Source organism: Nannobrachium achirus (genome assembly GCF_963921795.1).
Source record: "Nannobrachium achirus genome assembly, chromosome: 4".
Taxonomy (NCBI): Eukaryota; Metazoa; Chordata; class Actinopteri; order Myctophiformes; family Myctophidae; genus Nannobrachium; species Nannobrachium achirus.
Window position 1 is genome coordinate 43,516,514 of NC_137813.1, and position 72,089 is coordinate 43,588,602.

Below are 72,089 nucleotides of genomic sequence, written 5' to 3' on the forward strand. Positions count from 1 at the left end.
TTTTTGCGATTTTGATTTCAGTGGGTGGGGGCATGTGTACAAGTCTTTTTTAGACACACTAAACCCATTCCCAAGATGAACCACAATCTTTTATGGGCAGAGGTGAATTATGGGGGCTAGTAGTGTTACTGTAAATAGTAATAAAGAAATCACTGTCTTATTTTGTGTAAAAATACATATTTAGCCACTTGTACGCATTGCCCCATGCACCCACTGAAATCAAAATCGCTAAAAATTCTAAAACGATAGAAGCAGTAAATTAAAACCTTTTAACACTCGTCTTTTCTTTTCCCCAATTACAATCTAATATAATGAACCCTTGTTGTAAAAAAAACTAAGTTGTCCTTTAACTTGGAGAGTGTACGAATGGAACCATATGGACCCAGACCCGTAAAGGGTCCATTTGGTTCCATTTGTACACTCTCAGAGTTACAGACCTATTTGTGTTTCTGGTCTGTGGTCAAAAATGACCACAAGCCAGCATTGCGATGACCCCTGCACATTCAAAATCTTACAAGTACAAAAGTAGGCCTACTAGCTAAGTAATCATTATGCAGAATGGGAATTTCAGAATCATATTATATAATCATTGACATTGTGGTTAATCTACAAGCTCACAACACATTGCAAACACTAGTGTAAGCCTTTGTATTCATAAATTAATCAATGATTAATATTAAGCAACAGAAGTAGTCAAAATTGTAAGAAAACATAGCTTACAATATTTGTTTCTGCGATGTAATGCAGAAGTAAAAAGTACCAAGAAATGGAAATACTCAAGAAAAATAAAAGTACAGTGAAATTGTCCAATAGCATTACATTAAAAGGTAAAACATTATGGCAATGACAATTTAAAGGAGACAAGCTCCCTCTAGTGTATAACTCCTGAATGACATACAGTACAATCTAATAATATGGCTTATAAAAACCCAGGCCCACATAAAGTGCAAACTAAAGAAAGGGTTTATAATAACCATTGACAAATGTATTTGAATATATCTTTTTTTATTATATTTTCAATTTTTATCTTGTATGGGCAAACCAACAATGTATATAAATGTTGCTCTTTTCTGAAAAGAAAAGCATTCTTTAAAAAAAAGAAAAAAGTAAAAATATGAAAAAAGAAATACAAATACAAAAAAGTGCATGGACATTAAAAACAGAAATAAATTAACATAAAAAGACATTGGTGTACTTTGCTCAGAACCATTAAAACAATGGAACTCGACTCTCCTGAAAGGCTGTCAGAACAGCCAACATGCCAGACCAGACAAAGGCCCTCAAAGACACAGGCACACAAATCCAACACAGACAGATGTAGAGTAGTGTGTGGAGGACATATGATGTAGAAAAGCAGGCCCAGTAGATGAACATAGTAACAACAAAATATATTTTCATCTATAAAACACCTTTCTTGCCGATTAACAACCCAGGGACTAAAAAGACAGAAAGAGCTATGTATATTTTCACTATAATGGCCCAAAAGGTTCTTATCTATGTGAATACAATGACAATGAAATAATGAGTTGCATGTCTCTACATGGTTGACAAGGACATTCATTAGGGGTTTCTCCAAGCTGCTAAACCTTCACGCAGTCCACCTATACGCGGCGAGTTTATTTATATTTTTTCGTATTGCCCAAAGAAGAATATGAATATACAATGGTGTCCCCACAGGACCCCGGTCCAATGGTCCATCTGTAGTGAGCCATAGATGGAAGTGTGAAGACTAATTTATATTTTTGGAAATAAAATCATTCACATTCTTCATCCAAGTATAAATTAGTCTCAGCATCTTGGATTTAGAACACAAAGCACACCAGGTTTCGTCGGTGCACTGCTATTGCTGTAAACCACTGTTTCTCAACGTGCGGCCCGGGGACCACCAGGGCCCCAAAATGGAACCTTACAAGTCTTGACTCTGCAGACTTGACAAAAATTTCAAGATTCGGATTAATTTACCACGGTGGATTTTACAGTGTAGTTCGGGGGTCCCAGAGATAACCTGTGGTACAATACACTCTGAGTTACACACCCATTAAAGGAGTAGTTCACCCCCAAAATGACTTTTTTTTCTATTGATTACTCATGCCATGGAGAGTAGAGTTCAATAATATTTTTTGGTTTTCGTCACATTCCTAAGACAAAAATTTGATTCGAGTAAATTTCCCCCCATTGATTCCGGATGGTGACCCGTTTCGAAACGGGTCACCATCCGGAATCAATGGGGGAAAATGTATTGTTATCACATTTTTGTCTTAGGAATGTGACGAAAACCCAAAAATATTATTGAACTCTACTCTCCATGGCATGAGTAATCAATAGAAAAACAGTCATGTTGGGGGTGAACTACTCCTTTAATACCAAACCACAACAATGATTCGCCATTCAACCAAGCGGTTGCATGCAACTACTCACAACCATTATCCCCAATGGCAGTTGCAAGGAGTTGCGTTAGTGTGGAGTCCTTAAAACTGTTGTGTTGCAAGGAGTTGCGACTAGTTGCACTGGTGTGGTTTGGGCTTTGATGGTGCATATCAGGGGTCTTCAACAGGGGGCCTGGGACCCCTAGGGGGTCCTCAGAGTTACTACAGGGGGGCTGCCATATCTTAGGGTGATGGCAACTTTTCTTCATTAACCACTTGAAACCTAGCATCCATATCCTGAGGGGAACTATAGCCAAAAATAGACGATCTACAAGCTCAAAACGCCTCAGGCTATTTTCAGCAACAAGGGATCCTTGGTATGATAAGTGTTGAAGACCCCTGGTGCATGTGGACCGCTGGTGGTCCCCGGACCAGACATTGAGAACCAGCGCCGTAAAACATCTGCAGAATCCCCAAACAGGGATCCCGTGGCTCATGTGTGTGATTTGTTAATGCAACATTTAATTTGCTGATGAAGTGTCATTTAAAAACATAATACTAGTAAAGCTCACATAAAGATGGTAAATATGGGACTGCGTTTAGCCGATGCAAGTCGGCTGAAATGAGCGCCTCGTTCTGCAATGCAAAAAAGTAGACTTGCATTGGCGAAGCATCTGCATGTACACAACATGATTATGATAGTCTTTCAAGCCAATAACCATTGTCAAATCAGATTACATCCAGTAGCTATGTCAGGTCTTAGACCTGCCAATTATCTTATGGAATGACCAATTATGTATGCAAGAAATAAGTCTATGTTAAGCCTGATTTATACTTAGTTACCGAAAATAGACGATTTACAGTATAACTCAGGTTTAAGTCTCTGTTGTAGCATAAATAATTTACAACGTACATGAAACATACTATTTACATATTAATGGCATCCGTGTTGCTTACATAAAAGAGTACATCTTGTATTAGTCATTATTACGCCTTTCCTTAAAGTTCCATTATAAAGGACTTGCCTTTATAACGGTACTGTTATCAAATCATAACATGATTTGACCAACATTAGAAGGGTCTCTTTTGCCATTGTGAACTCAATGGCAAGGTGTTTACAATGCTTTATACACACATTCCATGAATGGGTAATTTACAGTATACTGTATCGTTGAAGAGATTATAGCCACTGTAGTGTAAATGCACCTGCTGGTGAAACACGAGCAACAGGAAGATACATTTTGCTCTTCAACAAAAAAAAGAGCAACTCACCAGATTAGGTATGAGCACCCTGGAAACATATATTTAACACAAAACAAAACAAAACATCATCATTAAAAAAATGAAAATGGCACTGAAGATTTAAAAAAGCAAGAAAAATAAAACCAACAAAATATAAAATGTTAATATATAGTAGGTTCGATTTTGGATCACTTTTGACTGCAAAGCTGAGACATTCTGTTTTACCATTTCTGAGCATTAGTGTGCTGCTGTGCAAATAAAGCAACGAAAACGACCGGCCATGTCCCTCCTACTTTTGGCTTACAGAGCGGCAGGCTTGCATAGTTGAAAGAGGTGCGTGCATTAGCGATTTCATGCAACACTGCATTCCATAATAATTCTCAATTCTGTACAGTGAGAGATAGAAAGAGAAAGACAGAGAGAGAGAGAGAGAGAGATTGTGTATACTGTATGTGTATATCCTATATTGTATAGAGCTTGAGGAACCGAATAGAACAGGCGGCCACTTCTCCATTAAACTAAATGGACGCGGTCGCCCTATTACTCTGGTGCAAGCCGCCCTGAATGGTGTGCTCGTTCCATATTGAGGAATAGTGACAGGGGCTTCATACGCCGCCACCCATTGGCGCCAACCCCTGCCCATATGAGGAACTGCAGAGTAGAGCCAAGTGGAGCCTCACACACACACCTGGAGTCTGTTCGTAATTAGGTCATCAGTTTTTTTTTTTTTTTTTGTCTAGCTTCTAGAATCAACAGAGAGAGACCAGGGCAGAGCTGGTGTTGCGTGACCAGCCTGGCAATCTCACCCCTCTCTGAAAGCAAGCCTGGGGATGCGAGGTTAGGGCAGAGCAGGAGCAACGTTAGCTGCCTGGGAGAATCACACTCTCAAACCAACCAGCAAGAAACTGAAACTGAAGAAACTTAAGTTTAGTCCCGGAGAGGGACAGCCTTTCTGTGTTGCTAGTGCTGGGAAAGGAAAACCTCAAGAAAACTACATGTTACTAGTATAGAACAGTGACCTGATATGGAAACTGGTCTGGACAGAAAGTTGTGAATAATGTAACCCAAGTAACGTCTACTTGATGTAACCATGTTTATCCAAAACAAATGTTAAAATCAGCTGGTGCATCTGATCTCAGTCTGACCAGCACAACTGGGTACAGTTGGATACCGAGATGAAGGAGCGGTGGGATTAAAATCCAGATACAAAAAGGCTTAAGTTTCTTTTACTTTAAAAAAAAACTATTTTTTGCAAGAACATAATATGCTATCCTTTTGCTTATTATAACATTTCAAAAATAAGTTTTGGTATCTGCCATTTGCTGCTACAAAAAAAAACATGACAAATGTTCTCCAACAAATATATTAAAACAAGTATCATTTAACCACCCAGGGGTCCATACTCTGTCCCTTCCTTTTGTCCCCCTACAACAAATCCCTGCTCTGAAAACATACAAGCTCACATGCGTTGAGAGCTTGTAAATTGTGTTCATGTTGTTAAAAGACCCAGATCGTTTGAGAATGTTTCCTATAAGCTCCTACTACCAGTTTAGACTTTACAAGTTCAATGACAAGTAACAGGTCGTTAAGATGTCGATCAAATGCTCAAAAAGAAACAGCTGGAATTAGACCTTGACAGATCTGCTTTACAGGGGAATGCCACTCAATTCAAGATTCCTACAGTATGTTATTCCTATGAGGAAAGCCAATTTAAACACAATATCGACTAGTCTTCCAAAACCAAACACCAAGACAGAGGTTACTGTAGTTTCAACTTTCATCAGGCAGATTCCTTAGCAGACTCTTCACAGTGAGTCTTTCAGAGACAGCAATAAGAATCCTCTCTATCCCAGTCATGGATAATGAAACGTGTACTGAACTGTCTCTTTTTAGGAGACAGAAGACTAGCTGAATTGTTACAATATACAGTAAGTGAGGGTGAGCACATCTTTCTCCCATTGGACAACCAAAATATATAGAAGCCAGAGCCCAACCCCATAACTAAAACCTCATTATACTATAAATTGGTTTTAAGCCTTCATGAATAACAAGACATTAAAGGTTTCATAATATTTGTAGCTGAACTGCATGCCTGCCAAAACTGACTTGCTGCTAATCATGGTGTTGCAACTAATGTTGGCTGGCTGCCAAACAAACTGCTCTCCTAAATAATATGCTTAACAGACCAAAAAGACTAAAGCCTTAATTATACTTGGATGCGGGCCAGTGTCATGCAGAGTATAGCAGGTCTACAGGCTCACAACTCAGTGTGATGCTTTGTGAGCTTGCAGATCGGTTATCTTCGTCGGGCGACACTACTAACAGCCATAAATCGGGCATAACAATTTTTGTTTCCCCTCTTGGCACTGACATTTGCTGCTCAACTTGCAAGCAAACCTGTTTCCCCCAACTCATACTGCCTCCTTTTCAAACCCAGTTATGAGATGCAATTTAGTGAAAAACAACGGTCAGAAGACCTAAATGTTCACCCACAAAAGATAATGGAGAAACTTTAGCTGCAATAATTCAGCAAAGGCAGAGTTTAGTCTGAAGACAAATTGTCAAAGAGAGGAAACTGAGGTTTCAAGCACCTTGTAAACCTACAGTAGCATACCGTATATTATACTGTATGGCCTAGGAATTTGGGCTACCGAGTTGTTGGACATAAGAACTACACATGCAAGTCCTTAAAATGAGTGGCATTTCCCTTAAAAAAACTAACTGGTAAATTGGAATTTGGTCTTCCTTTCAAAATAATCTATGGTAAAAGAAATCACTGGGTTATTTGCATAAGGGTGGCCTTTAATGGTGGGTAACCGTGCTCATTTATATACTGAGAACATACAGTATGCTGGTATCCAACTAAAATGTTCACGATATAATCCTCACATTCATTATTGCACTTGCATGGTGTATTGTAACATGTGAAAGATCAGCGGCAGTTCAAAACCTACAGGGCAGCAATCATGATGGCACAATTTCACGCTGCAATGACAAACGTCTTTATCCACTTAAACCCCAAGTTGACTGACCCTCAGGGCTTTATACTTGTCACGTTTCTGTTTTCTCTCTAGATTACATATTTTCTGCAAACGTTTTCACCAGAAAATGGATGCTGGGGTCTAAGTGGTTAAGCTGCTATGATACAGTAAATATCCATGCAGTGTGATGTTCAATTACGAGGAAAAGATGATCAAATGTAGTACTGCTTTGATCAACAAAATAAACAGCTACTCCTTGATCAGCTTGAAGCAAAAAAATGAATAATAAAAACTACCGTCTTCTCAAATGAGGTACCACAGGTTATGATTAATGCTACCGATATACTTTTAGATCGCTAAAATGTGGTCACAGTTCTGAAAAGTCAGCATTTAGAAAATATGATAGTTTAAGAAATATCAGTGCAGGAGCACTGGCCTTTTTTGACAGCACCAAGTAGTGGAACAGCTACCTACTGTAATATACCTCATCATCACACCTCATATTACACAGAGATGAAAGTACCCTTTTACCATTTCAAGTCTGAGGCCCATTACACCACTTTTAAGATATGTCGTCAAATTATTTACACGCAACAAAAAATAAAATAAAAAACAGATCATATAGATCCATATTGTATATCATTTAAAAAAATAAAAAATAAAATATATACAAAGTGCTAAAAATGAAACCTTCCAACTCAGTTATGCATACAGCAGTAGACTATTATGTTGCCAAACTCAATGGTTTAGCTCCATGACAGAACTGAAAGGCGCTTCAGAAATTATGTTCATCTTGCTCATGAGAAAGGAAAATAAGTATAATATAGTTCCTCTGCTTATAGTATCTATTGACTATACGACGTACAAATACACATATTTTTCTCTCCATTATTTTTTTAAAGGGTTTCATTCCAAAATACTATATATGTACAGTATATCTGCTATATAAAGAAAAGATACATCTAGGCTATTTCATTTGACTAATAAAAATACATTTGATTCTATCCTAAAAAATACTATTGTTTCGAGGTTTTATGATACCTGTCAACTTATTAAACTAACACTTTTTTCAAAAGGATGCGTCTATCTTGTCTGAAGAAATGGGCCATAATGAATCAACCTAAAGTTGTATGCCAGTGTCATGCACCGAAAATAGTCAATCTACAAACTCACAACACATTGCTCTGCGATGAATTGTGGGCTTGTAAATCGGGCATTTGCTTCTCTCTACTCACAACATTCAGTTGTCTTTCTCTGTCTTTCCACTCGAGTGAAGAAATGTGTTGAAAAAAATATATAGAACTTTAATAGCCCTAATTTATTCATAGTAATCTCTAACATAAGTCACAAGTGGCCAAATACAGTGGACAAAAAAATTAAAAGATTAAATATGGATTCTGCTTTTATAGTCACATCAATGTTACGAAGCTAGATTAAAATCCACAACTAATATTGCACTTATTACATAAAATAAATATCAATATTGGATTTTCTGTCTAAAGGGGGGCCTCGGCTGTTAGAGAAGTCATTTAGACCTCAACATTACCAAATCCAGCTACAATGTACAGATTTCATACACCGGTTCACGGTAGAAATATCATTTACTGCTTTATCTATACCACACGTCTGTCAGGTGCACCTGAGGCTGAGCAGCATTCGGGGCATATTAATGGGAGATCGCCACACGACAAAAACACCAGCGAGCCGGATTCATACTTTGAAAACGCGCAGACCTGATGATATCGGCTGAGCCACCCCAAGTCGTACGACGCAGTACAAATTAAATGTTAAATGTTTCTGCAAATAATTAATTCAATCTGAGCCGTTTCTCTATCAGGTATTTCATTAAGGGATATTAAAGGGTCAAAAACTTGAAACTTGAAACATAACCCACTAAAACCGGGAAAGGTTTAGATTAAAAAAAATAGCAGGTGTACAAGCTCACAGCGCCACACTAAGTGACGTGCTGTGAGCTTGTACATCTGCTATTTTTGAACAAGTCGTGAACTGATTTAGAAAGCATTTTGTAGAATTGCCCTTAGGTCTTAATGGGTTTACTGTGCTCGTCTGCTAGCCCAGTGTTTCTCAAACATTACCATTTCACGGTCTCCCCTTAACTCTGACAGTGTACAAATGGAACCAAATGGACCATTTAGGGTCCATTTGGTTCCATTTGTATGCCGTTAAGAGTTACAGACTTGTATGGGTCAATTTAGACCTCACAATGCCCCTGGAATCCACTTTGAGAACCACTTTGCTAGCCCATTAAAGCATGGTACTGTATTGTTAAGGATAGTGCATGGAGCTACACTGCATCACCTGATGATACAAATCACACATCATGGTTCTCCAAGATGACATATGGTGACCTATCATTCTACGGCTATCGAGACGTAGACTCAAAAGTCAACTCACAGTTCTACACAGTAAAATCCTGAGCATTCATTTACTTGAGTTAATTTAACACTCAAAAAAAGTGTTCTCGGGTCCAGGGATGGGACGATACGCGATATTATCGCTTATGATAAACGACACTCACGATAATCGTATCAGAGATTATTTATCGTGATATCATCCTCAGTCATGCACAGGGATCAATTCACCTTTTATTTGCCGAGCTGCATATCCGGTACCACTTAAACCCTCTATAATTGGTAAAAGGTACTTTTAATATATGTACTTGATACAGTTTTTTTTTCACTCTCTATCAAATGTCTTTGCCAAAAAATAGCCGATCTACAAGCTCGCGACGCGACTTGTGAGCTTGTAGATCAGCAATTTTTTTGGCAAATGTTCCGCCCCAAGATAATGGATTTTGATTATCGCAATGTCGTAAATCGTGATTTATTTTGTCACAATAATCGCGATATGACATTTTTATATCATCCCATCCCTACTCGGGTCCCAACCCTAGCGCCTACGTGAGAACATGGAATGATTTAGTGGATACATGAACGTTCTTGCCCAGAGGAGAACTATAGAAGAATTCTGGAATGCTGAAAGCCAAGGAAGTAATCCAAAAAAGTTAATGAGCCAGAAGAATGGCGCAGAGGTAAAACGGCGTCGAGTCGACAGATAATGCCAGGTTCAAACCAGAAGCATGCCTTTACATTTTGCAATCAAGCAACGCGTTAAGATTAATTAAGCGGTCGCCTAAGGTCATATATGCAGTAGTAGAAAAGCATGGGACATGCCAGCCACATGCAAATGTGTACCGTCCGTGACCCAGCCATCTAGTACCTAAAATGCAACGGTAGTTAATAGATTGATGTTCCACGTGGCCAAAAGAAAATGTGGATATACTGTAATATGCGCACATTCTCCATTGACTTGACCGTTTTGCAAAGTGCTTTCCTCTTTGATGTTTGGCAAAACCTAATTCCCCCCCATTACCTTGTAATATGTGTTCTATATGATATACAGTAACTGTTGCAAAACAGACCACACAGTAAAATCCTAAGTGTTCATTTAACTATGATTGTGCGCAAATGTAACCAAATGGACTACTGATGAAACACTAGATTTGAGTGTGTAGATCGCTTTGAATTAATTAGGTAATTGACCAAACAATGACAATTCTTATAAATGATCGCTTGCATTAGTTTTGGAATGAAACTCTTTATGTATGTGCATGTATGCGAGCACTGACTAGCGCATGTATATAGTGTAACTGTACGGTGAGCTCGAGTATTTCCAAGGTGCCTTTTCAATGTTTGGGTTGTGTTGTTGTTATCACTGTACACTTTGAGAGACTGATACAAAAACAGAGAGGTTTAAATACAGTTGGTCGGTAACAATCTGTCTAAATTAGAATAAACGTGTATCAAATCTATAGCAGTGGTGCACTACACACTTGGTATGTGTGCACTCTCACAAAAGTTGTGTTATACATAATAACTACACATGTAGCATGCAAGCATGTCCTTGTGTGCTGCATGTATCTTTCAATACCCTGCTTTTTCAATTTGCTCACAAGAGCCAAATTCATAATTAATTTAATTCACTAAACGTATACTTAACTAAACTAGGTTTTGTGTCCTTAAAAGTGGGGACAGTGCAAAAATATTGCATATTTTCTACCATTCATCCAATGTGGAAAAATACTTATATTCCAGATGACTGCATCAAGGCAAACCTCAAAGTCATTGTATGGATCAACTGCCAGCTAGTGTACGTGTCCACAACATTGAAAAAAATCTGTCACTTGGCAAATACTTTTGGGTGCTCACTTTAACTTAGGCACAAAGAAAATAGCTGCATTGCTTAAAATGGAACTACTATTAGTATATCATTGAGGCCTCTGTGTTTGACGTGCAGGAGATTGCATGCTGGATGACAGCTTTCTGGAAGATGCCTTCTTTTCAAGTGGCTTTTTCCCATTTGAGGGAGATTTGAGGCTCATTTCAGAACTGGAAGACTTGGACTTGCCAACATGTAACAGGGAGCGACTGAGCGAGCTGGGGGGCTTGGAAGACTCCTTTGACGCAGACTTTTTCTCACCTGCATGACTGTCTGAGGACGCCTGCAAAGAGACACTGTCTGACGTGGCGTCGCCGTCGGTGCCACTGTCTTTGCCTTGTCCTCCACACTGCTTGCCTGTCCTATCGGAGGCCTTCTTAGACAGCATGGTGCTCTTGCCCAGGTCAGCCGACCGGCGGCTTTCCCTCTGTCTCAGGGCACTCTTGAAGAAGGACAAACCCTTGTCCTCAGACTTGCTGCCCCGTCGCAGGTCTTTGGAGGACACGCTGGGGGAGCGCAGGCTAGTGACAGACGAGCTACTGCTGGAGCTCCTGAAGGACCTCCACTCTGGCCGGCCGTCCCCGCTCTTGGACATGGACAAGCGGGCTACCGTGCTGCCGCGGGGACTGCTGACAGAGGGGCTGGTGGCGTGTATCGAGTCCCGACTGTAGCTCCTCTCCACCAGTCTCTTTCGGTTACTTGTGCAGGTTTTCTCCGTGCCGGTGGATGTTTTCTTTGCAGTCGGGGAGGGATTGGCAGAGGACTGGGCTGTGGCGCAGGTGCATTGCTTACGCTGTGGCGTCCCCTCCGTGGGCTGAGATGGCTCCTTCTTTTTGGAAGGGGTCCCGCTGGGCGTAGAGTTGCTTTTCTTGGCATTGGTGCTCTTGTCCTTGACATTGGCCGTTTTGGAACCTTTAACCGGGGTACTGGAAGACGACTGGGGAGTGGAGCTCTTCTGGGCGGAGGACGAGCACAGGCGTTTCTTGGAGGTCCGGTCTTGCTCTGTTTTGGTGCAGTTCTTCGTCGACCCCGCGCTTTCCGCCTTTGAGCCAAATCCCCCGATGCTGCTCTTGCGTTTCTGCTCTTTGGAGGGGGTGGTTTGGGGTGGTAGTATGTTCTGGTCCAAGGCTGTCATCTGGTTGTTGTTCTCAGTGGGTTCAGTGTTGATGATCTTCTTCTCGATGGGAAGCGACTTGCTGTAGACGTGGGTATCGAGGTATCGTTTATTGCCCTCCTGGTCATTGTAGCTCTCCATCATGGACAAGGGCGACCTGCTTCCGAAGTAGCGCTCGTGTCTGCTGTAGCTGCCAAAACAGGATGTGGAGACTTTGTCATCGCAGGCCTCTCCTATCCTCTCCAGAGGAGGTGACGAGCGAGAATCTAGAGAGAAGCGTGACGGGGAGCAGGACCTGGGAGAGTTGGACCTCATATGGAGCTTTGCAGAGAGAGACCAGGAAGGCTTTAGCCCCGAGTCACTGAAGGCCAAAGGGCTGGCGATGGAAGACCTGGAGGACAAACTCTGCCGCTGAATGCTTCTCACAAAAGGTCGGGTGGAAAATCCGCCTGGTACAAAAAGAAAATAATAAAATACGAGGGCATGGGCCATTACTGTATTTTCTCATCAATTCTACACGGTCATCGAGGTTCTAAACAATTTTTAAAACAGTGAACATGTCTAACGAATCGGGAAATGGCTTCTCATCGTATCGTCATGACAAAGATACTAGGGCTGGGAGATATGGACAAAATAAAATATCACAATATGATGTTGTTTGATATACATAATCCCAATGTTATCTAGTCTCATATCATAGAGCAGGGGTGGGCAACTTTGATGATGGAGAGGGCCACTATATTTTCACACTCACTCCAGAGGGCCACATGCATTCAAAAATAGCAGAAAAAAAAATAGCCGATCTACAAGCTCAAACAGACCGCAATTTTGAGCTTGTAGATCAGCTATTTTTTGCTATTTTTTAATTGGAATCCTGAATTATTTTAGATATTTTTGAATTGGAATCCTGAAAATATTTAATTTTAAATGTTATATATGTTAACTTTATGAAATTAAATACAAATTCACACAAAACATTCGCACAAAAATGTTGCCCATGTATGTCATAGAGTGTTGTTCTAAATTCATGGATAACGTAGAAAAAAAACTCTCCTAATGCTGAGGAGGAGCTTCTTTCCCAAACTGTGCTTCGTAACATATTTCAAAAGCAGTATTTCTCAGGGTGCCTCCACGGTGCAATGGTTAGAGCAGCGACCAGAAAATTGCAATACCCCCCGGTTCCATTCAGGGTCGGGGACCTGTGTCGCTGGGCAACCCTCCCTCCTCCACCCATGTCTTTTCATTTTCTTTCTACTGTATATTGTTTACAATAAAGAAACATATACCCAAGGATAACCTTAAAGCGGGTGGGGGAGGCAGTTGTGTTTCGGGATTATTTGTAACAGAATGTTTCCTTATCTTCCCATTTTTACCTTTATAAAGATCTTCTGCTTTTAGTGCCTTTAGCTTCAGATCTACCGTAGGTGCTCACATTGTGTGGACATTAACCTATTTAGGCCTAGAATTATTTAATGCTTTAACTATTGAACTATAGCAGATCTACAAGCTCACGGTGCGGCACTCAGTGCCATGCTGTGAGCTTGTAGATCTGCCAAATATTGGTTCTTCTTTGAATATATCTTTTTAAAAGCGAACATTTGTAAATATTTGCTTCTGAGATGGGGGTCCGCGGCCAAATGCATGTAATTTTGGGGATCCTTATAAATATTTGAGAACCACTGATTTAGAAGAAGGATTTAGAAGACATTTATAGAATCAGATCAAAAATATTCAAAGACTTGCACAAATGTTCCAGATTTAAAAAAAATAGCAGATCTACAGGCTCGCAGCGCGGCAATTGGTACCACGCTGTGAGCTTGTATATCTGCTGTTTTTTAATAGTTAAAGCATGAAATAATGGTTAAAGTGGTTCAAGTAACACAGATTTAGTTCTAAATGGCTAAATGGGTGGAGCTGAAGTTATCATTGATGGATAGAAAGGCTCTGCTAGCCAATGGGAGAAGTGGATAACCCTTATTACACTGGTACTATCTTTTAAAGCTGACAGGAAATGGAAAATGTCTGAAGCCATTTAAGACATTTTCTGTGATAACTTGGGGTCAAACTGTAATGTGTTTTCGTGACACCGCTCTAGATCAAGAACAATAACCCGTTTTGACACTTGGATCTCGAGCATTGGTACAAATTGAAGGAGGGGGGGGGGGGGGGGGGGGTACTTCCTGCCATTTAATGACATTGAAATCTATTTTATTTTATAGAGACCATTATAAGAGAACATTATGAAATTCTGAAAGACATAAAGGGTACATTTACTCACATCTATTTCCCTGTGTGTGTCTTTTGCATGATTTTCATCTTTGTGTCTTTCAACATGCTGTCTCAAGCTTTTAAGGTTCTCTTGTATGTATTGTGGTGTCATTTTAAATTGGGTGTAAGTTTAGAAATATATATGTCACAGTTTGTTTGAGATTCAGTTAGATTGAGAACAGGAGCGCTCATTTTTGGGCACAAGGTGGAGCAGGCGGTGCCTCCTTCGGGGAACTAGGAATAATGTGACTGAGATTAGGATTAGGGTTAAATTTAGGCATAGTTTTACTGAGGTTAGGGTTAGGATTTGGGTTAGGTTTAGGCATAGTTTTACTGAGGTTAGGGTTAGGATTAGTTCTGGCAAATTATGGCCAGAACCTTGGATTTTATTGTGTGCCCGATTTTGAACTTTATCACGTTTACACGTTTCAGAATGTCTCACCATCATCTTCGCTGCGTTCGGCTGCAAACTCCACAGACTCAGCAAGTGAAGCTAAAGATGTGCGTCTGGAGGAAGCGCCCGAGGCTAAGCTAGCAGGCCTGCTACCTGGCAACCTATTGACCCAGTGGTCACACAGAGAGGAGCTGGTGGAACCTGGATTAACAGAACAAAAAAAAAACATAGACAGCTAGTTCCCAACCTATTCTGGATCAGTAAATGAAGCCTCTTTATTGCAAGATCAATGGATTTCTATGGAGGAGCTTCACTTCGCGTGCACGCCAACGTGCGTTGTAAACAAATCGCGGACATTAGCGATCACCACTGGACAGCCCAGACGTACAGTAAGTCATAACTAGGGATGGGTATCGTTTGGATTTTTACGATTCCGGTTCCGGTTCAGGTTCCAAACGGTTCCTATTTCGGTTCCAAAATGGTTTGGTTTTTACACAAAAACATATTTTTTTAATTACATTTTAATTTACAGTTTTAATTAATCATTTAAAACATAATTTGTTGATTGAATTTTAATGTTTAATTTACAGTTTTAATGAATTATGCAAATGAAATCATATTTCAATGTCTTCAGCGATACTCTTATTCTGAAGAGATTAAGAAGTCAACCACCGAAATCGACCACCGTCTGGAAGTCTTATTGCGGCTAGCGCAACATATCTTATTCTGAAGAGATCGGCCACCGGAAGTATTAGATTTGCCAGCTTAGATTTGACAAGGGAACACAGCTCGGCGAGCGACAGAGAGCTGAGCCCGCACGCCTTGCAGTCGCACCATATAACCCAGAGAGACACACGGGGGTCTGCAAGCACTGTTGCCGTACAGTCTTTCAGATGAATGCCACGCTGTCATAAATGTTTACATGATCTCACGTCTCTCTGTGGCTGTGCAGGGCTCAGCCTGTACTGGTTGCTGGGTTGCTAATTTTGCTAGCATCGCTACCAGTCAGTGGTGTTGTTGTGGCAACGCAGTTGTCCCCCGATTGTGTGTGCGCTTGTGTGTTTGGAGGAATACAAGGTGTCACGTAACTCACGTTCGTTTCGCCTCGGGAACCGGGGACAGGTCCTGACAGATAGTCAAATACGTCTTTGAAGATATATATGTAATGTAATGAAGCCTTTTTTGAACGGATCGCACGTCTTTTTTTTTTACTGGTGCGTCTAGGAACCGATAAGCAGTACCGAAAGTAAATATTCTTTTTGGGTACCCAAGAACTGTCATGTCCTTATCGGTTCTGTCCCGGTACCGAATTTCGGTACCCATCCCTAGTCATAACAGTTTTACTGTATTTACAGTGAGTTTGACGAGCTGACATGTCAATAGCAGCATGTAGTTAAAATGTCATTATCCATGGCCCAAACATCTGACAACTTAACATGCACTTTCAGAGAATGTTTACATTGATGACCAAGCAATCAATTGGGTTGTGCTTGGATCAAGTACTTACGTTCTTCTTATTATTATTTGTTTTCTTATTTTTGTATGTCCAAGTCTAAGTATTTACGGGGACACTGACCGGCTACTGAGCTGTTGGCTGACCAGGAGGGAATGGCGGTCCTTCGTTGGTAGAACAGAATGTAGGCCGTCTGCTGGCACACGTCCTCGTCAGCCATAGGCTGAACCTCGCTGTCGTCGAAGCAGTACCACACACCATCCACTGAGTTCTTACAGTACGCTGAGGGAGCAGACACACATGGACAGAGAATGGAGTGCATGGGAGAGATCAACTGGGTTTCTTTGAGAATTAAGATTACATAATTATATAACGTTTAGTGCTGCAACTGTCGATTATTTTCTTAGCGATTGGTTATATCAATTACTTTTTTTCTATAACCAAGAAGCGCACACCGGTGTCGTGCAAAAATAGTGAGCTTGTAGATTTTCACTATTCTTTAAAGTTTGGGAATGTTTTTGAAAAGGTTTGCCCATAATGACATGCCCAAAATAGAGATCAATTATAAAATATAATATATAAAACTAGAAAGATGCAATTGGAAAATTGCAAGTGTGGTTGCCTTTTAAATTGTCTGAGTAGCCAAATTGTCATGTGCAGCTTGACCAATCCTCAAGCTAGCACCTCTCCCCCTTTGACTCAATGGACTTACCGGTACTCACACATATAGTTTAATCTAGAATAAAGCACCTCTCCCCCATTTAACTCTATGGATTTGTCATTCACAAATAAAGTTTATCTCGAATAAGGTTTAACTGGAAAAAATAAAGTTTCCCCAAGATGCAATGGGAAATTGCAAGTGTGGTTGCTGATGCGACTATATTCTGCAGTAAGCTAACTTTCATGTGAAGCACAACCAATTGATTCCCACTCCCATTGATTCCCTACTGATTCCCACTCCCATTGATTCCCTATTGATTCCCATTTCTTTTGCATGACACATTCTCACTGCTTTAACCAGGGTGGCAGCGTTACCTGTGTAGTGCCCTCCGTGCATGTTCCCGTGGTGATTGCACACGGCATAGAGGTCATACAGGTAGTCGTCGGGGTTGCGCCCGAGGCCATACGGTCGTCTCCACGGCGACCAGTGGGAAGGCAGGCTCCAGCTGCTCTGACTCCTCTTCACCACATGGGGCGCCATGTCCATGCCCATCAGAGGGAACCTCACCATGTTCTGCATCTTCACCCTCCGGTCTGCCTCCTGCATTGATGTGGCCACAACACCAATCAATCAACCAGCAACGTCAAAACTCCTCCTCAATTCAATTCATCCAAAAGGCACAAAAAAAAGCAAAGCTTTTGCACACCCACAAAGGCGACAAGTGCGAAGGAGAAGACCAAACGAGGGCCCTAAGTCATACTGAAAGAAAAGGCTCCCGCTAGGGCATTCACAAATAGTGATTTTTAGTATTCAAATTATTCGACCTCAAAGTATTCGAATAGTCGAATATTCGACAGGACTGGCCAAACTGTGGTCAGTAAAAGGCGAATAGGCGTTGTGAGCATGTAGATCTGCTATTTTCACAATATTTATCTGCGGAACTGAGTCACATTAAATGTACCGTAATACCTACAATTCCAAGTGTTTGTCAGGGTGGGGGTCCCCAGTTCTAAAAAAGGTTATTTTGGGGGTCACGGCCTGAAAAGGTTTGAGAAGCCCTGGTATAGAGCATTAACAAATTCATCCACCAGGGGCATTGACAACTCATTCTTATGACTTCCTATCTAGCCAAGCTTTATAAAATATATATTTTTTAAATAGAAAATAAAAAAATAAAAATAAGCGAAAATTCGACTACGGTGAACAACGTCAAATAGTTAGTTTGATATTAGGATATTTGAATATTTGGTGAATGCCCTAGCTCCCGCACACTGTCTTCAAATGCAATTAAAAAGTTTTAATGGGTTCGCATTAAATCTTTTAAAACACTACTGTATGTAATGCCTGATTTTACACTTGGTTGCATGCTGAAAATAGACAATTTACAAAAAGAAATTGCCACAGGTTCATTAGACAAAATCAACACTGGGTGCAGTACCTGTCGGAACCTCTTGAGGTGCAGTATGAGCACGTCCGGCAGGGTCCACAGGCTGAGCTTTATGCGGCCCTGCTGCAGCTGCTTGCAGTGGGGACAGCGCCAGGCATCGTCTGGGGCCAGCTGGAACACACACACACACACGCACACGCACGCACACGCACACACACACCGCCCAGGCAGTAGCTCCATCAAGGACAAGCTCCAACCACAGTGCTTATAAAAAATGGGCCTCAAACAGGAGGAGGCCCCGCCGGCTTCCCCTTCCACCAACCCACACTCTTCTCCCTGACCAGAGCTCCTTTTCAACGCTATCCTTGTGTTTAAAACCCATTCAGAACGGGTACACATTATTGCGTATCGTTGTTTTATGCTTTAACTATTGAAAAATAGCAGATATACAAGCTCACAGCGCGGCACCGAGTGCCGCGCTGCAAGCTTGTAGATCTGCTATTTTTGAAAAATCGTGAAAATCCGAATTTTGACCCGATTCTATAAGTGTCTTTTGAATCCTTCTAAGGTTTTTTTGAAAAACCTTTGTTTCTATGTCAGCAATCTGGCCAGCCATCGTGAAAGAAAAGGTCCTTTTCACATAACTGGAGCTCAGTTGGACTGTTCTTGAGAGACTACCATGTCAGTGGTTCTCAAACCTTTTCATGTGAATGAAAAAAATGATATTTATTTGGCCACGGACCCCCATTCAACATATTTAGTTCCAGGGACCACCCAGAAGCAAAATTTGAGTTACAAACGTTCGCTTTGAAAATACATATATTCAAAGATTTGAACACATTTTCACAACTTTTTCAAAAATAGCAGATCTACAAGCTCGCAGCGCGGCACTCGGTGCCGCGCTGTGAGCTTGTATATCTGCTATTTTTCACTGGTTAAAGCATTCAATAATCTCAGGCCTAAATGGGTTAACAGACCTCTGCCAGGAACGCTAACCACGGACTATATGTGGACTTTTCCCGGTGTCCTCCTAGAAGTTGTGTTTTAATCCAAACATAGCGCCACGATATGTAGTGAAAACCACAAGGACTGAAAGGCAGTTTGATAGAACAATAACAAACGAAGACCCAGGCAGGGCTCAGGAGGACATTTTATGCTGTGAGGCTCCCTACTACAAAAACACACAGCTCACTACACTGCAAATACAAGAAATAAATGCATGTGTCCTGTGTATATGTGTAGTGTGTGTATACTTTACTATATTCTACTTGTGAGGGCCAAATGTCCCTACAAGTGTAGTAGACTTTGAGAAATAGACCAGTGAAATGTTTGTTTTTATGGTTATATTTGGTTATAAATATTTTAACCATAAAATAAATGAAAGCTTCATGTTGGAGTTAGGGTTGGAATTAGGTATGTAATAGTAGGGGTGAGATCTTTCCGTATTCTACTTTGTTGTGCAATGATGTCACAATGAGGAAAAAGAAAACGAAAGAAAGAAAAACGATTTACAAGCTCACAACGCGTCACACTGCGATGCGTTGTGGACTTGTAGATCATCTATTTTCTATGCTGTCCTCACTCCTCACAAGCACTCTAATACAAACGTGTCTGTGTGTGTGTGTGTGTGTGTGTGTGTGTGTGTGTGTCCGTTACCTGCTCCTCTTTGGTGTAGAGCTGAAAGCATTGAGCGAGGGTGCAGGCCTGCGGCTGGTGGTGCTGCTCCCTGTGCAGATACACGCTCTCAGCATCAGGGATGTACTCTTCCTCGGTGTGTCCAAACAGACTGTGAGGAAGAAGAGCACAGTCAGCGACGCAGACGTCTCCCCAGATCAAATGAGGTCTGCTGCTGCTGCTTGTGTCAGTGCCTCTCAGCCCAGCAGCATGTCGCAGAGGATGAGCCCTGGTCCATGCAGACTTTTGTGTCACATTTTCTGTCTGACTTTTAACACTATGCTGCCATAGTTTTGCCATAACTAATGTAGATTAACTGCCATGGATATTTCCTATTGTTTTCAGCTGATTTTCAGTTTTCAGCTGATTTTTTCAGCTGGTTTTCAGCTGATTTTACAACCACGATGATCTGTGTGTAAGCTATGGTTCATAGAAAACAGGCCGTTTTGACCAAACAAGCTATATGGGAAAAGAAGCTGAGATATATCCATGTTTCTGTGCAGGGAGTTTGTATACAAAGCAATGGGAGTCAATGGAATACCATTTCCGCTATGAATCACGGGAAACTTCGTTTTTTCCGCTCACTAGCGGTCGCTAAAAATGCAGCACTGAATGGAATAGTATTTAATAATGTGGAATAAAATAACCAAAAGGTGAAATAAGACAGTAAGATCATAAAGACCGATTAGACCAACACCTGGAAATACTGTACTGTAGCTACAACTGAAGACATTATTTACAGGGGAAAAAAGGCCAAGAAATGTTATTTGTTATTGGGGGGTAGGCTCCTAAGCGATATAATAATCACACCTGCATGCCTGTTAGTTAGCGGCATGGCTTGGTAGGCTCCTAATACAACAGTGGCAAGCATATTTCACAGTGAGTGACCTTGGGAGATTTTCCAGTCTAAATCACAGTCATCACATTTCCACCACTCTTTCGCATTTATATGCCAAACATGTGGTACAATGTGTTCATCATACAGGAGTCCTACAGCATTGAGTCATAACCACTCATTGTGGTCTCTGGAAGCAAATCACAGACATTGATATGGAATTGGTTCTCCCTTTTGCTACTATAACATTCTCCTCTATTCTGATCATTTGGCTTTTCAGTAGTTGGAACATTGCTGCTGCAATTTGCTTCTATTCAGCCACGAGAGCATTAGAGAGGTCAGACACTTCATTTTGGTCAATTAAGCCTGGCTCGCGTTTGGTGTTTTACTCCAAAGGTGTTTGATAGGGTTGAGATCAGGACTCTATCATTTCTGTGTGGGGCAGTCAGTGTGGGTCCTTTCACCTCATGCCACCCCATATTAATCTTCACAGTTTGCCAAGTTGGCTTCCCACATTAGTGAGGGGTTTATTGAGGCAGATGCACAAAGCCAACGATAATTGCAAAAAATGCATTTTTTTCAGGATGGCCCATTTTTCATTGGCCATCAAGATATGAGGATGTTGTACTGCATCACTGTTTAATGAATAACAAAATGAACCATTGCTGAATGTCATAGGCTATCCATATCAGCCACTACAGCTATCGTTTAATTGTGTGGTCACTTTACCAAGGATGTTAATCTATTCAAGAGAATCCATTCTATTATATATTTCTTTATTTTGTTTGAACTGTGCTGTGGTGTGTAGCTCCTGCCAGACTTCTTTTTTTTATGGTGCTGCCCAAATGGAAGATTGCTTTTAATCTATTCATTTTCTGTCTGTCTTTTCAGATCTAATATCAATTTCTCCATCACTTGACTCCCGCTCTGCATCTGAATCAATGTTTTCTCGTTTCCCTCTTATTACATCAGATCTTAAATTAGCGCTGCCCTTCCTGCACCTTTTTCCTCCATCTGTTTCTAGTTCCTGCATCTCAAGTCTCCCGGCCTTCCTTGTCTCTCCTCATCTCTTCCTTCCTTCACTGTCTGGAACTATAATATCAAGCAGAATGTTGCCTGTTGACTAGGGATGGGACGATATGAAAATGTCATATCACGATTATTGTGACAAAAGAAATCATGATTTACGATATTATCGCGATAATTTAAATCCATTTATCCTTGGGCGGAACATTTGCCAATAAATAGCAGATCTACAAGCTTGTAGATCGACTATTTTTTGGCAAAGACATTTGATAAGAGTGAAAAAAAGACTGTATCAAGTACATATATTATAAGTACGTTTGACCAATTATAGAGGGTTTAAGTCGTACCGTATATGCAGCTCAGCAAATAAAAGGTGAATTGATCCCAGTGCATGACGGAGCACAATATCACAATATATTAAATCTCCACGATACAATTATTGTGAGTGTTTTTTATCACGATAAACGATAATATCACATATCGTCCCATCCCTAGTCTGGAACTATAATATCAAGCAGAATGTTGCCTGTTGACACAAACAATATATGTAGTAGTTGTACTGGTATGAGCTTAGATTTATTATAATATAAAATATTCAATTAAAGACATGGTATGATGTAGTTTTCCTGTAGCATGTTAGAGTAAAACTAAAAACTGCTATTTTCTGTAGTACACTTTAGCAGATCGCTAAAACTGCAATGTGACAAAACCTAAGCTACATATAATGGCTCTTTTGTCTACTAATTTGGTGCAGCAAGTTTCACTTAGTAATTTTTTTCCTTAACAGTGTTGAGTCAAGTTCATTTAACCACATTTGATTAAAGCAAAAACAAAAACAGCTTGAACGCCAACATTCTGTTATGCTAAAATAAGTGACCTTTGGAGTGATAAAATACGCAACCTCTGTAGTCGCATATGATAGGGTCACAAATGTCAATGTAACACTGCTAGAAAGAAACGTTCTTGCTTTAAATTAACCTTTTTGGTGCTATGACGAATGTAATAGTGTAACAAGACTAGAGATCATTGAGAACTAAAAATGTTCTCTTAATCATTAGATAGTCACATCAAACAAGTCTAGAGCTTAGTGTCACATTCTTGAAGTGACGTTTTTAGCCAATCAAACAGCAGCTGTTGAATATTTGTCTTTAATCTGCTCTGCATTAGACTTCAACACAAACAGAACACATCATGCATGCATTTCACCACAGGAATGCAGAGCTACAACAACTCACTAATCCTTGGTCTCCTTGTCCCATTCAACCACGATCTTGACATGCGGTGGCCCCCCTTGTCCACATGACTTGTATGCTCTGTGAAGAGAGACAGAACAGCATGAACAAGCCAGTTACACATACACAGCTAGGTTTCCCATGGAAATGCAATACTTGCACAGCACTGTAAACAGACTGAAAGACAAGCTAAATATTATGTGATATATGTAATGTTATCTGAAACTTTCTTCTTCTTTTTTTTTAAGGATGCACGTGATTATGGATTGATTAGATCAGTGGTTCTCAAACTTGGAAAATTTGAAGGTTTCCCCTTAACTTTGACAGCGTAAAAAAATGGAACCCAAATGGACCTGTTAGGGTCCATTTGGTTCCCATTTGTACACTGTCAAAGTTAAAGAATTGTAAAGGTCAATTTAGACCCCCATAAAGGAACCTAGAGTGTCCCTGAAATCCACTTTGAGAAACACTGGATTTGATTATAATGATGATGAGCTTTATTTATACAGCACTTTTCATACATCGAAATGCAGCTCAAAGTGCAGTACAAAAACGGATGAGAAATATTGCAGCAAAAGCAATACAAAAATCAAGAACAGATTAAAAACAACAACAAAACAGCAGCAATCAGATCTTTTAACTAGCATCTCATAAGATGCTACAGTAGTTAAAAGCTATGTTAAAAAGGTGGGTTTTCAGTTGACGCTTAAAGATGCTGACTGCGCTTGCCTCCCTGATTTCATGAGGTAATGTGTTCCACAGATTAGGGGTGTAACTGATCTTCTGGGTATTAACTGTAATCTGTAATAGACATGTCGAAGATGATCTAAGTACTCTCTGGGGCCAATATATTTTAATGAGTCCATGAGATAGGCTGGCCCCTACCATGTAGTGCTTTAAAAACAAGAAGGAACATTTTAAATGGATATTTCTTCACAGCTGAGAGGATATTGACATAACAATATGACCCATGTAAAAGAAAATCAACAATTGTGTTATGCACCATTTAGTGAAAAGGCATTAAAAAAAAAACACATACGAAAAAAAAGTCAGGAACTCAAATTCGTGTTAAGGCATGTCAACAAACTGGAGAGGGGAAGGTAGTCATCTGTCAGGGCATGTACATCATGTGAAGAGATCGCTAAAGGGGTGCGTGACACCCTTGCGTAACCACTGTGCAACAGGCCTGGGAAAGAACACTGTAGTAGTGAGTAAACAGTAAGGTACTGGTTCCCAAAACTGTGGCGGGGTTACACCAGATGACAGTGAAGTGAAAATGTAAGGACTTTTAAGACCTTTTCAATAATAAAAAATAATAATACAAAAATAAAACAATAAAGAACAAGACCATTACAGCATCAAATGTAATCAACGAACTATTATAAAAACTGGTCATACATTGGACAAATTGTCAAATAATTTAAGAAATAGGCACAAATTGTGAAAATAGCTGATCTGCCAATATTTATCTGTGGAACCGAAATATGTAATGCCTCAACTCCTACATTCCAAGTGCTTGTCAGGGTGGGGGGGGTCCCCAGTTCAAATGATTATTTTGGGGGATCTCGGCCTGAAACGGTTGAGAAGCAAGGGACACAGTTGATGCAGGAACGTTTTAAAAAGCTGAAAAACAGGGAAAGACAGACCTCTCCACGGTGGGGTGACACAGTGGTTGATCGTCTTGGGGAAGGAGGTATGTGATTCCAACAACACCCACCACTCGGAGACTGAAAGGTCCCACCTAGAGACAGACACAGTGGAACCCTTCAGAGTTATAGTCAGACACAATCTTAACAATGGACCTACATCACTTACATCACATATGGGTGTGTGAGGAATTAATAGCATCTTAGGAATATTGAACATGCTGTGTGTGCTTGGGCATTATGGCCACAGAACGCGTTTTTGGGATAATATACAGTAGAGAGAAAGAGAGAAATCGTTAAAGGGAATGGTTATTGAATTCTATTCTACCATTAAGGAATCGGTAAGTCCTAAAGGTTCACAGCCCTAAGGCTGGAGGGACATTTATGGAATCGGTATTTACGTTATTAAGGAATCTGTAAAATCCTAATGGTTCACAGCCCTAAGGCTGGAGGGACATTTAACTCATTGACTGCCAAGGCCCGAGTTTCCCGAGTTATTACAGTAGTCCCAGGCTGCCAGAGCCCGAGTTTCCCGAGTTGGAAGCCATTTTGAAAAAAAAAAAAAATCAAAAATTTTTTTTATAAAAAAATTTCTAAAAATGCCTCAAATGTATTAGGCATGATCGCAATTGTGAAATTGCATGTGTAGCCCCATAACAAACAAACACATCTTTCAAAATGTCAAAAATGGCTGTTTTGTCTGACTTTGAAGGCTTGTAACTCATGAATGCCTGAACGGATTTCCAAGCGGATTCTTTTGTTTGAAAGCTGTTAAAAAGTACTACACATATGATGCATATATGGTGCATGGGCGTGCACGATCCGTGTACTAAAAATTGATCCGTGCACTAGAAATCTAGGATAGTGGCAGTCTGGTACTTGGGGGCCATCTTGAAATGGCATTCAATGAGTTAAGGAGCAATAATATAAGAATAGCTGCACCGCAGTCACCATATCAACCTTTCTGAAAGAGGCATTTCATACTGCCTCACCCAAAATGTCTCATGTGTGCAAGATGAGAAGGCACACAACGAGCCACCCCATTCACCCCATCTACAAATATAAATACTCACAAATCTTACAGTGAAATTTCATTTTGAATAACCTTTGTTATTAAGCTAATGATCTGTACTGATCTGTTTGTATTGGTAAAATAATTAGAATACAACTGAAATAGTGAGGCTTGTTGTTTGCATTTACTGTGATGCATTGTTTAATCTGTATTCCTCTTATTACCTGAATGTAGACTCCAGGCCTCAACAGATGACGCATTTTCTCCAAGATCTCCTTCTGCAGAGCATCCCAGGTCACGGTGCGCTCCATGTACAGCACAAATGGAAGACCGAATCTGAAATAACATTGTGTTCTTACTAGTAGTGAGGCACGATATTATCACTAGCATATCGATATCGTCCGATTTGACCATGAATACTATCGGATATCGGCCAACATGTCAATATTGTGCATCTAGTGCAGAGGTTCTCAAACTTTTTTCTAGCACGACCACATATAAGGGAATTCTTTTGGCGACCCCATCAAAGCCCATAGTTTGAGAACCGCTGCTCTAGTGCATCTAGTAAGGCCTGTTAACCACTTTAACCCTGGTGTCCCTATTTTAAGCAGATTTACAAATGTAAAAATAGTAAAAAATAGCAGATCGGCAAGTTCACACAGCTTGCAGATCTGCCATTTTCGGGCTTAAGTGGTTGATGGATATCAATGCCTATAGAAAAGCAGGGGAATTTTAAGGGCTTTGAAATATTTACTCTAAGTGCTTCACAAAACAAGTCTCAATCTTGTGAACATGCAAATAAAACAAACAAGTGATAACAGTATAAATCCCTCTAACCAAGAGCCTAATGAAGCTTGAGTTCATTTTGTGATAAAGAGATAATTCTGACACTCAACAATTGATAAAAGAAATCAGAAATCACTTCTCCCAGTGGTAGAGGACATTTGGTGCTTGTTCCGAAATAGAAGTGGGTAATAGCACCCATCCCTATATGTGAAACATAGACAGACACAATGTAATTAAATTCATGGAGCTTGGGTCCATAACAAATTGAGAGAGAGATTTGTGCAGCCTTATTTTTAGCTTGCATAAGACCTGATGAAACTCAATTAATGGCAGAGTTGCAGTTTGTCATAGACCAGCAGACACAGTAATACAGCGGCCAGACATGTCACATGCCAGACAATGGCATACAGTCAGTCAGTACACAGTGAAAGTTGTGACTAAACCTAGTATGCCTTGATCCTTTGGACTGAGCATAGGTTTGTAATCAAAGGAAAAGGGGAAAATATGCTTCTCATAGCACTATCGATGTTTGACTGATGACTATGGAGGCAGCTATACGTTTGCAGTATTTCAGTCCCGAGACATGTTTCACCACGGGGACAATAAAGTATATTGTATCCCCTGAAATATGAACAGTCTTCTCACAAAACAGCTTATTTTTCACTGGATCCCATCCAAATACCGGCTGAGTCAACGACTGGGGTCCACTGGGGGACGGCGACTGCTCTGAGATGCAACAGTACCTCCGTCCTTGGTGTCCGGTGCAGGCTCGGTTGCAGACCAACAGAATCATCTTCTCGGGTCCCACGTTCTTGTTGGGTGATGCTGTAACAGGAGTCATCGCCCCCTGCATGAACGACGGCGTCCTGCCGAGTTCATTCGCATACTTCAAGTTGTTCTGATTCAGGTTCGCGAGGAGGCTTCCTAAGTCATAAGAGGAAAAACAGGCTTTGATACTTTGACCTGTGCCAATACAAAATGAAGTGTACTTTACAGTTGGCATGGATGTGGTAGAGACCTCTTTTGGTGCGAATGCCCTCCAGTCGGAACGTCTCCGGCGTCTCAAAGGCAAAGATCGAATCGCTCTCCTGAATGATGTCAAGGTCGTCGTCATCGTCACAAAAGGAACGATGAAAACCGTCATAGTACATTTCAGTCAAAACAAACTGAAATGGAGAGAAGGCAAACAGGTCAAGAGCAAATTTAATATGTTATAATGGCGGCTCTTATGTTCAACAGCTATCGCTGGCTTGCAGAAATATTTTGTTGAGTGTACCTTTTGAGAGGGAGGGAGTTACAAATTGATACACTTCGCTTCTATGCCTGCTTCCCTGCATTTAATTTTAAGTGTGCATACTATATACTGTATACTCACATTACAGTACAGACAACCAGACAGACACATACTGTACATAACCAAACACTATTTGTTCACAGACATTGCTATGAGTATAGCACTGATGTTGGTATCCTCCCTGGCTGCGGGAATGCTGAACTAACACTGTGTGTAACCTAGTATTACTGCAGTGTGACTGATGATAAGAGGGTTGGAACAGGCACCTGGTCCATGGGGATCTTGGTCTCGCGTGACACAGCATCTCTCAGCCGGTAGACAGTGCTGGTAAGAGGCACAGCAACTCCGATCCTCATGCAATGAGAGTACTTCCCCTGGTAGACGACCGTCACATACAGGGGCCTGAGGGAGAGAGTTAATCCTTGCTTTTAATCAGCCTTTGAATGCAGTCTGCGCTGGCCAATCCTAATGCAGGAGGCTGCATCCTTTATGTCATTTTGAAACTGAATCTGATGGTGAGCCAACTCAGAGTCTTTCAGTGTGTGTTTGCTTTCGCAGTGGACATGATAGCAACCTACAAAGCAAACAATCACACAATTACTGTATGTAAGTGTAATGTATTACTCGGGTGCCAAATCCTGCCTGTAACAATAGCACTGAAACTAAAGCGTTAGTGATGCTCTTTAATTATAGTGCCTCCACATGGCCAACTGGGGCAACAGGCCTATTTGTAGGTAAACAAATAATCATGAAATGAAGCACATATTAATAATAATCATCATCCTATACTCATAAGATTATGATGATGATATTTAAGTGATGACACATTTCTCTTCTGCAGCTTATTATTGTGGGTTCTTATAGCTAAATGTCCAGTCCTATACAATGGGAGTTATAATGTAGGTCTTTTCTTATGCCTAATAAAAAAGCACCCTAATGAAAGAATATGGTTTCTGGCATTGGAGAGAAATTAGAGCCATTTCTGTTGCATCATTATGTAATTTAGCAGAATAGCTAGAGGAGTAGTGACATGAACAGTAAATGTGGTGCAACTCAGAATTTGCCCTCATCATTTTAGTCTTTAATTAGTCATGGGGCGCCATGAAGAACAATAAATGTATTAAATGTCATCACTGTGACACGCTATGACGGCAGCGATCTCAACCTTTGCAGCTGCTGTTACATGGTCAAGTAGGGCTGTCACAATTATTACATAATCGTCTAATCGCAATTATTTGATATAATCGCAAATATTTTGTCTTAATCGTCATAATCGTGAATGCTGAAAAATGATCATACATTTACAAACACTTTCAGAAATAGTGGAAATAGCAGATCTACAAGCTCACAACGCGTCGCGATGCGACGCGTTGTGAGCTTGTAGATCGGCTATTTCCACTATCAATGTTATTTTTTAAGTAGAAAGTTGTCAAATATGTCAGTAATTTCTTTGTATATTTAGGTTATGTGTCATATCTACCATGTGCAACTTCAAAGCCTAAAAGCCAAACAGAAATGTAATTGTCAATGACGAAAACACAATTAAATCGTTAATCGCAATTATTTGTGTGACAATTAATCGTCATGTAAAATGTCATAATCGTGACAGCCCTATGGTCAAGATGACATTCTTGTCTTTGGCCTGCATCACTCACTCACGCCACACCGTCTTTTCGATGCTCAGAACAAACCTGCTAGATCTAAAACCCGGCCGAGTAAGAATTGGATTTGACAAAAGATACAATACGTGAATATTTCTTTCTATACAGTGCTTCAATTGCGGAAACTCTGGCTACAGAACTTGTTTTGTGCATCTGACCTGAATAAACTCGGCTGAGTTTTCCAAAACCATTGAGAGAGTCCTCCTTACATACTAAATAAATGAAAGATCCAAAAATGTATCAGTGAATATTTCAAACTATTCATTTGGTGATGCTTTATTCATAGAGGTTTATGCTTTTAGTCACAGTGAAAAAAAGGCCTTGTTTTATGTTTTATTGCTGCGGAATATTTGTGTTGTGTGCAGTGGTGTAAAGTAACTAAGTACATTTACTTAAGTACTGTACTTAAGTACAGTTTTAGCTCTACGAGCTTGTAGATCTGCTATTTTCAAACATTTTGTACTTTTACTTTTGGTACTTTAAAGGAGCTATAGTCAACTTTTTCATTGTAGGGCCGACACTTTGTTTACATCCTAGTCTATAGACTAGAATGTAAACAAAGTGTTGTTCTGACAATCGCCAAAATGATTATTTTATCATTATTTTACGCTTTTTGTGGTCATTTTTGAATAGAAACACATATATGAAGCTTATTTTTTTATAAAATATTTTCGAAAGATTATTTTTATTTTAGCATCCGTTTTTCAAGAAAAAGTTGACCATAGCTCCTTTAAGTACATTTTGATGCCAAATTGCCAATACTTTCGTACTTTTACTCAAGTGCATTTTGAATTCTGGACTTTTACTTTCACTTAATGTGAGTACTTTTTACAACACTGGTTGTGTGTGCATGTACTCATGACACAAACAGCAGCTTGAATTCATGTGAATTCATCCCACACAACACACTCACAGTGAAAGGACCGTCTATCACTCTTATTCATGAAGGGAGGAAATGTAAGCAGCTTAATAAAAAAGATCAGTGCTATTTGTTTTAAAAATTATAATCATAATTCAGCACCAATAGCTTAGCTTTCAGACCAGTTTCAAAGTAATTACCTACACCACAACCTATTCTAAGGCAGTGTGAAAATATTTGGATGTGTTGGCAAATGACAAAGGTACTAAAAACTGCAACTGAAGAGCCTTGCTTGGCCACTGGTCAAAATCTGTTTTCGTAACCATATGTAATATACTGTATCTTTCATGTCTAACAGGCAGTACCATGGTAGATTTGACATTTGGCTTTAAAAAATAAAATAACTAATGACAAACAAAGTGGAACTAAAGCTGCTCCCATGAGTAGACACATGACTTAACACTTCCTTTCCTTATACAGTATATTCTGTACCTAGCAATCCCCACGAAATACAACTGTGGGCCACTTGTCAAAATGCACTCCTTCAGTGAATCAGAACGCAAAATATGAATTTCTCCTTCTTCAAAACCAAATATAACCTTTCAACAAATCTGATAGAGCCAAGGATGTGCCCAATCAATTCTAAATAACCGTTTTGTCCCTTTACTATGTGGATCTCGCACTAGTGAAACTACAGCCAGTCAATAACAACTAGAATATACCGTAGGCATGTCAAAACCTGTCGAGTGAGCATTAGAGCCAGACCCATTTATCGGTTTGGCTGACATATCTGCCTTTATTTGACTATTTGATGAATCAGTATCAACAAGTATGCAGTCAGTGCGCTCTGTGCAGAACTTTAAACTTTAAAATGCAAAGAATATGTTCAAAAATAGCAACACCTTATTCATATCAGGTCTTTTTGGAAAAATTTGAATAGGGCTTAGGTGGTGCGTAGAATTATTGAATGCTTTAACCAGTGACAAATAGCAGATATACAAGCTCACAGCGCGGCACCGAGTGCCGCGCTGCGAGCTTGTAGATCTGCTATTTTTGAAAAAGTCGTGAAAATGTGTGCAAATCTTTGACTTGTATGTATTTTTAAAGCGAACATTTGTAACTCAAATTTTGCTTCTGGGTGGTCCCTGGAACTAATTATTTTGTGATGGGGGTCCGTGGCCAAATGAATATCATTTTGGGGGTCCTTCACATGAAAAGGTTTGAGAACCACTGACATGGTAGTCTCTCAAGAACAGACTAACTGAGCTCCAGTTAAATGAAAAGGACCTTTTCTTTGACAATGGCTATAGCCAAATTGCTGACATAGAAACATAGGTTTTTCAAAAAATCTCAGAAGGATTCAAAAGACACTTATAGAATCAGGTCAAAATTCTAATTTTCATGATTTTTCAAAAATAACAGATCTACAAGCTCGCAGCGTGAGCTTGTATATCTGCTATTTTTCAATAGTTAAAGCATAAAATAATAATACACAATAATGTGTACCCGTTCTGGGTTAAATAAAATGACTTTTTTTCCCAGTAGTGGGTGACTCCAAAATTACGATTGGACCCAGAAATCTGGCATTGGTCGGGCTTCAGAGAGCTTGCATCACTATCAGGTCCCACACTGGAGTGAAGGACATCACTCACCTTGTGTGTGGTAAAGGGATGGGTAAGGAGATGCACAGGAACGGATCAAAGGTGTTACTCTGCTTCTGGCAGTGCGGGCAAGTGAGTGAAGACCTGTTGGAAACAAAGTGGAACCTCAAACAATGTTGGCAGAGAGAGATATAACTAACTGAACTAACAGAAATGTAATTGTCAACGACAAACACATGATTAAATCGTTAATCGCAACTATTTGAGTGACAATTAATCGTCATGTAAAATGTCATAATCGTGACAGACCTAGATACAACAAGGCAAAAGTGCCAGAATGCTTTTCTGCAGAGGGGAAACTCACCTGTACTGCGCTTGAAATAGTTCTTGCACAAAGGACCCGGCAGAGAGGGGAGGAGATGGTCCCTCCAGGCTTCGGTCATCCTCTTCTACTGGTGGCTAGAGGGTTAAGAAGAAAAAGAGATTTTATGTTAAAAGGCAGAGTTCATGAGCGTACCGTACGATGCAGAAGTTATAGTGAAAAACATGAAGACATTCAATACGTCGTTTGGTTTCTGTCCCAGAGAGGAATGGAAAGTTGTGGTTGCTCTCGGTCAACCAGCGAATAAACCTCCCAGATTTATAGGCCAAAAACAACAAGAGGACTCTGAAATACGGTCCCCTATTATCAAACATTTGATCCCCAACACATTAATTGAGCAAGACATAGGCCTGTTGCCAGCCTATGGGCCGGGGCAGCCTCTGCCAGTGTTTTTTATTTTATTTTTATGGGACGAGTAGGGCAGAGGTGCCATGTCCTCCCGGTAGGGGCTCCTAAATGTCAGGTGAGCCGGTAGCATACAACAGCACAGCAGTCGTAACAGGTTTAAAAGCCATTAGGGCTGTCTTCGACACAGGATTTATGAAGTCGACTCGAGTCGCGGGGGTTAATCCGACGCGTCGACGAATCGTTTTATAGTCTACTTTGTGAAAAAAAAAAGAAAAAAAAAGTGTTGCTTTAAACCACGTCAACATAATAGAATAATACATTAAGAGATGAATTGAATACACAGTGTTTTCGGTGATATCGGTGCGCAAGCACAAATGTTATCTGCATAGCAGTGTACAACCATAGAGTTATAACACACCGTTAAAACAAATAAAACATCTCCGCTGTTTCAACTCTGCCCCGTCTCTCGGCAGCGTGCAGTATAGAGGAGACATTCGCGAACGATTCTGCTCTCTTGAACGCCTCTTTTAAATGAACGATGGGATCCAGTCCGCAGTCGCGGGACACAGAGCACTGACAGAGTAATGAGTCAGTGTCGAGAACGGATTCATTTCAGAAAAGGATCATAAACAGGTGGAGGCACAGCTCCCGCTTGAGCCAGCAGTGTGGACATGTCATGGACGCAAACACAGCGAAACACAATCATTCATCATGGATTACAACACTGGAACAATTCAGAAGCACTTTAATTAGAAAATGTAACTTGTAGCCTACACTTGTGTATGTTAATTTGACTTTAGAAGATTGTTTACTACTTCGTGGACGCGCGTTTGTGCTGTGGCAGGTTATTTAATATGGGATTTTGACAGCGTGCTTCCTCCTCTTAACGGAACACTGTCCCGGCTCTGAATGTTTTAACGAAGCGGCGGTCTGAACCGTTCTGGCCGTTCCGTCTCACTTTCAACCCGACGCTGGTGCGAGACAATAAATAACTGTTCGCCAATTGCTACTTCTCATTGGAAGTACATGACACCACACCAGTCCAGCAGTGCACCGCAGTACTGGCAGTAGTAGGCTAACTGGTGATATAAAAAAATATATATTTTCGCTTCGACTCAAACAATTGGCGTCGATTCCCGGGGCTTAAAACGACGCGTCGATTCGTCGATTTTTAGAAGACACCCCTAAAAGCCATGAGGACTAATTTGAAGGGGGTAAATATTAAAAATGTTTTAGAAATAGATGCATAACACGAAGTAGTGGTACTAGGCTACACAACAAGTGAATCTTGGCCAAAACAGCGTATTATTATATTGAATATGTATGACCTTTCAACAACTAAAACAGAAATCTCTGCTGCTTGACAAAGACCTTTTTGAACATCTACATTTATGTAATGTTATAAGAGTCGATTGTCTAACAACAATGGAAACTCCCTGAGATATCATCCATCTTTCATGATGGGAGAGTATTTTCTGCAGGTGATTCAGTCTGAGTGTTTCAAAGGGTGCGTTCGGAAATGCGCACCGGGTGTGGTTAGGGTTAGGGGTTAGGGTTAGGTTTAGGCATAGCTTTACTGAGGTTAAGGTTAGGGTTAGGTTTAGGCATAGTTTTACTGAGGTTAGGGTTAGGATTAGGGTTAGGTTTAGGCACTCACTACACTAAGCACACACCTGGTGCGCATTTCCGAACGCACCCTTTGATACACTCGGACTGAACGACCTGCAGAAAACACTCTCCCCTTTCATGATGCTCAACCAATGATTAGAACTATTTCTAAGGTATACAATGCCCTGCCCCATTATCTTCTCTGGCAATCTCCAGGATACGTCTAGACAGAGAATGACCCAGGCACAGAACTATGGAGGGGTCTGTAGAAATAGTGTTACATTACATGTACAGCCTCAATTGAACTTCTTGCACCAGATCTTACGCCTTCAAAATTAAAGGGATATATTCCCAAAATTTGATCCCTTTGTTTTAGATGCAGGAGGCACTTTTTTCACTCTTGGCAGTGTAACGAGTTTACAATGCTTTTGGCAGGGAATGTGTGATGCGCTATGAGCAATCCATGGGATTACATTTCCAAGAGATCCAGAAATATGCCTGTTGGGCAACTTTTCGAACTATAATCTTACATGTTATTCCATTAAGCTTACAGAAATCTATCGCCCAAAAATGCATAGCAATGAAATGGCCGGAGACTCTGACCGACTCGATGGCGGGCAATGCGCTCCCTCAGGTTGTCTGCGACGTGTGTGGCAAAAATGTATTTTATTAAGTATTTAATTAGTAATTAAGATAAAATAATTTAATTAGTAATTAAGACAACAGAAGCCAATCCTCTGAAACAAGCCAGTGTGACGCTTATTCTCAATTAACACTATTCATGTGAGCTATTGTGGGGACTACATAAAGATTGACCCTACTTTTACACTAACTTACTATCCCACAGTATAGCATTCAGTCCACCTTATATTTCAGGGACTCGGAAAGGCATTGGTAACATAATACAGCCAGTGGCTTGGATTGCAACGTCTCTAGAATAGGGAGTCAATTTGAATCTTTCTACGACCTACCTCTGAAGTGCAAGAGAGCGACCAAGTACACAGGACAAATTAGGGCTGGGCCATATGACTTTAAATAAATAACATGATTATTTCAAACCTTTGTTTTGATTACCATTAATGAACGTTTATTTAAAAAGAATCGATCTGTTTATATATTAGAAATAAAAATATACAGTATTAAAAAGATTGCTTTTAAATTAATTGAATAACCTACATCAGCGAGATTAAGTCGTCTATTGCTTCAAAATATGTATGAAGTGTGTTATTTCCAGGTCCGTTTTACCAATTATAGAAGGTTTAAAATGGTACAGAATACGCAGATCTGCAAATAAATGGTGAATTGATCTCAGTGCATGAAGGAGGATAATTCTCGATAATTGTGAGTGTTTTTCTTTTATCAAGATAGACGATTATCGTCCCATCCCCAATCAGTTTTGACAGATATTAAAACCCATTTAGAACGGGTACACATTATTGTGCATCATTATTTTATGCTTTAACTATTGAAAAATAGCAGATAAACAAGCTCACATCGCGGCACCGAGTGCCACGCTGCGAGCTTGTAGATCTGCTATTTTTCAATAGCTGAAGTCCCCTCCACCACCTTGGGCCCCAGTAACTCAGTCCCACTTTCCTACCCCTTGTGACGCCCCTGGCCATGGGACAAATAAATCTCAGGTTTACCTTGATGGAGGGTCTGATGTTGGGGTTGACCGTGTTGAGGTCCTCATGCACTCTGTCCAGCAACCACAACAGGAACTCCTGGGCGTCGTGCTGAGCGTTCCCTCTATACTGCAAGCAGCTTTTTGACACAGCATTCTGCAAACAAAAGAACATCCCTCCTCTCAAATCACTCTGCTTGTGACCACAAAATGGCAGAAAGATTTCTCGTCTGTATTTGCAACAAGGCATTATAGGCCTACTTGCAGGGAAAGACCTTAACCACGTGAACCCTGGCGTACGTTCGGTGAAAAATAGCTGATTGACAAGCTCACAGCGTGTCGCGTTGTGACTCACTGTAATCTTGTAGATCTGCTATTTTCACAGAAAGGATTTAGTGTATAGGGAAATACTGGCAGACCTATAGACCAGTGTTTCTCAACCACTGTGCCTGGGGACCTTTGGTGTGCCCCTGAGAAGGGTCAAGTGTCCCCCTTGAAACTGCTTGAAAGCCAGTATTGTATTTATCATTTTATTAAAATGATTAAAACTAGTGAAAACAGCCGATCTACAAGCACACAACGCCTCGCAGTGTGAGGCGTTGTGTACTTGTAGATCTGCTGTTTTCACTACTGTTGTGCGACAGCCTTGTATGATGAAGCAGGGCTTTACATTGCGAAGAAACGTACACATTTGAAACTTGGAAATATAAGGTTTCTTCCTGACAGCGTCGATATTTACACCCCCGTATTATATTCATGTGCCCATGGATTCTTGGGACATGAAGTGTGCCCATGCAGAAAAAAGGTTGAGAAACACTGCTATAGACTCCTGGAGGTCTATACAATAAGGATAAGTGGTTGATTACCATTTGATACCATTTGTATCAAATGGAAAATTTGAATCAAATGGAAACAATACTACTCTGGCACGCTAACATCATTTTGTATCAGACAAAATGATGTTAGTGGGCCAGTAGTACTGTTATCATAAGACAATTGTCATATTATGAAATGATCATAACAACATTAAAGCGGTAACTGTACAAGATCATAATTCCAAAGTATAACTATCAGATTTGAAAGTAGTGCAGCAGTTTGGTCATACTTAAGTCATTGACTACTACGAATACTTACTTTGAAATCTCTGCTATGCTGAGGGGTATATTCAAAAGTCCATAATGCACGTACAAGTCCAGACAGTTGTTCTGTCACTTCTCCACTGACAGGGGCACCTTTCCTCTGTAGATGTAGGCCTAAACCATTTGTTTTTGGCTTATTCTCTTCACCGTTCTCCTCGCCCTTGTATTGCTCCAGAACCAAATACTCAGCAAAGAGTTCAGTATTGCTTAGGCACTGCAGAATTGCATTCATGAAACAGGTGTTCCCGTGGTTTTTGAGACCCGACACTCCAGGTACCTTCTCCCCGGGCAGGAAGACCCCGATGTCTCCATCCTCCACGGGCGGGTCTTTATTTCCAGTCTTGAACGTAGTGAACCCCCCATCGTCTTTTTCGTCCTCAGCTTGCACTTCAGAGGAAAAGTGAGACAACGTTGACAAGGTCCTCAGCACTCTGCTCATAAAACTACTCACAGAGCGCACTGAACCCCGCCTAAAGAGCCTCTTGCTGAAGCTCGGCTTCTTGTCCTTGCTGCTTGCAGATTTACAAGACATGTTTGCCCCCTCCTAAATCGCACGACACTCAGTCAGCACAATATCACGAAGACGTCCTGTGCGGTATGAGGAGGAGAGCCATTTCTCTCTACTGGCTTGGCTTTTGGTGGTCCATCATCATCATCATCATGGTCAACGTACACAACACGTTAAATGGACTAACGCTGGACAGATGTTGCTGTTGTCAGCGCATAGACCCAGATCGTGCAAGCTAGCGCTAGCTAACCTTGGCTAGCAACATCTCCATCAAGGTGGCTCTTTGCAAAACATGCAGCTGACTTAGCTTTATTTGATCAACTTGCCAAGCAACACAACAACGCTCACTGCAGCCGTGACCGTGCCGGGTAATAACATTGCCTACCATACGAACCAAGAAGCAACCTGTACGCATAGGCTATGGATGGTTCTTCTGTACTTGTTTTGCTGCTTGTTGTTTTTTTCCCCCCCTTTACTCTACATTTCAAAGTTACCTTATTGCTTGTAACGCTGTGCCAGCCCGCGGCATCAATCAACACTGGTTCACACACAGAGAGAGAAGCTATGGGCAGCTATAGCAGCGTTAGCTACGCTTGCTAACGCTGCAATAACAAAACGAGACACACACTACTGTGTCTCTCTCTGTGTCCGCATAAAGAGTCCCGCTCATGTATGGAATGAAAAGTCGCCACGATACGACCCGGTCCTCAATAACAGCCAACGGGGAAAGTAATGCATAGATTTAGGTTGACGTTCTGGTGTTGACATGATTTTTGAAGCCAGACAGACAGGAATCTGTCTGGGATGTTAAAGTGGCAAAAATCAAACGTGCCAACATCCGGGTGTGACAGTAGGCATTTCAAAACAAGAGTCATCATGACAAACAGTGGCGTCAGTTCAGCAAAAGCTAAGGTATGGCAACATGACTGGTGTCTTGCACGCGCGCGAGTGCAAGACACCAGTCATGTTGCCATACCTTAGCAACGGACATTTTATTATTTCCCCCTGTAGCCAAAGGTATGGCAGCTGCCATAGCTTGCCATACCCAATTGACGCCTCTGTGACAAACGTAACTCATCTATACTATAATTTTGGAGAAGTGTCTGAAACCGCGTTTCTCCTCAGTGGCTGGAGCAATTGATCTGAAATCGCATCACCATTACCATATGAACACACCTGACATAACTGTGAAGCCCGTTTGTCACTTTCACAAATCGTATGCTGTATATTAGCATTTTTATGGTGTATCTATATCTATTTAGCCTACAGTACCTTTTGTGACCACACATGTTAAGGGAGGGGCGCTGTTGTTCAGGCCATGCACAATCACACACACACACACACACACACACACACACACACACACACACACACACACACACACACACACAGGGGGGGGGGGGTGCAGGCGGGCGGGCGGGCGGGCGGGCGGGGGGGGGGGGGGGGGGGGGGGTTCTGGCCCTGTTACAGATGTTGTCCAAAAATCATGCAGATCGGTACACAGTATCTCTGTAGCCGTTAAATGGAACGGGTATTTCTTACATTGATGCTCCTACATATTAGCATGCAAGCACCAGTTAAAGTTACTTTCCATCCCTCATATACTGTCCCATAACCCACATCCCATAACCCACACACTGCACATCATTTCAGAGCTCATATCTTTGAACGGGTAAGGGCTAGTTCTAAATAACAATCAAACAAGCAAACAGCTGCGTCTTTTCACACCGGTTTTATTCACTATTCCTTATATTCAATTTTTCATAAGCAGCTAAATACTTTTTTCGTCTTTAATTTTAAGGAAGATTTGGTTTGGTTCATTTTATTTTGCGTGTTGATGATTGATGTATATTTACCACATGTACATTTTTACATTAAAGGTCGAATCGTTTAATCAGGAATTAATACCTTTTTGACCTATATAAAATATATATATTTAAAACATAATATGGGCGGCAGGCCTAATGTTGGTCACTCCCGGTTGTACTGTTCACTGATTTGCTGTAGGGGGCAGCATGTCTTCAGAATTCATTACATTTATGGTTTCTCTTTATTTTGTCCATTCTAAAAAAAACTGATACAGTAGCAAGGATAAATGTTTTCCATTGCAATTAAATCATTGTCAGTAATATACGTTATGGTCATTAAGGCAAAGCAACAATCTACAAATCGAATTAGGCCTATTAGGCTATATATTAAAACCGCACATTATATGACAAAATCCTATGGTAGCTCCTAGACCTAGAGCAGGAGTCTTCAACAGGGGGTCCAGGACCCCTAGGGGGTCCTCAGAGTTACTACAGGGGGTCCTCCAAATCTTCCAATTCTTTTTATATTAACCACTTGAACCTATAGCATCCATATTCTGGGAACTGTAGCCAAAAATAGCAGATCTACAGCTCACAACACCTCGCAGCGCGAGACATTGTGAGGTTGTAGATCTGCTATTTTTGGCAAAGCGCTTTGGTGTAGAGGGGAAAAGAGACCACGTAATTACAGAGTGAAAGGTCAAGTTTATTAACTATTGATGGTTCAAGTGGTTAAATATCTGAAAACACAAATTGACATGAATCCAAAATACAGTGATGATTGTGCTGCCAAACAATAAAACTATATGGAATCTATGAACAGGTTGTGGGGGTCCCTGCTTCATCTCTCTCTCTCAACTAAGGGGTCCTTGTCCTGAAAACGTTGAAGACCCCTGACCTAGAGAGTTCCTGTCTATCTGGGAATGGGAGATGTTTATAAACATCAAATAGAATGGATAAGTATAATTAATAGGCCTATAAATGTTAATATAAATTCAATCGACACATGGAGTAAAAACTGTCTTAATTAAAACGATGCCCTTCTCTTCAACAGAGGCTTGCTGGAGTTATCCTCTTGCTTTCTCTTAAATCAAATGTGATGTGAAGCAGCTGGCTGAGATACTTTGACAAAATGAACAGCCAGGGTACTTAGGCCTATGAGTGAACAGCAACTATCAGTGTCTGTGTTCCCTCTTCTCAATCCTTCAATTATTAAGAAGATGGCCGTTCTGTTTGATCTCAAGAGTGAAGTGCATGCAGCATGACCATAAGCATAGGAAGATTTAGACAAAATGTTTTCTGGCAGGGACCCCCAAAAGAAAAGATTTGTGTCCCCTGCTAAATCAGTCAATAACTCAATATAGCTTCATGCTGTGAGCTTATAGAGCATTCTGTAGTAGAATCTTGAAAAAAAAGAGAACACACACACACTGCACGCACGCACGCGCGCACACACACACATGCATATGCGCGTGCGTGCGCGCACACACACACACACACACACACACACACACACACACACACACACACATACTTGTAAGACGCCTCAGGGCGACAAGCGACCTCGCCACAGTGATGTGGACATCAGGGTTGTGGACACATCAGGGATCTCCATATATGGGCATGAAGGGATATGTTCTCCCTAGCTGGCATCAGGGATCTCTCTAACAGGGCATCATTAATATAGATGACATCAGGGATCTCCATATATGGGCAGAAAAGGGATTCTGCTAGTGAAGCCAGAGCGTGATGTCAGAGCAGCAAACCCATTCTGGTAGAGTGGTTCCCCTGACATCACAGTGACATCAGAGCATGATGACATCATGATGACACATTTTTACGGTCTATGGGTTTGCCCATAGACCGTCTACACGTAGTACACGTCTACACGGAGACAAGCTGTGACGTTTCTCATGGTAAACTGCGACCTTCGGTTGCAATAATTTTTCTCTACTTTTTTTCAAGATTCTACAAAATACTAAAACTAAAAAGAGGTAATTCAGTTTGGCTTCCCATTGTGATGATAGGCAGCTGCATGTAGCATTATGTCTGAATGAAAAACCTTCCAGGCCTATTTCCAGGCTTTGCAAATCAGTATTTCTATTGCAGCTTTTATCATTAAGTTCTTAAAAAGAGAGAGAGAAGATGAGAGAGGGAAAGATGAATGTTTGAAAGTTTTCCTTTTTATTAAAATATATAATTTTGGCTTCACTTTGTGATGATAGGCATCTGGAGACATGCGCTAGTATACTGATAGCAAATGAAACCTTCACAGCACATTGTTTTCAGGCCTTGTAAATCTGCATTTCTATAGCAACTTTTTCTAAAGCAGTTTTATTTGTAACGTGTGTGTGCGCGCTCGTGCGTGCGTGTGTTTGTTACATTCACCCATGGCAATCACAGTTCACACACCATGGTGCAGGCAACCATAGAAAGGCAATAAACTGCTGTGTTTCGCTTGCCAGCCTAGGCTATTAGAGCCGGTGGCCTAATTGTCCATGGGCCGGACCAGAAGTGAGGGACACCTAAGATGAATAAATCTCTTTGGTACCAGTTTGTTTGTAGGGTACATATAAGTACTTTGAAACATGATAGACTTTTCAAATGGGGGTGGATATTGGCAAGAATCTAGTGATGCAATACCTATCACGATACTTGGGTCACGATGCAATAGTATCATGATTATATTACGAATCTTTGCAATACGACACTATTGCGATATATCGGCTTTAAAAGCTGAAGACGCTGCTCTAATGTTGTCGTTTTCGTCGTTCGCAGCCATTTTCTCGAGAGACCTCACTCACTGAACCTTGTGAAGGGGAAGTAGCTACTATAGTATCTCGATACTACGGCCTGAAGTATCGATACAGTATTGGCAAAAAAACTATCGTTGTTGGCTTATAATAACAATGATTTTGCATAATTAGCAAGTTATTCCCCAAAACAGGAAATTACTATAACTTTGCTTCATAGAAAGGTGATCTAAGTCCATGTTTTTGTTGTCAGGAAATTCATCTGTTACCATGGTGCAATCATGCCACCTTTTTAATTTGCATAATTTGCATAATTATGCAAATAAGGGTTAGGGTCGTTTCACGGTTAGTCGATGATTATCCTAGACTTTCCTAGAATATCCTGAAATTCCTATCTTGCCATAACTAAATTATTCAACCTTTTGTCATTAAGCATATTTGCATAAATTATGAAATAATTGGGCTGAAACCCAGAAATAACTATATACGGTACATATTTTGTTTGATTTTAGTTTATTGAGAAGGACTTTACAGTCTATGTCTGTTTAGATGTCCATAAAATAATATCTTGTCATAAGTCCTGTCACCTTGATGACTTTAAAGCTGGGACAAGGCAAGCTTCGAAGATATCAAACCCTACTATGCACAAGACATGGTCTACATACTTTCAAGTTTCATCATGCGCACAACTGAAGCTGAGGATGCCTAGGTCGTGGACGCCATGCCAACATATGACCTGTCACCCTCCTGGGGTTACAAGCAAGATGTCCCTGAGGGCTTAGCAATCCCTACTAAGATCTAGGCAGTCCTATACCTCACCACACCCGTAAAAGCTAAGATAATTCAGCAATAGACATTTCACTTTTAATAAAACTTAGATGCCATTCTGTGCCACTGGGTAGATACTGTAATGCACTTAAGCACAATGACATGTCACTGGAGGCCTTGTGGACATTATTCAGAGGAGAAAGCAAGTCATGACCATACTCAAAAAGCTGTCCAACCAGAAGAGGACTGCATGGTGATGACTTTGGTTATGTTGATCAGCAACCAGAATGCTACCACTGAATGGTTTCCCTGCCAACAGACCAAAGATTATTGTGAAATCTTTGTAGTGTTTTGACCGCCATGATCTCCCATCTTCCATGAAGTAGCTAGGCCACATGGAAGAGATGCCAGGTTGGCAAGCACTCAACTACTTATCATCTGGAAGGTAAAATAAGTTCCTGTCAAGTACCAGCACCAAAAATTAGCGGAATGTTATCAGCAAACCCTCAAACACTTTCAGGGGAAACCCCAGGTTTTCATGGTAACGGCAGTTCAGGATATCCACTGGTGTTATATCTCAACAGCTCACAAGAAGAGACTAATGTTGATATTACTGCACAGCCTGGATGCTGTCGGAAGTGGTACAAAACTCCAGCTTGAGTCCACTGACACCGATATGTTTGTTGTTTCAATGAAATTATACCATCAGCTATGCAAACTGGTGTTGGAAACATGAAATGTACTGTATAATCCTCCAGGAAACAGTAGTGCAGGTAGTTGGTGCAGTGAAACCTGCAGTAATCAGTGGGAGATGGAGGCGGATGTAGAAGTTGAAGGGAAACTGATTGTATAATATACTGAAAGTATAATAGTAAAATATGGAGTTTATGATAATGTTCATTTATTTACCACTTCCTTCGTTGAGTCCCCGTTCTATACGTGGTCTGCTCCCTTTTCACTCTACACCAAATCTTTTCAATAATAGCTATTCACATCGTGTCACAACGTGAGGTGTCGTGAGCTTTTAGAGATACCATTTGTTGAATGTTTACCCCAGCATAGACATGCTAGGGTTCATGTGGTTTAATAAGTGAATTAAGTTTTTTGATTCTGTGGATGTGGTTGGTGTCATTGAAGGCTGATAACTGTGACTAAGCTACCACTTGGGAAGGGCTATCATGTTGAAATATTATCTAGGGATATAGACATTTTCAAAATACCAAACTAGAATTGTTCACCTTGAATGTCCCCCGTTAGTGAAAATTCAGACCTGGGCCCATAGACTATAATATAACCCCCCAAACGACTACATGCACTGTAGGAGAGTCATCATTAATTGACCCACCTAATTGTTGTTTGTTGCTACATGACCGTCCGCCAGGCCACCAGCCCTCCCATTAGCAAATTGTAGATTGTTGTACACGGATGTCAAATACTTTCTGAAAAATCGACCACAACTTCCAGAAGTTTAAGTCTGGAAAAAGTATGGAATTTTTAAATCGGAAATGTGTCGAAGTAATTCGGGTAGGAGTGCGACCGTTAATTGAACAAATCTATTATTAAAATTGGATGCATATCAAAGGTCTGCTAACTCCATTGGTGTAGGTCATTAAACTAGCGTGCCCCCAAACATTAACTCACTAATACAACACTGGTTACAGTAACTTATTTTTCACTAATTATGAATTCGACTAATTCCATGTATTACAACTTAATATAGCTGCAAGCAACGATAAAGTGGCCAAGCAGGAAAAGCACAAGTGGGAAAAGAAATCAAAGATAATTCCCCCCTAATTCCCTTCAATGCCACTTTGTCCAGAGAGTTTGAGAAAGTTCCACAACTACCGTTGCAACAACTTCATAGAGACTGGAAACGAACCCTTGACCTTCTCTTTAGAAGTTCGGTATCCTGATACAGACTTCTGGCTCCATGGGTGGTATCAAACGTAAATCCGCAGGGACGGGGGGCTATTAATCAGTGGGACGAGCAGAATTGGGAACAAATGGATGAGAAAGTATTGGGCCCTCATCTGGAAGTTTGATGAAATCCATGTCATGAAATGATGCATTAATGATGACTACACCACAGGTTCCTTCAGAGGTGCCAGAAGATGGTTTTGGCAGACACACTGAGACTCAGACAGACACTGTTACCTGGACATTAACCAATGTTGAACCTCCATTTAAGCTGTTATTTCATATTGTTGTTATTTAAAGTGATCTGTCCATACTTAAAGTCTACCTCCGAGCTACAATTTATTGTTGTTGGAAATATTGTAATTTTATATTTGTCATGTTTTCCTTACAGTGTATACTGACCAAGGCATTTGTGAGCAACAGGAGTTTATTCTGGGACTATTGGTGCTGCTTATTGTACAAAATATAGCTACTTGTTTAGAGTTAATATCTGAGTTAAGTTGAACCTTTTCCCAGAGAACGAACGGACAAAATAAAGAAATGACAATAAAAAAAAAAAAAAAAAAAAAAAAAAAATCAGTATCCTCCCTCTGTGTCTTCAGTGCCTTCTGGTAATGAAAACATCACATTCTACTTGGGATTTACGTTCAGAGGACCTGTTGCATACCACATTCAAGTGAAAAAATTGTTTGGCACCAGAAACAGGCTAGATTGAGAACACAATGAAACACAACAATGAGCAAATTGACCATTGAACTGGTGAATTTGATCACAGCCCTAGAATGTCACTTAAGGACAAAGATTCGATCTGTTATCCACACAGTTGATCTGGGGCAAAGGCTATTCATAAGTTATATGCATGGAGATTGCTGGTGAGTGGTGAGTGCAGTCGAGTGGTATGTGACAAGAAGATAATATGTAAAACATCTCGTCTACACGGTGAAACCTTTTTATCTGTCTCCGCATTTACCATATCTTGCGCACCCAAAATCACAGACTAATACTATCACTGCCAAATCTAAAATGCAATTGCACATTTCTCAAAATAACTCATTTCTGCCTTGTAAAGCACTTTGAGCTGCATTTCATGTCATGAAAGGTGCTATACAAATTATTTATGTAGGGCAGTGGTTCTCAACCTTTTCAGGCCGTGTCCCCCACAAAATAATCATAACTGCCCAGAAATAATCACATTTGATTTGAGGCATTACATGTAGTTGGACTCTTCCACAAATAAACATTGTGAAAATAGCAGATCTACAAGCTTGTGAGCTTTAGTGTTGGCTTAAACTAATGTTCCATTCACCCCCCCTCCCTTTTTGTCTTTTCCTTCCTTAGTTTCACAAATTATGTTTAACAAATAACCAAAAATTGTGGGCCCAAAACGATTGAGGTCAACTTGATATCAATGAAATCAGTTGTCAGTAATCAGCAGTGTAGTGTTCCTGCATACATGTACTGTATTGTGCGAGGTGATGGATGAAGAAAGAAAGTGAAACAAATAAGGTGTAGTGGAGGCATGCGGTTGCTTGACGGCAGGGGACAGAATGAGCTTTGCTAGAAGCAGCCCCTTAAACAGAGGGGATGGTCAAAAGGCCACTTAACCTGACAATGGTGTGAAGAGAGAGACAGAAAATGACGCAAGTTACAAGGGAAGACTATATAGGGAGCGGTCAGAGTCAGACCACTATGAGCAAAAAAAGGGGGTGAAGACAAAGACTACCTATTTAAAGGCACTTGACACTACCAATTACTGCAACCCATGCAACACCCTCCCCCTGGCACAGTAACTCACAGATAAAACGACTGAACAATAAACTATGCTATTTCAACTCGTTGTGTGTGGTTTGGTTGCATGTATGTGTATAATGTAATACTGAAAAGAAATATAAACAGAATAAATTAACCAAAAAGGGGAAAAAAACCTGTATATAGGCTGTCTCAATGTGTGGCTACTGAGTAGGCCCACACACTTGTGTTACTTTCCAAATTTAGATTATTATCATTATTATTATCACAAATTGTTAACCAACAAAAAAATAGCAGAGCTTGTAGATCTGCTATTTTTGAATAATTCCTTTACTTTTGGTACTGTGAGATATTTTGATGTCAATACTTATGTTGAATACAGGACTTGTGCTTACAGAGTATTTCTACATTGCGAAATCATGGATACTTTTACAGTAGGCTAGTCAAGTAAAAACTAGTCAAGTAAAAACTCTGAGCCTCCTATTGCTTGTCTGACATCAGTACAGACTCCATATTTGTGTACGTCTAAACTTAGAACTCCACATATGGAACTGTATTTGGACATGCCTGACCCTCGAACTTGGAAGGCATATGGTTCAGGTTGACTCATCATGACATCGTCAGGGATGACAAGACACCTCGTCATCAGACCATAATTTACATAAAGGAGACCTGCAGTCCCAGATTCAACCAACGATCTCAGGAATCTCCAACAATCTCTGAACTCCAGTACTCGTCTCTTCGAGACAGACCTTCAAGACCATTATCTTTAAGACCCCTCGACCTCTCTTATCTCATCATCAGGATTCCTACATCACTCTCACAATACTAACCAGGTTCTAGGCTTTGGCTAATGCTGCTGGTTGCCCCGACCTTCGAACCACAGGTTAGATATCTCCGTTCTGCTGGCTCCTCATCTCTTAGACAACTAAAGCTCCCTTCACTTTCAGTAGTATTTTTTTATGGTCCTTCCTAATCAAAAATACAAAACAAAAAACGGTCAAAATGCCGTCGGACTATGACGAAGGCGCTTACCCGGAGCCTCCTCGCCAGAACCCGGCCGCAGAGAAGCGCACCTCGCTGCCCAATCCGGCACTGATCGTGTCCAAACTCTTCTACTACTTGGTGGACCTCCCCGTCACCACGTTCAGACATGCTGTGGAGAAGATCCAGGCTGGCAACAGGTCCGTCTACTACCACCAGAAGTTCCGGCGTGTTCCCGAGCTGACCGAGTGCCAGGAGGGGGATATGCTGTGCTGCTACGAGGCCGAGATGCAGTGGAGGAGAGACTACAAGGTGGACCAGGAGATTGTGAAGGTGGTCCAGGAGCGTCTGAGGGCCTGTCAGCAGAGGGAAGGCCACAGTTATCAGCAGAACTGTGTGAAGGAGCTGGAGCTTCTCAGTGACGTCGCCAAGGCCTACAGCTCACGCTACGGAGACCTGGGAGCATATGCCAGTGCCAGGAAATGTCTAATGAAGCAAAAAGAGAGAATGATGGCGGCTCAGGCTCAAAAAGCCAAATTAAATGACTGAGGCCGATTCTAAAAACACCTTCGGTAGGGCGTTCCACATTTTAGCAGCATAGCAGAACGTATTTGACAATTTTTTGTGTGCCAAATCTGGGTTGGACGTGATCTGTTTGGTATATGCATCTTTTAGTTCAACTCGTAGAGACTGGCAAGACTACACTAGGCTACTCAAGCATTTTAATAGGGATTGGGGAAACAAACGGGGGGAACCAAAACAAAGCGACGCCGCTTCTTCTGCGTGTGGTTTCCGCCTAGACAGGATCAAACGGCCCATTGTAAACAATCACCAGGCTTTCCCCCGAGAAATAATCATTATGATGCACCATGTACAGCATAGTACAAATCAGAAGGTTGAGAAGGCGAGATACACAACTACGCCTGGACCCCACATAATATACTACTACACTATCCTGCGTGATCAAGTTCAGCACTCAGGATTTTATTGTGTGCATATCATCACACTCTTCTGTTTTGCACATCAAGACATATGAGCTGAAGGGCACGTGCTCAGATTCTATAAATAGGTATGGGAACATTAATTACATGCTTAGGGTAAAGCTGCCTTTGTAAGTGTATACATTATTCCTTAACAAAAGCTCCGACACGATTTCATGGTACATGACGGATGCTTTCTGAATGGAATCAGACAGTCGATCAACAAAGCCCAGCCTATTCTATAATTACGAAGTAGGTGTTCAATACAATACATTTAAATACCCTGAAGCAATTAATGCATTTGTAGAATTCTGTTGATATACTGAGCTCAAAATAGATTGTGTAAAAACTGTCTTTGACAAAATCTGAATTGCTACAGTATATAAAATTGTTGTCATGTTGATTTCATGTTATATACCTTAACGTGTAAACCACCACGGCCACCACAACCCTACAACATCAAATTCAATGAATACATACTGTAGGCTCGCTCATCAGCTTTGTTCCACTCTTCTAAACACATATTTTCAACCACAATTAATTACTATGATTTCGCCCCTGTCCGTCTGTCTGTCTGTCCGTCCGTCCGTCCGTCCGTGTGTCCTTCCGTCTTTGGTTGTGGACAGCTAATTTCCTGCACCGTTGGCACGATGGCAGCGAAACTGTGTACGCACACTCCCTGGGTGCCATGCAGAGCAGAACTTCTGACCCCATTGTTTTGCATGGGCCTGTTATAGCGGCACCAGGAGGAGGATTTGTGCAAAAAAGAAATTGGACAGTAATCCGACAGATTTTTATTTTTTTCCCAAAATCACACAAATCGGTGTACAAAGTAATAGAAAGTATCTCTATAGTCATTAAACAAATCAGGTCTTTCACATTTTTCATATTGCATCCTGAATTAGTCTGAGGCCTCAGGGTTTTTTCGTGCTATTATCAGTCTAAAAGCGCCAAATTTTGCACAGATGTAGCCCAGGGCTTGCTCTAATGATTTAACAAGGGCGCCCGAGTCGGCAACATCGGGGTCGCCACAGCTGCCAAATCAAGTTGGGCTCCCATCGACTTTTTATACAGGAGGAAAATACCCAGAAAAACACTTTCTTTTCCTACAACACATTGTGGTGTGAATTGAGCTTGTAGATTGCACAAAAATACGCTAAATAGCACCTCAACCATCCCAAAGAACCACTGAAGAACCCTGAGGTGCTATATAGCACCATAACAATCCCAAAGAACCACTGAAGAACCCTGAGGTGCTATATGGCACCATTAAATATTGGTGCTATATAGCACCTTTAATATTGGTGCTATATAGCACCTTTAATATTGGTGCTATATAGCACCTTTAATATTGGTGCTATATAGCACCTTTACATATTGGTGCTATATAGCACCTTTAATATTGGTGCTATATAGCACCTTTACATATTGGTGCTATATAGCACCTTTACATATTGGTGCTATGTAGCACCTTTAATATTGGTGCTATATAGCACCTTTACATATTGGTGCTATATAGCACCTTTAAATACTGGTGCTATATAGCACCTTTAAATACTGGTGCTATATAGCACCACCTTTTATTTTTAGAGTGTATATTGGAATTCCAATATTAGTCTGAGGCCTTAAGGTTTTTTCGTGCTAATCAGTCTAAAAGCGCCAAATTTTGCACAGATGTTTTTTCTTCAAAAACGGCCCAAACTCTGGAAACTCGGGATTGGCACAGCGGTGGTACCAATACAAACTCGGGAAACTCGGGGTTGGCACCATATGTGTTAATATTGGTGCTATATAGCATCTTTAATAGTGGTGCTATATAGCACCTTTAATAGTGGTGCTATTAGGGGCACGGTGGGGGCACGGTGGCGCAGTGGTTAGCGCTTCGCCTCACAGCTAGAAGGTCCTGGGTTCGATTCCCGCCGGGGGACGCTGTGGGTGCTGGGGGCGTGTTTCTCCCTCCGCGTCATCAGCGCCCACACCCTAGGTGGGGTTGGCGATAGGGCCTTTCTGTGTGGAGTTTGCATGTTCTCCCCGTGCCTCCTAGGGTTGATACCCTCACAAAAACATGCAGTAATCCTGGTCTCAATAATGCCTCCCCCTGGCCAGCCGGGGCGCCTGATGGAGGGGAAAGGAACTGGTTGGAATAACATGTTCCTTCCACGCGCTACGTCCATCCCGGGGAAATCCCTCCTGTCAGGTGAAAAGAAACAACTTGGACTACTCATGCATTGAAGGAAGCATGAGGTCAGTCCGTTGTCTCCCCAGGCGCGGCAGAGGGAGAGCAGAGCCCAGGATTACATAGGCAATTGGCACTGGGTGAAAAAAGGGTTGCAAAATCGTGGGATAAAATTTTAAAGAGAAATAATAGTGGTGCTATATAGCACCTTTAATATTGGTGATATATAGCATCTCTACACATTGGTGCTATATAGCACCTTTAAATACTGGTGCTATATAGCACCTTTACACATTGGTGCTATATAGCACCTTTAATATTGGTGCTATATAGCACCTTTACATATTGGTGCTATATAGCACCTTTACATATTGGTGCTATATAGCACCTTTAATATTGGTGCTATATAGCACCTTTACATATTGGTGCTATATAGCACCTTTAATATTGGTGCTATATAGTACCTTTAATATTGGTGCTATATAGCACCTTTAAATACTGGTGCTATATAGCACCTTTAAATACTGGTGCTATATAGCACCTATTGGTGCTATATAGCACCTATATTGGTGCTATATAGCAACAAAAAGGGTTCCCCTATGATTACGCCAAAGAACCACTGAAGAACCCCTGAAGAACCTTTTTATTTTTTAGAGTGTATATTGGAATTCCCATATTAGTCTGAGGCCTTAGGGTTTTTTCGTGCTAATCAGTCTAAAAGCGCAAAAGTTTGCACAGATGTAGCCCAGGGCTTGCTCTAATGATTTAACTAGGGCGCCGGAGTCGGCGACATTTGGGGTCGCCACAGCTGCCAAATCAAGTTGGGCTCCCATCGACTTTCTATACAGGAGGAAAATATCCAGAAAAACACTTTTTTTTCTACAACACATTAATTGAGCTTGTAGATCGCACAACAAGGCGCTAAATAGCACCTCAACCATCCCAAAGAACCACTGAAGAACCCTGAGGTGCTATATAGCACCATCACAATCCCAAAGAACCAATGAAGAACCCTGAGGTGCTATATGGCACCATTAAATATTGGTGCTATATAGCACCTTTAATATTGGTGCTATTTATCACCTTTAATATTGGTGCTATATAGCACCTTTACATATTGGTGCTATATAGTACCTTTAATATTGGTGCTATATAGCACCTTTATATATTGGTGCTATATAGCACCTTTAATATTGGTGCTATATAGCACCTTTAAATACTGGTGCTATATAGCACCTTTAAATACTGGTGCTATATGGCACCATTAAATATTGGTGCTATATAGCACCTTTAATATTGTTGCTATTTAGCACCTTTAATATTGGTGCTATATAGCACCTTTACATATTGGTGCTATATAGTACCTTTAATATTGGTGCTATATAGCACCTTTATATATTGGTGCTATATAGCACCTTTAATATTGGTGCTATATAGCACCTTTAAATACTGGTGCTATATAGCACCTTTAAATATTGGTGCTATATAGCAACAAAAAGGGTTCCCCTATGATTACGCCAAAGAACCCCTGAAGAACCTTTTTATTTTTTGTATTGAGTATTTATCTATACTATAATTTTGCGAATGTCTGTCTGAGTGAGTGAGTGTCTGTCTGTATGAAACAGCGTTTCTCCTCGGTGGCTGGAGCAATTGATCTGAAATCGCATCACCATCAGCATATGAACACACCTGACATAACTGTGAAGCCCGTTTGTCACTTTCACAAATCGTATGCTGTATAATTGCATTTTTATGGTGTATCTATATCTATTTAGCCTACAGTACCTTTTGTGACCACACATGTTAAGGGAGGGGCGCTGTTGTTCAGGCCATGCACAATCACACACAAACCCACACACACACACACACACACACACACGGGGGGGGGGGGGGGGAGTGTGTGTGTACAGTGCACATCCCATAACCCACACACTGCACATCATTTCGGAGCTCATATCTTTGAACGGGTAAGGGCTAGTTTTATATATTGAGTGTATATTGGAATTCCCATATTAGTCAGAGGCCTTAGGGTTTTTTCGTGCTATTATCAGTCTAAAAGCGCCAAATTTTGCACAGATGTAGCCCAGGGCTTGCTCTAATGATTTAACTAGGGTGCCCGAGTCTGCGACATTCGGGGTCGCCACAGCTGCCAAATCAAGTTGGGCTCCCATCGACTTTCTATACAGGAGGAAACAAAATGTTTTTTCTGGGTATTTAAGTAGGGGGTCTAACTAGGGGTTTGTTATGATGCTGAATCCATTGCAAGCATTTGATTTGCACAAAAAACATTCCTTGGGCTACAAATGGCCCCAGAAAACGCCCACAAAACTGATGAAACTCATGAAAAGTGATGCCATTTGTAGCCCAAGGAATGTTTTTGTGCAAAACAAATGCTTGCAATAGATTCAGCATCATGACAAAACCTTAGTTAGACCCCTCAAATCCTACTTAAATAACCAGAAAGAAAGTCTTTTTCTGGGTATTTTCCTCCTGTATAGAAAGTCGATGCTCGGAGCCCAACTTCATTTGGCCGCTGTGGCGACCCCGAAGGTCGCCGACTCGGGCGCCCTAGCTAAATCATTAGAGCATGCCCTGGGCTACATCTGCGCAAAAGTTGGTGCTTTTAAACTGATTAGCACAAAATTACCATTCTATCTGCCTAAGGCCCCCGACTAAATGACTTAGATTGGTTTCCAAAGTTAGCAAGAGTGCTCCCTTTTGAACAAAATGCCTCAAATCATCAACACAGTGTGTGATTTCATTGTAATTTTGCACGCACATTCCCACCAGGCAAAGGAAGAATTGCCATTTGAAAATGTTCAAATCAGCCTCATGGTGGCGCTATAACAGGCCGATTCGTGTTTTTACCAATAACCCGATCAGTGTAAAACCTTTTATGCACACTCCCTACAGGCCAAGGAAAAACCTTTGCCCTGCCATTTTCAGATCTGCTTTTTATAGCGCCACCAGGAGGTCGACTTATGTAAAACACATTTTTTGTTATTAAGCTGGTTGCACACTGCACTGCGTTTTTCGTTGCGTTTTGGAAATCCGAAATCCTCGAAAGCATTTTTTAGGCCAAGGAGAGAGAGGGAAGAGAGAGAGAGCAAGGGTCCCAGTGGTGACAGTTGCGAAAATCAGATAAAATAAATATGAAACGTGAGGTTGATTTTTTTTTACACACCCCGAAATTCACTCTGATATTCAGCCCGAAAAATGCAGCAGTGTGCTTGCCTGGCTCCAGCCAATAGACCCGCCCACTCTCTGAGTGGACTGCTTCTCTTGGTCTGGAGGTGTCATATGACGCGTCTCTTGATTCGGTTTCTTGGCTAACCGACCAATGAAATCAATGCAAGACAGAGGAGGGGTGCGTCTAACTTTTGAAAATCAACAGAAACAGTGGAGGGAGGGGTGGCTCACCAGAGTTCTTAATTGCCTCCTTTGAACTTCAGAAGGGCTACAACTACAAGTGTCGATAGCTCGTTAGTGATTCTCTCTAATCAATGAAACATCAAAGACAATGACCTGTTTGGTGCATGTCACAGAGGGGAGGGGGAGGAGGGAATGTTTTGTCAAACACAACCCCTCCCACCAGATCTCTTGTGATTGGGAATTTCAAATTTCAAATCCCCTCCCCTTTGTAATCAAACAGAATAGGGACAACTTCAGACTCAAGCTCCAGCGTAGAGTCTGAAATCAGGCTAGCAGTGTGCAACAACCTTTACTCCTTCAGATTTCCAAAAATCACACAAATCAGTACACAATATCTCTGTAGTCATGTGATCAAGACTGGTCTTTCCGATATTTCATATTACATCCTAATTGGCTTACACTGGCTTCCAAAGTTTGCAGGATTGGTCTGTTTTGAACAAAATGCCTCAAATCATAACCACATTTTGTGATTTCCGTGCAATTTTGCACACACATTCCCAATAGGTCAAGGAACCAGAGCCCAATACAGCCCACCAGAGCCCAGCAGTCCACCACAGCCCATGAGGTCCAGCCCAGTGGGAGACTAGCATAGAGTATGGGAGTAGTTAGATGGCTGTACTAGGCTATACGGGTCTGGGTTCGGCTGGAATAGGCTAGACTAGGGTGTTCTAGGCTGTACTAGACTCTAATAGGCTCTATTAGGCTGTAATAGGCTCTTGTCAGCCCTATAGCCCCTTTCACTTGAGATTAACCACTGTACACGGGCAATAGTTTTACATGCATGTGTGTGCACAGCCAATAGTTTTACATGAACATTTCTAGGTTATAGTGCAGTACTGCCCTGTACATCTTAACAGAGCCCAGCACAGCCCACCAGAGCCCAATACAGTACAGCCCACCAGAGCCCAGCAGTCCAGCACACCCAAGTCCAGCCCAGTGGGAGAATAGCCTATAGGGATGGGAGTAGTTAGATGGCTGTACTAGGCTATACAGGTCTGGGTTCGGCTGGAATAGGCTAGACTAGGGTGTTCTATGCTGTACTAGACTCGAATATGCTCTATTAGGCTGTACTAGGCTCTTGTCAGCCCTATAGCCCCTTTCACTTGAGATTATCACTGATATATTATCTTGCTTATTGATGTATCACCTGCTTATTGTAAGTCGCTTTGGATTAAAAGTGTCTGCTAAATGCCTAAACTGTAAACTGTAAACTGTATAGCCAAACAGAGCCCAGCCCAGCACAGCACAGCCCACCAGAGCCCAATAGAGTCCAGCACAGCCCAGCACACCCAAGTCCAGCACAGTGGGAGAATAGACTAGGGGAGGGGGTAGTTGGATGGCTGCACTAGGCTATATACTAGGCTGGATTCATCTGGAATAGGTTAGACTCTGGTGTTCTAGGCTGCAACAGACTCCAACAGGCTCCACCAGGCTGAACGAAGCCATCCCTGTAGCTCCTTACATGGGATTAACCACTGTGTACACAGGCAATAGTTTTTACATTAGTTTGTGTGCACGGCCATTAGTTTTACATGAACATGTCTAGGCTATTGTACTGCCTCGTATAGCCCAACAGAGCCCAGCACAGTGCAGCACAGCACAGCCTACAATACAGCCCACCAGAGCCCAATAGAGTCCAGCACAGCCCAGCACACCCAGGTCCAGCACAGTGGGAGAGTAGACTAGGGGAGGGGGTAGTTGTTAGATGGCTGTACTAGGCTAAACTAGGCCGGATCCGACTGGAATAAGCCAGACCAGGGTGCACCAGGCTGCACCATAATCCAACAGGCTGCACCAGGCTCTTGCCAGCCCTGTACTCCTCGCACATGGGATTAACCACTGTGTACACGGGCAATAGTTTTTACATGAGTTTGTGTACACAGCCAATAGTTTTACACATGTCTAATAGTTTTGGCTCATAGCCTGCCACACTGTGGAATTATGCATGAACTGCAAGATAGAACCCTAAAAACGAAAACAAAGGGAAAAGAATCAGTGTGGGTCATCCGTCGGTAGGACTGATGGGCGTCCACACACAATGCTGTCCACACGCAGAGACGGCCCAGAGAACATGTAGAGTCCGCCCTCTGAATTTTCACGCCCCCATGGGCTGCACGGTGGGGCCTGGAAATTTGGCAGTGCATGCAAAAAAAAGGGGGAGGTAAGGATTGACAATGCAAAATAGATGGTAGCCTATTTACAATAATCAGAGTAGTTAAATTAACATTGATTTTAGGCCTAAATGTGGGTCTCAGAGATAGAAATGGAGGTCTGTAGCCAGCCTAATAGTCCAGTCATTTTAGGGTTAGACCTGGAACAAATTGCAATAGTAGCAAACTCAACTGATTTTGTAACCTCATTATGTCCTTAGTGAGGGAAAAAAAGTCCCAAGGAATCCCACCGGGGCAAAGTTTTGAAAACGACCTATCTACCTTCAATTACTATACACTATAATATAACGGAAAAAATGACTGAAAAAAAATCTGCTTTAAGTGGGATATGAGGGGTCAAACTAGGTGTTTTTAATTATTCTGAATCCATTGCAAGCGTTTGTTTTGCATGAAAAACATTCCTTGGGCTAAAAACGGACCCCAAAAGACTGAAAATTGATGAAAATTGACGTTTTGAGTGGCCATTTCTGGCCCAAGGAATGTTTTTCGTGCAAAACAAATGATTGCAATGGATTCAGAATAATTAAAAACCCCTAGTTTGACCCCTCACATCCCACTTAAAGCAGATTTTTTTTCAGTCATTTTTTCCTTTATATTGTAGTGTATAGTAAGTGAAGGTAGATAGGTCGTTTTCAAAACTTTGCCCTGATGGGATTCCTTGGGACTTTTTTTCCCTCACTAAGGACATATTGAGGATACAAAATCAGTTGAGTTTGCTACTATTGCAATTTGTTCCAGGTTTGGCCTAATTTTGGCCTAAAATGACTGGACTATAATGCATGTCAAACTGGGGGGTCCTTGAAATTAAAATGACTGGTGATCACTGCTAGAGCCGTGGGCTATCCACTTCTTTCCGTGGGAATTTACTGGAGATTTTTTTGCACCACACTTCCAGTTAACAGCAGACATACAAGCTCACGTCGCGTCGCAGATGCAGCCGTTGTGAGCTTGTAGATCACGCGTGTTTCCTAAACCCACCAGGCTTGAGTTAAGACCCGCCTCGCGGAAACGCCCCTCTCAATAATCTTAAGTATGAAAGTGCATATATGAACATTAGTGCTCTTAGTGCAAAGCAATACTGTACCTACTACCTACCGATCCATTACAATAATACACGCAGCATAATACGCCCAAAGCCATATCCAAACTATAACAATCAATGTAACTGATAATCAGTAAGAGTTTTTATTTTAAGCACAGTAGTGACAAATTAATAGTTTTCTTAGTATGTTTTTCTCTTTTGCAAAGTTACAAAGTTTCCCTGTTTTAAGCACAGTACAAAGTAAGTTTCAGTTTTTAGCACAGCAGGCTTTTCTCAGTACAAGTTTTAAGATTGTCTTCATGACTTCTGACTTTATCCCCTCTCCATGTGTCCAAGCAAGGATTTCAGCCACTCCTGGACGTTCTCGCGTTTTCCGCGAGGCGGGTCTCAACTCAAGCCTGGTGGGTTTAGGAAACACGCGTAGATCACACTCGGCTGCGGCGCCGGAAGCTCCGTGCAACTTCTGCGCAATGCACGATGGGATGTTGGAAAGTTGTGGATATCTTCTCATAGGCTATATCTGGGGGTCCCTAGAATAGGCTATGTTTTCAAATGGGGGTCCGTGCGGGCTAATACGTGTCAATTTGGGGGTCCTTCTTTGTCATGAAAAAGTTTGAGACTGGGCTAATAATAATGAGATAGCTACAAGTAGACTGGGATGGTGGCGTCAGGTGAACAGTGGGTTTTCCTTCCGACAGCCCTCAGCAACAACAGCTTGAGGCGCTGAAAGTGCCGCCCGCCGCACTTCCTTTGGCCATATTTGGAGAGCAGCGGCGGCGAGAGAGCGCAGGGAGTGCAGGGAAGCACATCGGAGGAAAATGAGAGCTTTAACGTGTTGTCTGACTGAAGACACAACAAGAAACACAGCGGAACGCTTCTGCACAAGTTGACAGCGCGGATGTTTTGTATTGTTGAGAGAGAGAAAGAAAACGGCATCCGACTCTAATTTTAACTCCCGAGTCCCGAAACAACACCTAAACATAAATTCCATTTTCCAGCTGCCAAGCGCCACAGGTGAGCAACTACGTCTCTTTTATCTACGGCAGAGGTTTAATCAACCCTTTTCATATCAAGGTCCGTTATATTTTGGGTATTTGAGCCAATGAGGTCCACCGTTTGATGAGATTTAGCCTCTCAGACCCAAAACTTGTATAAATATTTGGTTATCTTTATCTTTGGATAAGATTTTTTTTTTTTTGTTGTCACAATTCCATGCCGTATTGGCCATTACCATTGGCGAGATAACAGGCAAACGTTGACCAAAATAATAATTCTTACATTCTGTAGGCTATTTGTGTAGACCTATTGTAAATAAAGTAGCCTAATGCAGTAACACTAATTCAACTCTTGAGAGCGTTTTAGGCTACACTCCCAAGAGTTAAAGATCCATAAGGGTAGCCTTCACTTGGTTACCAACTCTCCATCATTTAGCTGGGGACCACCTGGAACCCCCTCAAGGACCACTGGTTGAAAACCACTGATTTAAGGGAGGGCAGTTTACTTGTTTGTTTTTTTCTTTTTTTTTACCCACTCAAACTGAAAATAGCCTAAACTGTTATAGGACTATGACAAAAAGTTGTATAGCCTATAGCAGAGGTCATGTCAGACACAATAGGCTAATTGACCGACATCATTTGGATTTGCCTTTTTATAAGGTTTTAGGACGCTATCTATCTAGCATAAATGATGCAAGATATGAAAGTAAAGTTTATGTGTTGCCTAATTAAAGCAGAATTCAGACAATGATTTTAATGCAATAATACAGTAGGCCATAGTGTGCAATCTACTGTATCTATCCATCTACCATCTATACCTACCTAAATACATATCTAGCATAATGTATTTTCTTTCTTTCTTTTACTATGATGTAAATTATGACTCATTTTTAAAACCATAACCTTCCATATCCCCATCAAGAAATGGAAACAAACCAAAGGACATCAGATCGTGAAGTTAAACAGCCTTAAGACAAGGTTGGGGTTGGACATAATTACTTGCAAGCTTTTGGACATGCTGCATGTGTGAACGATCATGTCACATGTGCTATGTTAAAATTATGACTCCATTTAGTCTGACTGAGGATTCATCTGCTATTTTGAGAATCTTTGAATATATATTTAAAGCAAACTTTTTGAACTAAAATCTTTGCTTTTGGGCGGTCCCTGGAACAAAATATGTTTGAGATGGGGTCACGGCCAAATACATATCATTTTGGGGACTGTTTCCCAAACAGTGCCCAAAAAAAAAAAAAAATAATAATAATAAAAAAAAAAAAATAAGAATATATATATATATATATATATATGGGTCCCTTTGTTTTTTGTTCCCTACATTTTATTTTTTAATTATTATTATTCGTTAAGAGAAGACTATCGCACATCCAGTTCCTCTCAAGCAGGTGCGTAGGTCATCAAGATTCCTTCCTTCTAATTATTATTATTCAAAATATTTTCAAAAAACATTCCCTAAAAAGCCTTTTTTTTATTAATTAAAAAACTAAATTCAATCATTCTTTCAGTAATTTAATGAAGAAATCAAAGAAAAATCGAAGAAATTCCATAAATTAGAACACAAATATTTAAGAAGTAGTGATCTGCAAGCTCTGCAATGCAGTGCGAAGCGACATGTTTTTAGCTTTGGAAAACACTGATTTTGGGGGTCCTTGACATGGAAAAGTTTGAGAACCACTGATATATTTTATTTTTTAGGATCTAGAACAAGGGTTCTCAACCTTTTCATGCAGCGACCCCTAAAATAACCATATTTTAACTGGGGACCCTCCACCCTGACGAGCACTAAGAGTTGAGGCATTACATTTTGTATATCACGGTTCTATTGTGAAAATAGCAGATCTACATGCTCACAACGCCTCGCGTTGCGAGGCGTTGACAATTTCTGCCTCACAATTTCTGCCTCTAATATTTGACAATTTGGCCAATGTTTAATTTGGCATTTTAGAGGTATTAAAAGTCACTTTAGAAATGTGCAGATACCCTCATATACACTTAAACTTTATGTTGGTTTGTTTACTGTTGAGTGAGAAAACAATCATCTGGGGACCCCCCCCAAAATAATTTGGAGGTCCCGACCCACAGGTTGAGAACCCCTGATCTAGAAGACATCTGTAGAATCAGCCACTGTGGTGTGCACTGGGCTAGCTGCCTGTTGGTCATGGAGAGTTCTTTAGCATCTCTTGCCCACAATGTGAATACAAAAACAGCCCCGAATCCCCACCCCCCCAACCCCTTTCAGTCGTCGCCAGACATTCTCTGAGTCCCCCACAGAAGGTTGAGTCTTAGGCGAGAAAGAAAAAAACAGGACGATACAATACAGTACAATATGATTTAGTGTGAGCCTTTTGTTATGGAGGCGCTTGAGGTATAGAGCTGCATGACCTCTTCACACCATCACAAAACTCTATAATCAGACACGTTCATGTTTTATAATGTAAAGACCACATGCTTGCTAAATGCGATGTCAATTGCAATAGTGCTGTACTGTGCTGTGCTATTTTTGTTTTGTGTCATACATCTGTCGTTATTACTTTTTCTTTGTTACACTATGGTTTTGAAGCCCCTCTGGTCACAAAACCTGTGTGGGGGATCGATTTGATGGATTTTCTCAGAGAGCTATCCTTATCAACACTCACTGTGTCACTGTTTGGGTATAGACTCCCCTGTAAGACCCCTGTGCTTTCTCAGTTCCTTTTCATCAGCAACCGCTAGAGTATAGATTGTATGTGTGTTATCTGTATGTGCACATAGAGATGGCCGGTGATATGTCCCCACTTTCTACACCAAGACCCATTCGAAAGCTTCTTAAAAGGTTTAGCACGCAGCCTCCGTGTTCAACACATTTAACCACGTGTCTCTGTAAAACCTCTGGTCTCACTCATAGTACACGTCGATAGCTCGCCTGTCATTGCCTGTAGATGAGGCTCGAGTCTTGATTCTAGCTCGACGTGTGTTTTGATACTGTAGCTCCGTGACCGTCTTAGCAAGTGCAGTGGTTTCACTAAGATCAGATGTGTATAGTTACGTTAATTTGTGAGTATTATGAAGTTTGAAATGTGCAGCTCTCTCATTATACAATGACAATTTAATATCAAGACTTTAGTTATTACGGCACTTAATAGACCCTCCACACGAAAGACAAATGCACAGCTGTCTCCTCCTATCACAGCTATAGTCCTGAGCGAAGGCCTCTATCAGAACTGAGACTGTGTGGCATTTTGTTACCGTTTTAGCCATATGCCACACAAGCAGCCGTTTAACCCCAGGACACTGCGTGAGTGATGCAGGTAAATAGAAAGCAACCGGACAAGAGAATGCATGTAAAGGCTGTTGTCATGTTAACACACGGGTACCACAGGTTGATGTTATAACATCAAGAGACGTTCTTATTATACAGCCTCTGTAGAATTCTATTTACCTTGATTTACCAGCTCCTTTTCCACCGGCCGTTACCATAGAGACACTCCATCCCTATCAGCAAGGCTCTCGGGCTCTCGCAGGAGAGAGTCACTGTTGGGCAAGCCCGTCCCTGGCATGTCTCCGGCATTGCATGGGGAGAGAGAGAGGCATTTGCTTGGCACTGACACTGTTTCCTTGGCAGCCAACACCAGCACCATACGGATGGTGGCATGTCGACCCGTTTGTGTCACTGGGGACTGATGACTGATGCAGAGTGAAACCCAGTTGGGGGAGATCCACTAGTCTAATTGAAATGAGTTCACCTGGGAGGCGGCTGCTCTGTGATGCCTGCTAACTGTCTGAGCTTCCAAGCCTGCAGTTACTGGACAGAGTACCAGATATAGACGGGCGTTTTGCAGATTGCTTTCTTTAGTGTTAATTTAACTTACTGTAATTTAGTTAAGTTAAATTAACGCTGGAGATTGTTTGTGTGTGGATATTCAGTACTCTGTCCTCTTTGCCCAATAAACAATTCTTTCTTCTTTTTTTGTTAACATTATTTCTCTGAATGAGAGGTGGTGCCTTTGGGGGGGCAGTAATTAAAATTTAGTTGACTGGTGTGTGGTGTCGATCCCCCTGTGCTCTGTACTCTGTGTCACAATACTAACTACCTTACATGGGGCCATGCAAGTTGGGAATGATACAATTTTGAATTCACATGTACACCCCACCCATTGTGCAATACATGTGTTATATGGTGTACCCAACCATTGTCAGTTCCACAAGCATAACATTTGTCTTTGCACTGCCACGTTCATTCGGTGTATTCAGTGCACTGCACACCCCGAGGTTTGAGGCCGTTCGGTCAGACGAGGCCCGAGTTATGCACACAGAAAATGTGTTAATTAATAGATAGATATAGTTCACCGTCGCAACCTGTATCTCAGGGACTAAACGTAAAGAGGGGGAAAACCCATACTAAGGGCCTTAGGGCTTTTATAATGGACCAAACAATTTGGGAACCGGGAAATGGGAGACCAAGTAGGCGGTGCTATAGCCTGTCTAGTGTCTATCTGTACTGTAGCCCAGGAGGCACACTCCCTTACTGGCTACATAACAAAAGACAGACATGTTCTGTCAGCAGCTGAAAAGATTGTCTGTCAGTCTGTCTGCGGTCTGCCTTACTGTATCTGTCTCCTGAAACAACTTCTCCATCAATCACACTAAACCCTTGCTCTTGTGTCCCTGTCATTCCTCTCCCTTTTTACTTTTCTTTATACCGCATGTGGTTCTCACTCTGCCTCCTTCTCTTGCGTTGCTCTCTCTCCTCTGCCGATGTCAGACAGGCACTCTGTGTGAGGCTTTGCAATGACTCATCCAGGTGGAGGCATGTTAACGGTTCCATTTTAAGATCTTTGAATCCCAGCTACAGACCCTAGTGAACTGAAAGAATAAGGTCAAATATTAATTGAATGCATCTGAGGGTACTCTTTAAGTTGACTGACATTAAGCTTTGCTCTATTGTTTGGCTGCAGATATATCACCATTATGACATTTTACATGACGATTAATTGTCACTCAAATAATTGCGATTAATGATTTAATTGTGTTTTTGTCATTGACAGTTACATTTCTGTTTGGCTTTTAGGCTTTGAAGTTGCACATGGATGTTATGACACATAACCTAAATATACAAAGATATATAATACATATTTTACAACTTTATACTTTAAAAAGAACATTTATGCGACAAGTTGTGAGCTTGTAGATCGGCCATTTCCACTATTTTTGAAAATGCGATTTTGTCAAATAATTGCAATTAGACGTTTATGTAATAATTGTGACAGGCCTATATCAGTGTTCGAGGGTTAGCTTAATACATCTAGACTTTTCTATCATTTATGTATTTTTCATTCACTTGACTTTTAGTTTACGTCATGGTTACATGATACTGACCTATGCAGCCTTTTCATTGAATTTCTCAGGACATAATTATGAACTGATCCATTCCTTCACTGCTATACTGTGGAGAGCAGCAATGATGAGTTATGTTGTGATGATTGTTCTGTTGTACAATGGCCTCATGGTATGTTGTATAACATGTTTTCATGCTATAGTGTTTAAGGATGCCATTCAAACTATTTTTTTTTTTTTTATAAACCGATAACAATGTTGATTGCTAGGTAAAACCTGCTTCTGCTTTACACAGTGAACTTCTGCAGAAAAAAACGTCTTTGAAAGTTTGATGTTTGATGTTCGAAATCTCTGCTGTCAACGAGATCGAGTCTATTTTCAATTATTTTTTAATTGCCCTGAAGCCGTCAAGCCGACTACTGAAGATTGTATAGCAATTGCAATTAGCTATGCCTATGCCTGCCTGTCTTTTATCATGAGCACTTTAGTAAGTACCGGTAAGTGAGCCTTGCCTTGCCAATTGTTTTACTTAAGTAAAACAATTTATTTTTCCACCATGGTCTATATCCTCTCCACTACTTTTTTGGAGTGCTCGGATCAACTCTTGGCCTGGGATCCCACTGATCCTAGAAGCACCTTCAGCATTACTTTAGACTTTGTTTTATCTCCTCTTAGCACCCGGTTGGCTTCTGTGTTTTTCCACATAGGATTTGACTGTGTGTGTGTGTGTCTGTCTGTCTGTCTGTACAGCCAGTGAGACAGAATGACAACGCTTCTGGACCTGAAGAGCAGTGTGCTGAGGCAGGTGCAGAGGAGCCAGTCACTGAGGGGCCGTCGGGAGCCACCACCCTCTGCCAGCAGCCCGCTCACACACAGCCCTGGTCCCTTACCTCACAGGTAAAACACTGTCACAAATACTTTACACCAGTGGTTCTCAAACTTTTCAGGCCGCGACCCCCAAAATAATCATATTTTAACTGGGGACACCCCCCCCCCCCCCCACCCTGACGAGCACTAAGAGTTGAGGCATAATTACATATTGTATAAAACGGCTGTATTGTGAAAATAGCAGATCTACATGCTCACAACGCCTCACACAACGCAAATGTAGATCGAGCATGTAGAGGGAGAAATATATTTGACAATTTGGCCAATGTTTAATTTGTCATTTTAGAGGTATTAAAAAGTCCTTATATGGTCACTTTAGAAATGTGCAGATACCCTCTATACACTTAAACTTTATGTTGGTTTGTTTACTGTTGAGTGAGAAAACAATGTTGCACATTAAGCTAATCATCTGGGGACCCCCCAAAATAATTTGGGGACCCCGACCCACATGTTGAGAACCGCTGCTGTACACACACACGGACGCACATTATTGCCACACGGTCCTGGTTGGGAGGGCTATTTAAATTGGTTCCTTTGCTTTACTCTTTTGGCTCTTTAGTACAGTCACTGGAACCAAGGACAGGTGTTTTCAATTAGTCTAACATGGTTAAAATGGAGTTTGAAGTTCCCCTGGTTTGCCTGGGTCGTGGAAGTTCTTCTCTGTGGAGGATAACATTGGGTCGTCTTAAAATCGCCTCATACGGTATAAGCATTGTTGTCCAAAAATAAACAAACCGTCTCTGCGATATTGTTGGGGAGGTGGCTCTGTATCGTTTCCGATAGTCAGTCAGTCATATTTGATACAGTCTGTTTCTGGCGAAAATGTAACTAATTCGGCGGTGGTAACATTAGTGTTTTCTCGCTGTCAGTTGATTCTTCATATCCATATGAGTCAAACTGCAGTGATATTTTGTTTATTTTTGGAACACAGTTCATATATGACGCGATATAAAAATGCAGATTCAGAATGGGGGGAAAAACGCGACCCATGATGGGTATATTACGTCAGACTTCGGTGCTCTATTAAGGGATGGACAGACAGACAGACAGACAAACAGACAGACAGCAATTGATGTAAACCACATACACAATGTATCCTAGCAACAAGATAATGTCACTGTCCACCTGTTTAATTTAAGTCATTAGTGCCACTTTGCTACTTCATACAAAACAGTATATAGATAGACGCATATCCGTTGTAATTCATGTAAAAAATATCAATAGAAATGTGGTCTATATCTATTTAGGTTGAAGATTGTTAACACATGTATTATGGGTAAAATGTGATCTTTTGATAATTTTATTTTCTGTCTTGTTCTGAAGCTTGGTCTGACATCAAAGCCAAAAGTAATGAAGCTTATGTTTCTATAGCAACCCAGAAACAAGCTGCGTACAGAAAGTGTTTTGTTGGTGATATTGTATGCTTAGTCTACATCTTGTCTTGATAAAAGGGGTGTAGGGTACCCTGCAACTGTGTTGTACATCCATAATTGCCGTTTTTGAAGGACCACTTGAGTGCTACTCTAGACATACAAAGAACATGTTTATTGGCATATACTGGACAAGACAAAACAGCTGAATCTATTCTTCCATAAATTGCTTGCGCCATCAGCAAGGAACCTATTTTATCATGTCCATTCCTACAGCCATATTACCGTAGCTTCTCTCCCGCTAAGCAATCCATAGCATACAGTCAGTGGTTCTCAACCCTGTGGGCCAGGGTTTAGCGGCTAAACTTTAGCCCACTGATGGACTGTGAGAATATTGCAAGTGGGCCCCCAAATAATTGGCAAAACATTAAGATTGTAATGATAATATAACATGTGTGCATATCTTCATTTATTTTTATTTTTATCTTGCCAACTTACTGATGGTGTAGCTTTGACTGTGATGTTGTTCCATGCATCATGCTGTATCTGCCCTGCAGCACTTTTGTTTTTTTGCCCTGTAACCTGCATGTTCTACTGTCCATGGCGACTAGTCCGGGTTGTTTACCCAGGGCCCCGCAAATTCTGGAATGTTATAAACAATCGGAATGGAATTTGAAAAATCTCATAGATATATCTTGACATGACTAGTAAAAAGTGTGTTTTGAAGAATAATTGTGGAAAATCTAGTTTGCACAAATGGGGAGTTGTGTCATGATCCAAGGAATCTCCACAACCTATGGTTCAAGAGTCATCGGCCAACGTGAAGGGCCCCGTTTAGGGCAGAGGTTCTTCCTTGGCCTGGGAGTTTGCGTGCAAAGTTTCTCTGCGCACGATCGGTCCAACTGTGCCGGAGATTAGCTGTTCACGGATGGACGGACGGATAGGGGGGCGAAAACAGTCTCTGGCCTTCAGCCATCTGGCCTGGCGGAGACAACCAAATAAATGTTGTTTCCACAGGCTCACTCACTCTCATTAACAATGTAATTATTTTCATGATGCCCACCAAAATCAGGCAGTGGCGTCAGTTCAGCAAAAGCTAGGGTATGGCATGGTAAGATGAGTTCTCATGGAAAATAGGCATTACATTTTGGATAACACGGTTCTATTGTGAAAATAGCAGATCTACAACGCCTCGCGCTGTGAGCATGTAGATCGGCTATTTTCACAATGTCTGACGGTTTCTTGGGCAGCCTGGAATGTTTTTTCAAGTGCAGCTAAACTTAGCATGTTAAGGTGTCTCCACACCAAACAGCCTACAGGAGACTACTTCTGACTGTACACAGACTGCAAAGAACTGCAAAGAACTGCAAAAAACTAAGCACTTTTACTTTTTCAGACGACGCCGACTGTAGTTACTGTATGGCAGTGGTGCCAGGTCTGCTCGTTATAAGCAACGTTGATCCTGTTTTCCTATAATGTTGCTAGTTGTGGGTTGCTTTTGAAATCTTACCGACGGCCAGGGGCGACTGAACAAAACTGAGCAAGTCCAGTTTTCCAGTTTTCGGTCGATAACGTTCCCGACCCGCTGCCGAAAACCTGACGATGAGCTCCCGTTCGGCAACCGACGCTATCCGCCGCCTTCCGCCGCCGATTCGCGCCGAATCGGTTTGGTTAAAAGTGCCCTTTAGTAAACGTGCCACAATTAACAATAATGTATCGCACCTGCGGAACCTGGTAATATACCATTTTGTCAAGCTGGGGAGAATACAAGTGTGGAGAATATAATTATAATACCTTGTTAAAGTGACCATTATGTTAAACTTTGCATTTGTAGTTATTTTACTGTAATTTAACAACATAATAACCAGCGCAGATAGACAAAGAGACTTATATGGATTTATATTTAAGTATATTTAAAACTTTTATTTCCCCCCCTGGACCCAGGGTATGGCAGCTGCATACCCCTGCCATACCCAATTGATACGCCCCTGAATACTGGCCCACACCGCTGGCACCCTGATCACTGTCGGCTATGACTTCTCAGCACTAGAGATTGATATGCTATGAGTTAACGAGTGATTAACGCAGCGTTTTCCATATCTTGTAAATGAACTGGACAGCCATTGTGGAAATTAGAAGTGGAGATCACATTTCAATACATCCACACATAATTCCCAGCAGGTGTTTGTTTTGTTTAATGGCCTGCCCTTTTCGGTGTGTCATCTCCATTTAGAAGGGGTCCTGCTTTTTGATTCTTTGAGTGCCTTTGTGTTTTTGGTCTTTGACTCGCAAAATGTTAATGGATTTGAACTCCTCAGTGACACTGAAATGACATTCTTGTAGCTCATTGAGGAATAATGATTTGAAATTGTATTAATAGAAATAGTCATGCAAAGGTACTAATGTTTGACTTGTGTCATGATCATTTGGAGGATTTTGAACTGTCCACAGCCCTCCTATGAGACACAGACCAGGTAAACATGGTACCATATCATGGGCATTAGTAAGGACCAATTATATCAAGTACAAATAGGGAAGTTGTCCTTTAAAATACATAGCTGTATATTCTAATAGCATTGATTGCTATAGAGCAGGTGCCAACATTGGCACAGGGGAGGGTGATCACTGGCACCAGTGTGATCACCAGTGTGCATAAGTGTGAGAGAGTTAAATAGAAAAACATCTTGTCAGTTAAATTAAGTGCTCTCACATCTATATACAAATTACATTCTGCACATCATTCTACATAAGTGTTTGAAGATGGATCGACATAAGTCTCTGACTGGGGAGAGAGTCTGTGAGATAAGAGTCTAATAATCATTACATCCTGATGTGAAAGAAAATATTTCTAAAGAAGAAAAAGGTTATATATAAGTCTGAACCCAAGTCAACACTCAGAGTCACTATAGCAAGGTTTAAGACGAACAATGCGTTGTTTTATTTTCAACAATTAAACGTAAATTCTTCCTGTTAGGGGCTTTCAAAATAAACACAGCATCAGAACATCACAAGCTCCTGGGAACTCCATTCATTTAGCATTTTTTTAATCCTAGTTCATGCTAGGGGTGGGCGATATGGTGATAATTATCGTTGAGACGATACAATGTCTCCACGAGGTATCGTATATATCTTGATACAATTTAGGGAGCCTTGTAAAAAATCCTGTTTAATCGTTAATACGGAGATTCATTGCAGAAATCAATTTAAACCTACATTTTGGTCTAAATCAGTAGTTCTCAAACTTTAAAATGTCAAAGTCTCCACTTAACTCTGACAGTATACAAATGAAACTCATTTGTATACTGTCAGCGTTACATACCGGTACTTGTAAAGTTCAATTTAGACCTCCCAAAAGGAACCCAGAGAGTCTAGTTTTTGTCAAGTAACTTGAAAAGTAACCATAAAAACCAACATGAAAAAGAATCGTGATAAAATCGTGTATCGTGATACAGCTTGAGAAAATATCGTGATATTGTATTTTTCCATATCGCCCACCCCTATAGTTCATGTGCCCATGCATTGTTGCCTAAAAAAGAAAGAAACATTGCTATTAGAGCCACGATGAAACATATAGCACAATACGGCAGGGCAGAATACAAGTGGAGTCATTCGCTTACCGCCAGCTCAGGAGAGGTCTTCACAGGAGGAGAGCCAGGCACACAGTGAGGCTTAGCCCCTCTCTGGACCCTAGTAAACACTGTCTGGTCTCGGACAAATACAACGTTGCTCAGATGTTGTTGAGATTCTTCAAAGATACCTGAGAGAACTGCACTAGGCTACCGTGGAAACGCGTGGGAATCGGTGTGGGAAGTATTTTTAATCTATTTGTGAAAAATGCACTTCTTTTCCTCACGTCCCATATCCCGCGTTGGGGAGCTGAGTGGAGCCATGTGCTGGTAAATGAAACTGATTAAGGCCCCAAATACACAAAGATGATACACTGAGTAGTTTCCAAAACGTTTAAGGCCTGTCCTCCATAGTCTCTCCGAAACCAAACTTTTCTTCGGAGAGTTGTGACTTGCAGATTTCCCAACTCTAATGCAGTGTAATGCTTTTCAGAAGTCGCGAGTGACGTCATTTTGTAGTCGAACCGGACCTTTCCGACGAAAAGTTCAGTTTCGGGGAGACTATGGACAGGCCTTTACTGTGCAGACGAAAACGTCTCAAGAAATGCAAGTGTCTACATGAAACCACTGAGAACGGCAAGACCTTCTCCAGAACGCACCAAAACCACTTTAGTTTATATGCCAGGCCTTTGAGTGGCGCTGTAAAGCTGCCACAAAGCACCAAAAAGAGAGAAGAAGAGAGCGATGTTATTTTTTTTGCCCTTCTTTTTATCATGTCCACTTGTTGCTGAAGGAGGTACTGTGGGAGGGAGGAGTACAGTTTGCTGTAAAAACCCTATCGCACTCAGTAGCACAAATGCTTGCATGTCTGATGTTGTTGGAGGAGGGGAGGGGGGCTCGGCACATGCGGGTTAGGGAGAGGTTGTGCTGCAACGTCATAGCTTCAGGAATTATGCGTATTCGGCTGTACTTCCCGAGACGCGATGGCGCCGTCTTGGCGTCTTCAGATCGATTCACTCTGAGAGCCGCTTTCAAAGATGTGCGCCAGTTCTGTGTGGCAGAAAGCTCTAAACCAGGGGTCTTCAACGTTTTCAGGCCAAGGACCCCTTAGTTGAGAGAGAGAGATGAAGCAGGGACCCCCACAAGCTTTTCATAGATTCCATATAGTTTCATCGTTTGACAGCACAATCATCAGTGTATTTTGGATTCATGTCAATTTGTGTTTTCAGATATTTAACCACTTGAACCGTCAATACTTAATAAACTTGACCTTTCACGCTGTACTTAGTCTGCTCTTTTTCCGCTCTACACCAAACCTCTTTGCCGAAAATAGCCGACAACAACAAGCTCCCGACTGATAGCCGATCTACAAGCTGCCGAAAATTGGCGATCTACAAGCTCACAAGATCTGCTATTTTTGGCTACAGTTCTCAGAATATGGACACTATAGGGTTCAAGTTGTTAAATAAAAAGGATTGGAAGATTTGGAGGACCCCCTGTAGTAACTCCGAGGACCCCCTAGGGGTCCCGGACCCCCTGTTGAAGACCCCTGCTCTAAACGATAAAGAACTTGTGCAGAGTCACCTAAATTTGTTTTCGTATGGACGCTGTCACACCTCCCTTCAATCACTCTGCCCAGGGACTGGTGCTCTCCATGGTGCTGAGTCTTGCCGTCACTGTGTATACTGGCTCTGTGACAGTATCTCTCACCTGATCGGTGGTGCCCCGTGATATGGACATTCAAAATCAGTTGGACATATGATGTGGTGTCATGATTAAACTTAATGGTGTTATGGCACACTGACTTTTTTCACTTCTTGTCAAAAAGGTAGCTGACCTCTGCTATAGAGCAGAGGTCTTCAACAGGGGGTCCGGGACCCCTAGGGGGTCCTCAGAGTTACTACAGGGGGTCCTCCAAATCTTCCAATCCTTTTTATATTAACGACTTGAACCCTAGTGTCCATATTCTGAGAAAAATAGCAGATCTACAAGCTCACAATGTCTCGCGCTGTGAGGCGTTGTGAGCTTGTAGATCGGCTATTTTCGGCAAAGAGGTTTGGTGTAGAGGGGAAAAAGAGCAGACTAAGTACAGAGTGAAAGGTCAAGTTTATTAAGTATTGACGGTTCAAGCGGTTAAATATCTGAAAACACAAATTGACATGAATCCAAAATACACTGATGATTGTGCTGTCAAACGATAAAACTATATGGAATCTATGATAAGGGGTCCCTGCTTCATCTCTCTCTCAACTAAGGGGTCCTTGGTCTGAAAACGTTGAAGACCTCTGCTATAGAGTGTTTGTTCAGTAACAGGGTTCTCCTTGTCTTACCAGCTCTTTAGTGAACAGAAGATACATTTACACATCAGGATACACATTTAGAAAGAAATGAGCAGACAACATTGGAAATGGAACATTATGAATTTGAAGCTGATAAATAGATTCTCTGATTGGCTGTAATTGGCAACCCACCTGATTTTTCTTCTTTTTTTTCTGAACTCAATTACACCCCAAAAACCTGAACTTTGAACATCCAGTGGACTTTCTGTGGTCTGGGGCTTTCTGATTAATTGGGCTCAGAAAAGCGAAATGATTGGCCCTCTGTCTTTGATGTCACAGTCCCTTAATCCCACCCTCCGTCCTCCCAGCCACTCCACTCCCCCCTGCCCTCTCTTTCTCCCCCAGTGGGGGCCTAGCAGAGGCGATGATTGACAGGCAAAATCCCTCAACCGTGACACCCACAGGCAAAAGGTATATTTTTTCAGAGCAACTGAAAAGACCTTAGAACACAGAGAGAGAGAGAGAGAGAGAGAGAGAGAG

General features: G+C 41.3%; 3 protein-coding genes across 3 annotated transcripts in view; 2 read left to right on the forward strand and 1 right to left on the reverse strand.

The window, feature by feature from the left end:
- Positions 1-10,619: 10,619 nt before the first annotated feature.
- usp31 (ubiquitin specific peptidase 31) lies at positions 10,620-37,364 on the reverse strand (the record flags this gene model as incomplete). Its single annotated transcript, XM_080725094.1, has 16 exons — positions 10,620-12,391; positions 14,653-14,805; positions 16,181-16,339; positions 17,093-17,318; positions 18,157-18,276; positions 19,762-19,891; positions 22,876-22,953; positions 24,519-24,613; positions 25,755-25,866; positions 27,060-27,240; positions 27,335-27,482; positions 27,877-28,012; positions 31,783-31,875; positions 32,096-32,190; positions 35,716-35,850; positions 36,828-37,364. 16 exons carry the CDS (start codon positions 37,362-37,364, stop codon positions 10,878-10,880), a joined length of 3,912 nt encoding a protein of 1,303 aa, XP_080581220.1. The 3' UTR covers positions 10,620-10,877.
- A 9,976-nt stretch (positions 37,365-47,340) lies between these two features.
- Positions 47,341-47,868, forward strand: LOC308282919 (NADH dehydrogenase [ubiquinone] 1 beta subcomplex subunit 10-like; the record flags this gene model as incomplete). Its single annotated transcript, XM_080723308.1, has 1 exon — positions 47,341-47,868. One exon carries the CDS (start codon positions 47,341-47,343, stop codon positions 47,866-47,868), a length of 528 nt encoding a protein of 175 aa, XP_080579434.1.
- A 16,341-nt stretch (positions 47,869-64,209) lies between these two features.
- The window catches only part of baiap3 (BAI1 associated protein 3), a gene marked incomplete at both ends in the record, with an annotated part of 92,104 nt that continues 84,224 nt past the window's right edge, over positions 64,210-72,089 (forward strand). The window contains one exon of the mRNA XM_080723631.1: positions 64,210-64,343. Within this exon, the coding sequence (XP_080579757.1) occupies positions 64,210-64,343 (134 nt within the window). The remainder of the gene's footprint in view (positions 64,344-72,089) is intronic.